Source organism: Amblyomma mixtum, chromosome 7 (assembly GCF_055824585.1).
Source record: "Amblyomma mixtum isolate Tamu chromosome 7, ASM5582458v1, whole genome shotgun sequence".
Classification (NCBI taxonomy): Eukaryota; Metazoa; Arthropoda; class Arachnida; order Ixodida; family Ixodidae; genus Amblyomma; species Amblyomma mixtum.
In genome coordinates, this window is record NC_143018.1 from 30,062,314 (window position 1) to 30,117,161 (window position 54,848).

The window sequence follows — 54,848 nt, forward strand, 5'->3', positions numbered from 1 at the left end:
ACCCCCGTTATTCTCCAGGCTGTTAAGAACGGCGTCACCAGGAAGCAGCCAGCACCCATGTTTCTCCTTTATGGTTTCGAGAAACCCCTGTACGCTCGACGACGTTTGCCTCAGGGCGTGCCGGATTGACCGTGAGGCGAGGGCAAGGCTCTTTGTTGCGTCTCCGTGCAGTACCCCCCCCCCCCCCCCCCAAAAAAAAAAAACAACTGAACACAAAAGCGCCCAATTCTCCGGGGTCGGCTCACGTGCGGGGAGACGTCAAGCCGGTGGACATTACCTCGTTTCGGTGGCTCTTCTGCGTACCGAGCACCGCGGCGGGCTGGCGGGGGACTTCCGCAACTTACGTGAACGCCCCGAAGGACAAAGGACTACTTCCGGAAGCCTTTTCCTGACCTCGCGTTGCCCCCTTTCGCGACGGATTTCTCCCAACGGACAGTTCACGGCAGCCCGGGAAACCCATCGGAGGGTCCGAGAACGTCGCATTCCGCAGTCGTCTTTACCTCGAAAGGATTCTCCTCTTCCAGGCTCAACACCTGAAGGAGGGTGTCCACAAGTGTTGGGGGTGAGTGTTTGTCCGCAGGAGTGAAAGTTTCTGGCCACTCCCACCCTCACGACGGCGTGATCAGCCTAGGGAAGTTAGGGAAGAAGCACGCTACAAAACTCGATGTCGAATGCGGTCGAGGACCAAATTTCTTATCCGGACCCTTGTAAAAATGCAAATAAATTCAGTCTTCTTTCGCCCCCTTCTAACTCCTTCGCTCAGCGGCACTCCTGTCCTGGTGTTGGGAACGGGCGTCGTCTGGACCGTCGTTCTGCCTAGCCGCAACCCCGAACATCGCCCTCAACAAGCCTAATGATGAAGACAAGGCCTTGATAATGAGATCAACTTATTCCATATCTATTCTATTCAGATCGTTCTCGCCATTTTTGATTAGCTCAAGCAGCGACACTCTACTGCTATTAAAATCACCAGCCTTTTGTCGAGGCTAGGGAATAAAGATTCGATATATACGAAAGAAAAGCGACGTTACATTACGCCACCTTTGGGCTCTTCATTTCCACCGCACCTCTGAATTCGAGAGATAGTATTGTCCGCATTCGCTCAATGTTCAATTGTGCTCGAATAACTCTGCATCTCCTGTTCCTTTAGGGCAGCCCGCGTGATTACACCTAGGACAGGGGTTGACTCGTTAGTACGAGTGGAGGCTATGCGAGTGTCTGAGCGGGCAAATGTGCCGTGTACATGGAAACTCACCCGAATCAGTATCAATGAATGATATTACGATCACGTCGTCCGAGTCCCTCGACGGGTACGGCACACGAGTCGTATTCTGGCTTGAGACCTCCGCCGTGACGGTGTATCGTCCTTTGCCTATGAACTGGCAGAAGTAGCCGCTGTAGGTGCCATCATATTGTTGAATGTCGGGGACTGTGAAAAAGTAAGGAAAGGCACATGATGACCGAAAAAGAGAGAGTGGAAGGAAGAAGGATGTTATGAAAGCGAGAGAGTGCAAGCAAGAAGGTTGGAAAGAAAGCGACAGTCTGGGAGAAATAAAGAGAGAGAGAAAGAGCAAGAAGATAAGAAAGAGCAAGACGAAGAAAGAAAGAAAGAGAAGAAGAAAGGCAGGAAGACGAGAACACAGGAAACACCAACGTAACAGACGTCACAGCGCAGTTCTGATGGGTCACGATATTCAGCGACTGGTTGCGAGAAATAATCCGCATCACGTGCCTCCGGCTTTCGAGAATCAGTTATTAGATGTGTAACGAAAACCATTCACATATAAAAAAAAATTCGATAGTCTCGCATTCTCTCTTTATCGCGCTTTTTGATCTTTCCGTTGTAAGATATCCCCTTCAAGTCTTGATATAGGGTAGGTTCAGGTTTTTGGTAATCCCTTCGACTTTCTTGTGTGCCTCAACACAAACAAGAAAAACAAAAACACGCAGGGCAAGGTCCGAGCACAGCCCTTGTTTTATGAGGGAAGTCCAGCTTATTAGCCAATGTTAGTGTTAAACTGTGGAAGCGGGTCGAATGTTTCTTACCATACCTAGCAATAGCTCTTACTTATTCCGTCGTCATGAAGACGGATCTTTATCGCGTGCGGATCGTTGTTCGGGCGCTTTACTGTGGCGATGACCACGGCGTCTATAACCGCCTTCTCGCCCTTGGTGACCTTGACATTAACGACCGCTTCGTTGAACCTGTCCACTTGACGTTGCATCATCTTGCAGTGGACTCGTATCTGCTCGTCGTCGTTGTTCCTTGGTTCCGTCTCGACCCCGACGTTGACCTTCACTGGTGCCGGGGAAGGACTCGTCACGTGCAGTGTCCAGGTTCCAACCTTGTGGGCGAAAAAAAAGTGTGAGTAAGCCTTTGTGATGTTGGTTGCTTTGTAATGGTTTGTAAGGCTGGTGAGATTTTTTTAGCGGGCGCTTTCACGTCCGACATTTCTTCCGGGGACCTTTTCTAAGCGGAGGTTTTGTGCAGGTCTTGCATAGGAAGTGCACATCTCGATAGAGTTGACGAAAATAAATTTCACATTATCGTCAAGTGTGAACACCATTGAAAGAAATCTAGGCGCAGAAATGGGAGAAAAAATGGCTGACACCGCCATCGGAAACTGCTATGGCGGAAATTCCCGCGCGAATCACGTGGACGCGGGCTGCACTTGCGTGGGCAGTGAACGCAGAGTAGGCCAAGCAGGCTTGGACAGGGGCAGGAATTCACAGATGGCAGCTGACAGGTGTGGAGGCTATGGAGAAGAAGGGAACAAGGCAAATCCCAGAATAGGGGTCGCAGCGAGAGCCAACAGATGGACCGAAAGAAAGTGTCCCAGTGATATCAGGGGGAAGAAACCTGAAATTAGGAAAGAGGGAGAGAGAGCACCCAGGTGCATACGGCTGTTGGCTCAAACATCAGGACGTGCGCAGAATGTACAATACGATTCACTTCATACTTAACACAATTTTAAAATTAGGCTTTTGAGCTTGAAGAGCGATTTCTTCGCCGTAGCATTGCCAGCGGTACAGAAGATTAGTATACAGCTATGACGTGCTAACTAGAAGGCTGGTTATCTAATGTTGAGTAGTTATCTCTAACTATTATTGTTAGCCTTATTAATTGTGAAGCGCGTACCCCACCCCAAGTAATATCCATACCAGTTTGTAGATTTTCGAAAAAGCGGTTACCATTGGCGCTGTGGCCGAACAAATTTTGGCTGCATCGGGTCAAAAAGATGCGATTTTGAGAGTCTTGCAGGCAAAGCGACTTCTGCAGCTGGCGTAACTGGTGGGAAGAGCCAAAATTTGATGTGCCGCAGAGCCAAGGGCAGCTGCGTCTTCTAATTTCTTAAAAGTAATATGGATATTACTTAAGGTGGGGTTCACAGCTTTAAGAAATGGATTCTAACAGTATTAGTTAAAAGGTTGACTATTTAATATCAGTTACCTAGCCATCTCACTACACGTTTTAGATGTATTCGGATGTACTACGTGACTGACAAAGCTATGCCGAAAAGAACGCTCTTCTATCTCAAAACTCACTTATTAAAATTTGCGTCGTCTTAGGTTAAACACCCTGTATATACTTTACAATCATTAACCCTGTGTGTGTGTGTGTCAGTGTGCGTGCGTGTTAAAGAGCCTATACATTAATAAAGCCCCCTTAATCAGTAGCCAAGTTAGACTATTATAACTGTAAAAATTCCTGAGCGCACTGATTTAAGTACTACCGTTACCTGTCCAGTTGATTCGAATACCAAAGGTAATTGCACGTTCATGCTACTTCACTTCTATTCCTAAATTAAATGTCATATATCTCAAACCATCTAGTGAGTGACCATGAACACAAATACCCAACACTGTAATTCACAATACACAAAAAATACGCTCCTTTTCAAAACACACACACTTTGATCTTAGCCAAAAGGCCGAGAAGCGATAAAACACACACACTCATGCCGGCGCGGTGGCTCAGTGCTTATGGTGCTCGGCTGCTGACCCGAAAGACGCTGGTTCGAACCCGGCCGCGGCGGTCGAATTTCGTCGGAGGTGAAATTCTAGAGGCCGGTGCACTTTGCGATGTAACTGCACGTTAAAAAACTGCAGGTGGTCGAAAATTCCCGAGCCCTTTACTGCGGCGTCTCTCATAGCCTGAGTCGATTTCAATGTCAATTTCAATTATTTCGGACATAAATACACGATGTGAAATATGTCCACGAGGTAAGGCAAAAGGAGACTCCTGTGTCTCCTGACGAGGCCTTCACCCCGGACGTACACATCTGACAGCTGGCACAGAATCACTAAAAGTATGTTGGACATGGACACAAAGAGAATCACATAGCTAACTACACAGGTATGCACACAAGAATGAACACATATGAAGACATTGGAACAAAATTATTTGTGAAGAAGGTTATACAGTTACTATCAATCTGTGCTCAAGTATTTCACAAAGCAACAATGCATCAATTTCAATCACGCCATCTAAACCACAAGGGAAATTAGTGGAAACCTCAATGGGACCTCCGGAGAAAGCTATTATACATTTGAAGGAAGGAGAAGTAGCTTTACTTGTTTTTTACAACGTGGCATCGTTACGTTTTCTTTGGCAAGTGTAATTAAGTATGGATATTCATTACACAACGCATTTATTTGATTCTGTATAGTTTTAGTACCATAGTTTGTTCTTGGTATTAACCCCGTCAATGAAGTAGTGCGTAAGTTGTATGCTATGTCTCTGTTTAATTATGTGCTTGAAAAGGCGGCATAATCAAGTTTAATTTCGCGGAAAATCAATGTGGCTAAGCAAAGTTGATGGAGCTGTGGAAATGGTAATATGTTCAACTTATAGCATAGGGAGATTGTTGATGAGGATTGATGAGAAGATATCATTTTTAAGGCTCGTCTTTGTAACGAAGATAGACGCTCAGAGTCTACCTTGTTGCACTTTCTCCAGACTAGATGGCAGTATGTCAGGTGAGAGTGGATAAATGAAAAATACAGTTGTTTCCTAACACGTAACGGCAAAAAATCTTTTAATCTGTATATCATGCCAAGAGATCTAGATAACTTCACTCGGATATGATTTATGTGCTCAAACCAACCAAGGTCAGACCTGAAGAAGACTGCTAGAAATTTACATGAGTTTGCAGGCATTATTTTACAATTATTAATGCTCAACTTTATGTCGTAGAGTAGTGGTTTGTTTTTGGACGAAATATTATGAACTGTGTTTTCTTTACGTTTAAGTTAATCTCATTCACATTAAGCCAAATGTGAAGCTCGTTAAGGCAGATGTTAGCACTCTGCTCTATAGAGTGAAGGTCTGCGCCTGTAAAGAAGACGTTAGTGTCATCGGCGTACATTGCAATGGAAGTGGTAAAAGGATATTAGCAATACCATTGCTGTATAAAAGAAAAAGCAAGGGATCCAAAATTGATCCTTGTGGGACTCCAAATTTTATATCCCCCAAGCTTGACCTGAATTCGTGAGGCTGTGTATATTGCACTCGGCCTGCAAGGTACCTCTCAATTAATAATAATAATAATAATAATAATAATAATAATAATAATAATAATAATAATAATAATAATAATAATAATAATAATAATCTTTATTCAGCATAATCTGAACATACAAAGAAACGGAAGCGCCGAAGCCACAAGTGGGCTTGTGCGGCGACAACCGGCAGCCGCGGCAATCTTCGCGCTACATCAGAGCTCCATCAGAGGCAAAAGAAAATTTAAAGACGTAAACATGAAGAACATAAAAATTTTGGCACGGAAAGAATGAAAAAGCACTGATAAGATTTTAGTACATGTTAAAGATTCTCTAACGCTTGAAACTGGCAACCCACGGATGCCGTATGCGGTCATCTTTTGAAGCGATTTGGTGTTTAATAGAATCAAACGCCTTTTGGAAGTCAAGAAAAATTCCCACAGTAAAAAGACGGTGTTCAAAGTTGTCAAGGATGTGTTTTTTTATTTGCAGTAGCGCAGATTCAGTCGATTTTCCGGACCGAAATCCAAATTGATGTTTAGTGATTATGTCTATCGCTTGAATAAACTACTACCATCTTTTGTAGATAACACGCTGCGCTATTTTAGAAAAAAGTGGCAATACCGATATTGGTCTATAATTGTTGAGGTCATTTTTGCGACCACCATTAAATACAGCTGTAACTCATGCTACTTTCATTCTTGGGAAGTTAAACCCCACAAACCACAACCACCTCAAAACACACGCAACAATAGACAATTACCACATTTACCAACAGAAACCACGTCCAAACTCTTGACCACCTTGGTATAAACATACTATATTGTAAGCATAGCTTCAAACCATTAACAAAACTATAAGGACCAGTATAGAGATTATGTGACGCAAAAATGATTACAGCCACGCAATTCCCGGCCAAAACAGCATTCATAGCACCCATCGTTAGACAGCTGGGGGGGGGGGGGGAGGGGGAGGGGGTGCCTTATAGTTCTTTTTTTTAATTTACCCTTTCAAATCAACTTTCAGTCATATATCCCCAAATGCCGCAAGAGCAAAGATTCCAAGCTACCATTTTCCCTCCATCTTCTTGAAATTCAACATGCTTATTGCATCTCCTAATTTTCATTAGCTAAGCCATCTCAGCAAAAAAAAAGTTATTATTTACGTTCATTATACACACCACAGTATTAGACCATAGTCACACCATAGTATTTGGATTAGTCGGTAGAGCACCGTACGCGACATGCGGAGGAAATCGGGAGCGAATCCCACCGGCAACACGTGGTTGTCCTTCTTCTAGGTTCTTCTGATTTATATGGTATCTAAAATTTTTTATCTTACTCTCAAAAATTAAAGCAACACAACAAAAGAAAAAGAAATGGTCGTAGCTTAACTCAGTTATGCCTGGATGTGCGTAGCGAGAGGTAAGGTTCATCTTATCGTTTTGCTTGGCTATCAAAATGTTACATCTTTATCATTGAGCTTGATACGACTCAATGTTTAGGTTTTGTTGTTACCTATCGTTAAGTCATGGTTACATTAAACACTAGGCATTTGTAAAGTGTAGCGCATTTGTTTTCAAAGTCTTCAGCTTGTTGTTTCTGAATTGCCACAAAGACGGCCCGATGGACGGTGAAGTAGGAAGCAGCCGTCTCAATGGCTCCGACAGAGTACTTTGAGGCGAAGGTTTGTCTCTGGTAAACCAGGTCGATCGTGGTTCCCCAAAGTGTAGTCTGCATGTTGGGGTCACTGACCAGATCCAGGTTGGGCTTATCTTTAAATGGAACGTTAATCGAGTCCGGCGTCCAGTTAAAGTCTCGTGCCACGACACGCAGTTCCACGGCAATTCGACGCTTGCCGCCGCGGTGGCTCAGTGGTTATGGTGCTCGACTGCTGGCCCAAAAGACGCGGGTTCGATCCCGGCTGCGGCGGCTAGAATTCCTTTGGAGGAGAAATTCTAGAGGCCCGTGTACTGTGCGTTGTCAGTGCACGTTAAAGAACCCCAAGTGGTCGAAATTTCCGGAGCCCTCCACTACGGCGTCTCTCATAGCCTTAGTCGCTTTGGGACGTTAAACCCCCATAAACCAACCAACCTTGGGGATGCAGGTCGCCACTACTTCAATGGTTTCCCAGATAGAGTTGCTTGGTGACACGTACACCGCTTAAACGGCCAGACCGCTTTCTACCAACCGGACGGCACACGATTCACCTTTGGGAACTGCTACGATAGGCAAAGGATTGGCGGCGATTCCTTCCTTAAGGTAGACGCAGACTCCGGTGTTCTTTATCTGAATCCGCTCGCCTGGCCGTGTCGTACTTACGACGCTTCTCGAGGCGTGCGGCTCGTTCATCCTCCGTCTCCTGGCTCGCTGCTTGCTCTTGGTTTCGTACCGACACGGAAGCTTGCTTCTCTCAGTCTCTCCGAGTCTCCATATCTACCGACGAATCCTACCAAGCCGCCCCTTCTATATATACGATGCAACGCTGGCTCCTCCTCCGCTGTTGCCATGCGGTTTCACCGGCTCCTCCTCTGACGTCATGGCAGATGGCGCGGAGGGCGCCATCTGGCGAGCACAGCTGCCAGCTGCGGCGGTTGCTAGGCAAGAGCTCAGCTCGCGATGTGGCCACCGTATACCGATGTGGCACCGATGTGGCACGTAACGCAGCACTGATGGGCAACTTGCTCCAATTAAGTGAGTCTTCTACGAAATGTCAAACTGGTCAAGAGCGTACAGATTTAAGCGGCCACTTACCATTGCCGGACTCGGTATGGCGATGGCGACTTCGTCTCTGTTCGCCGTTTCATGGCAACCTTGGCACGGCTTCCCGCTGGGGTCAGTAAGGTTGGTGTGGATTCGCATGTCGCCAGAGCTTTTTCGCTTCACGTACACCACCGTCGAGTTTCCGACGGCGGCGTCCACTTGGAACTTCCTCTCAAGCGAACTCGTGAACTCTTCGTCGGCATCCAGCAGCTGTTGAGGGACGAGACCATCGCGGAGAATTAACTGAATGCAGTCAGTCTCGGAAGTGGAAGTAGACGTCACGCATAAATGAAGAAAAAAGGAGGAAGGAAAAGAAGGTGCAGCGATGGTTGGCCTGTGTTCTGTACAGGTGGACACGAGAAAACCATCTGTTAGAAGCAGATGGCAAATTGGTTCGAGGCGCCCATCGATAGAACAAAGAACTCTCAAACGCTCGGCTTCATCTTTATCAGCAGCCTGGATCTCTCTTACTTTCTAACCGTCCAATTTGTTAAAGGTCTTAGACATGTATACCTGCAACAGACATATGTTAAATAACATGGAACAGGCGTCTCCTAAGCAGTGAGGGCTGTACAGGCCTTTAGCAAGAAACCCTTGATTTCCCGAGCGTTTACAAATGTAAAATTTGTCCGAAAGGTAATTTTTATGCGAGAAAAAAAAATAATTAGCGTTTACATAAAGTAGTGTACCATATTTTTTGACGGATTAACACGAAAAGTCAAAACTAATGAAGCTGAATAAGATAGTAGAGTACGATCGTAATACTTTACGTAGAAAGCTCAGTAAGATGAGAAGATTCCGAGCGAAAAAATTCGAGAGGCACTTTGATCGTCTAAAGTGCGTAGGGGCGAAAGCGTTTTCCGCACCACTTTGACTGCCTCTGTGGCACTGGTGACGTCACCACTGGATAACGTCACACATAATTACTGATAAATTACTGAGTCATCGCAAATTACTAAATAATGGTTACAACGTTAATGCTCATTAATGACTAAGTAGTGGCCGCCGCGGTGGCTCAGTGGCTATGGTACTCGGCTGCTAGCCCGAAAGACGCGGGTTCGATCCCGGCCGCGGCGGTTGAATTTCTTTGGAAGAGAAATTCGAGGCCCGTGTGCTGTGCGATGTCAGTGCACGTTAAAGAACCCCAGGTGGTCGAAATTTCCGGAGCCCTCCACTACGGCGTCTCTCATAGCTTTAGTCGCTTTCGGACGTTAAACCCCATAAACCAACCGACTAAGTAGTAATTAATTGCTAATTATGGACGCTTAAGCTTCGCCTTTCGGGATGGAACGCGACAGCATGCTGTTGCGCTGCCAGGGAGTCCACAAAACGTCACCACCCGTTCGGCGCGATGCTTTCCCCTTTGAACGCCACGGTTAATGAGGAAAGGAAATGGCGCAGTAATTCTCTTTCATCTCGGTGGACACCTGAACCGCATCGTAGAGGAATGGAGGAAGTGGGAGTGAAAGAAGAAAGAGAAAGAAGAAAGAGAGAGAAGAATGAAACATGAAGAAAATGAAAATTGTATTTGAGGAAAGGAAATTACGCAGTAACTGTCTCACATATCTCGGTGGACACGTGTCAAAAGCGTGACACCTGTGCTGACAAGATTCTGCTGTCAGCCTTCTGTCAACAACGATGAAGTATTTCAAGCTTTCGCTTAAAAGAGGAAATATTCTAGTTGCTGTCATGCACTCCTCGTCTAGTCTAGTTCCTGGCGCCAAAAGTACTAAGAAACTTCAGCGCTTCAGTCTGCGACCGTTCTGGCTACAGCTGTATGGTCCTTGGAGGCGTACAGCTCCTTTGCTATAGAAGACAATAATTATAGTATAGAGAGCACTGCAACTGCTACCGTACGACGTCAGTGCCAGTGCACACACATCAAATAGCGCAGGGCGACCGCGCATGCGCACTGGAGACTGACAGTACGGGGCAGCGGTGGCGCCCTCTGCTCTTCGTTGCTTACTGTCAGAATATGCTCAAGACATTCCCAAACGTCGGCCAGCATACGGAATTCAGCTGCCGGTGTCAGCAGCCGAACGGTGACTATGACGTCACAAGTCGAGCTGACGTTAAATGACGCGTACAAGAGATCCTCCATATAATCGCCATCCTGTCCCAGCAGCCGGATTGAAAGCGAGTGAACGGACAGCTATTAGAGAGTTTTTTACACACGCACAAATAGGTTTTGCGCGCGTTTTATCCTTACAGGGCGCCATGTATCTCTTCACACACAAGGAAATGACGGCCAAAGTCAGTGGTCACCTTCATGCTTTTTGAAACGTCCAGCGCCAGCGCAACGGGCTCGGTGAGGTTGTCGTCCGGCTGTACTTCATCGAACGTCACCTCGATCCGCTTGGACATGTCCGGCCTTGGGAGGCTGGAATAAGAAAATAATTCCCATTCCTTCTTTCCTTCCTCAGCGTGCTCAGTAGCGCGTTCAAAAATTTGTGACAATTGCAAAGAATTGTTAGAGCCGCAACAATCGAGCAGGCGCCTTTAAAAGATAGTTTGTCATGGCCATGGATTTCAGATCCTGGTTGGCACTTTTGCATTGCAGCCTTTTTTTTAATTTCCTCTGATATCATTGACAAGTCTAAAGGTATAAGCAATATGTTGGGAAACATGCCGCGCTAAATAACAAATATTTGACATCGGCGTCGAATTTATAAAATACATAAATGTTCCCACGCGCCCCTCGAATGCATAGTTTGGGCACAATAGTTGACTGCTTGATCATAAAGTTGTGTCTTTTATTGTGAAGCGTTATTATTTTTTTGCAACCTCTCTCAGATTTCGCGTTGTATCCGGAATAGTTACGACGGTCGGAACGTCGCGCGCACAGCACATGCGCACATGTGGCCGGTCAGATCTTCAGCTTACAAGGGCACGCTCGACGAGCGAGAGTCCATTGGGCAGCCCTCCTATACCGAAGTTGAATAAAACGTCGAGTCACTAGAGATGCGCTCTCGCAGGCCACCATGAACCACAGAAGAGGAGCACCTTTGCAAAAAAAATTCAGGGGACACTTTGTTGACCTAAAGTGCGTTGAGGCGAAAGCCTTAAGCGTGGTGTTGCTGCTTGTGTCACTGAGGTATGGTTAAAATGTTAATCTTCACCTCTAATTACAATCTGGACCACCCAGGGGAGCCTTGGGGACATGGAGGACCGCCTTCAGCAGGCAGCTTCCATAGTCGATGCGTAAGATATTGACTCTGGGCTCCAATCTGCTCCAGCAAAATCAGACCGTCTGCATGTCAGAGCGAACCCAGAGGATAGGACACCAATACACATCTCTCCATCATGAGGTCCTGTTAGATAGATGGAGGAGCTCCGGATTCTGGGCCCGTTCATTCGCCCCAGACTTGGACCTTACTCCACTATTGCGAAACTCAAGAGAGTAGGCGAACAGGTAAGGCGCATGTTCCGGAGCGTTTCCAACAAGCGGGGAGGTCAGCGGAGCAAGGACGCGTTTCGGCTCGTCTATGCCTTCGCGACTAGCCGTATCCTCTACGCGGTGCCGTACCTTCCCACTGCTAAGAAAAACGACGCGCGAATATACGCGATCATCCGCAAGGCAACTAAGTGATCCCTGGATCTCCCGGTGGCTACATCTGAGGCCAAACCCAAGGCATTGGGGATGCTAAACTTCTACCAGGAGCTGTGGGAGGCCCACCTCGTGGATCAATACGCACGGCTCATGCAGATTTCCCGCGGTCGCCGCCTGCTTAACCGCTTACGCATCCAACACGATTGCACTCGAGAGGAGCCGGAGCGTATCCCAGGACAACCCACGCCCCTTCCGTCGGACGGGGCCCATTAGGGCCGTATCCCCTCCTTCAAACTTCAACCGTCTGATTATTGATTCGGACAATGAGGACAGCTGCCCCGATCCTTCCGTGATCACCCCCTTGATGGCGCAAGTAGATGGATCTGGGGCAGCCAGTCCCTCCTCCCCACCCCTAAAATTTTTATATCATGACGAGACACCTTAATCAAAGGAGTTCCGCCATCTCCAATTCGGCCATTTCAACTTCAATAATACATTGGTACTGTAAAGGCTTTAAAGACCGCGCTAACCGGGCCAATTCCCGCTTCTACCTTGAAACCTTCGAGTCCCTACCAGCCGCGGTTGCACTCCAGGAGCGAGGCCTGGGCGCCACACTTTCAAATTACACGACGTTCCAACAGGACCCCTCATCTTGTCTTCTTGTTCACAAAGCCTACACAGCCAACCACCTTAGTGGATCTTGACCGCCACGTCGTGTATTTCTATATAAGGGTGACTATCCTGCCACTCCGCTGCAGGGACCCGTCGTTGCATATACGCAACGTGTACTGCTCTCCCAAACTCAAACGAGTCACTTTTTCGGAGCTATTCAGCCGCGCTAAGAGTAGCGGGTCGTGATCCCCTCCTGATTGTGGGCGACTTTAACGCTCCCAGTCAGCTGTGGGTGTAACACAAGGAGGAGTCGCGCGGACGTAAGCTGGCTAACTTCCGTCCACGTTGGGCCTCACCTTCCACACGGACCCCGTGCACGCAACACGGCTAGGAAACTGCGTGACACGGGATACGTGTCCGGACTTAACCTTCACTCGCAACATACGACACGCAGACTGGATCAGCACCGAGGAGACCCTCGGTAGCGACCACTGCATCTTTAACACGACAGTACGCACACGCCCCGTCAAGCGTCCCAGAACACAAGTCCGTATTCCAGATTGGACGAAATTCAGGCAAAATTTTCACTCACTTGATAATACATCCATTTCCGAGCAAGGCTACCCAGCATGGTCCCAACAGCGGCTGGCACACCTTTGCTCGCACGAAACTCAGATCCAGCTCTCAGAGGCGGTCACGGACGTGGATAACTACCTTTTGTACCTCTGGGAAGCCCGTCGCAGCTTCGTCCGCCGTTGGCGACGCCAAAAACACTATAGAAAGCTTAAAGATCGAATTGCGGAGCTTGCCCAGAAAGGGGAAAAGTACGCCGCCCAACTCGCAGAATCCAACTGTATAGTTATATGGAACACGGCCGCGCGACAAATGTCCAGCCGCAACACGTAGCGTCTCGTTGGGGCCCAATCGACCCAACCCGAAAACGAACCGGAACATCTGCAGCGGGCCATGCACGCTTTCCCTGGCAACACAGCTCAACTGGCACAGAAACTTTGGGACCGGTATTTGTGCACAGCCGAAGACCCCCGTAGATCTGCGTACTCTGATGCAGGTAAAGAGAACATGGAGCTGGACCAACCTTTCCATCTCCATGATCAGCGGGCGGCTCTCGCCAAAATGAAATGGAACCTGCCCGACTTGGCATACCAATTCCTTCTCGACTACATCAATGCAATTTGGCGCGGGTACACCCCCCTTCCAATCGAGTAGAAAACGGCCCTGGTCACTTATATTCCTAAAGCAAGCAAACCAGTTGACAAATATAACCCTCGCCCCATCTATCTCACCTCTTGTGTGGGCAAACTAATGGAGACGATGGTGCGCGATCGGTTATCTGCATATCTTGAACACAAACATGTTTATGCGAGCACCACGTTCGGATTCCGCCCACACAGATCCGCCCAGGATGTCCTCGTGCAACTCAATCGGAAAGTGCTTGACACCCTCGAATGCCCCCATAATGACCGGGTAGTACTCGCCTTGGATCTTAAAGGGACATTTGAGAATGTAACGCAATTGATCATACTAACTTAAGCAAGACCCACTGTGGCCTCAACGCATTCCAATACATATGTCAATTTCTAATGGATCGTCAATCCTACTTCCAAATCCAAGATAGAGAGCATGGTATTTACCTACTTGGCACGCGGGGAACCCCCACGGCGCGGTACTTTCCCGCTGCTCTTCAATCTGGCTATGATGCACCTACCGGCCCAGCTGGGTGGTGTCGCCGGCGTACAGCACGCCCTATATGCCGATGACATCACCCTATGGGCCACGCAGGGCCGCACCGGGAACATTGAAACCAGCCTGAAAACAGAAGCGACGATAGTAGACCGCTACGCCCGCCGCTGCGGTCTTCAATGTTCCCCTTAAAAATTGGAATTTGTGCACCTCCGCCCCTCACAAAAGTGCAAAACTAAAATCTCTGTCTTTATAGTGGTCCCATACGCGAAACTGACGAGATACGGGTACTCAGACTCTACATCCACAAACACAGACGGCCAGACACTGCACTGGGCAAACTCCGTAAGGTGGGGTCGAGGTGACCCGCATGGTCCGCCGGGTTTCAAACAAACGCGGGGGGTTACGAAGTAAGGATGCCTTGCGTCAGGCAAACGCCTTCGTAACCAGTCGAATTCTCTATTCCACTCCTTATCTACACCTACGAAAACAAGGGGAGGATGCGCTCGAGGTGATCCTTCGCAAAATTCTTAAGCGTGCCCTTGACTTCCCCATCACTACTTCAAACAGCTGGCTTATGGCTTTTGGGGTGGTGAATACATTCCGGGACTTCCGGGAGGCGCACCTTACAAGCCAGTACACGCGCTTGTCGCTAATGGAGTCGGGTCGCCGCTTTTTTGCTCGACTCCATATCCAACACACCCCTCCCATGGAAGACAGGTTTCGCATCCCAGAACTGTGGAGACGTGCCCTCCACGTGCGGCCTTTTCCAGCCAACATATCACATGCAGACCATAATGGTCGGCGCCTGGCACGAGCGGAAGCCAAGCCCGACATTAGGGCAACAAAACAGGAGTATACTACGTGGATGCGTCCGGCCCTCTCCACGGGGGATGATACACGGTCGCGGTAGTTCACAAAAGCAACAAAGTTAACGGCCTCACCTTCAGAGCCCACAGTGCAACGCAAGCAGAAGAGGACGCGATTGCTTTCGTTGCCTCACATTCTGATTCAAAATACAGAATCACCGACTCGCGAGGAGCCTCTCAGAACGTGGAACAAGGCTGCGCTCCCTTCCTATCCTATCGAATCTACCAAAATTTCATACGGGATACGGACCCCGCACACCGTTACCTTATATGGGCCCCTGCTCATCAGGGGTTGGCAGGAAACGAGGCAGCAGACGCAGCCGCCCGCGCGATCTCTCACCGGACTGTTTTCTCCTCCCCACCTGATCAGGAACCCGATTTTAATCCGGTCTATACGTTCAAAAATATCGCAACCTACTATCAAGATAGCCATCTCCTTTACCCTAGCCCATGTAAAGGCCTCAATAAGGGGGATGAGCGGCTCCTTCTACGCCTTCTCACCAATACATTACTGTGCCCGGCAGCACTAAAGCATTTTGACCCCTCCGTTAACGGCAGCTGCCCGCACTGTAGTGCGGTGTCTTCTGACACCTATCACATGGTGTGGACCTGCCCCTCCAACCCCGCTATTCCCCTCATCCCCAACCCAACCCGGGAGGACTGGGAGGTGGTGGTGGTGGTGAAAACTTTTATTTTGTGAAAAAGAGTTCGGGAGCCACAGAGTGGCCCCGCTGCATGGTCGGCGTCTCTAGTCCGGGACACCGCATGACGAGGCCCCGTTTCTCGCCCGTTTCACCAGAGCCCTTTGGGACTCAAGCGAGGTGCAGTTGAGGAGGGCAGTCTCCCATGCCTCTCTGGAAGGGGTAGGGGAAGGGGGGAGGTGGGGATTTTGAGTACATTCCCACACCATGTGGAAGATATCACAGGTCTCCCCACAGTGTGGGCATCGCCCATCCGCGTTAGGATCGTAATGTTTTATTATTGCAGGACAGAGTAGAGTACCTGTCTGCAGACGCCTTAAAGTTCGCTCCTCCGTCTTACTCAGCCCTTTTGCAGGGGCCGGAAAAAGGCGGTGGTTGTCGCTATAGTGTGTTAATATTTCCCTGAATCGCAGCAACGGCTGGTTAGTGTCCGAGCTAGAAGAGCTGGGATGAGGAGCCCGGTGAGTAAGCGCTCGGCAGCCGCGTCAGCGGCCTCATTACCTCGTAAGCCCTGGTGGCCAGGAGCCCAAATGATTCGTTTGGGTGTTGGATCAGTGGCAGTCCGTCGTAGAATACAAGCAGCTAAGGGGAGATCTCCCCTGCCAAGTAATGTTCACATGCTTTTCGGGAGTCCGTGAAGATTATGCTCGAATTGGCGTGGGCGGCAGCAAGCGCTATCGCTACTTCCTCGGCCCACATTGAATTCGGGGCTCGAAAGGAGAGTCCACCAACGTGCATTTCCTTGTGAACGACAATGGCCGAGTAAAATCCCGTGGGCGATGGCCCTGCTACGTCTACATAATATACACCGGGTCGGGAGCCGTGTTGTCTCTCAAGAGCCCGAGCCCGCGCTTGTTGTCTGTTTTCATGCATGTCGGTGTCCATGTTACGGGGGAGCGGGGAGACCCAGAGCATATGGCGCCATAGTACTGTGATACGCTCCTCGTCCTCTGGAGTGCAGTCGTGTTGGATGTGTAAGCGGTTTAGCAGGCGGCGCCCAGAAGCCGTCTGCATGAGCCGCGTGTCTTGGTTCACGAGGTGGGCCTCCCGCAGCTCCTGGTAGGAGTTTAGCACCCCCAATGCCTGGAGTTTGGCATTAGAGGTAGCCAGCGGGAGATCCAGGGCTCGCTTAGTTGCCTTGCGGATGATGACGTCTATTCGCGCTTCGTCTTGCTTAGTAGTGCGGAGATATGGCACGGCGTAGAGGATCCGGCTAGTCACTAAGGCATAGACGAGCCGAAGCGCGTCCCTGCCCCGCAGCCCACTCCGCTTGTTGGAAACGCGGCGGATCGTGCGCCCTACCTGTTCGCCTACTCTCTTGAGTTTCGGAATAGTGGAGTCCGGTCCGAGTCTCTGGTGAATGAAAAGGCCCAGAATCCGGAGCTCCTCCACCTCTCTAATAGGACCTCCTGACAGAGAGATGTGTATTGCTGTCCTATCCTTTGGGTTCGCCCTGACATGCAGAAGCTCTGATGTCGCTGGAGCACATTGGAGTCCACAGTCATTAGCATACGCATCGACTATGGAAGCAGCCTGCTGAAGGCGGTCCTCCATGTCACCAAGGCTCCCCTGAGTGGTCCAAATTGTAATATCATCTGCATATAACGCGTGTTGAATGCCTTCCACCCGGGCCAATTGGCTTGGGAGGCGCATCATAGGAATGTTGAACAGGAGCGGTGATAACAGTGCTCCCTGAGGGGTACCCCGTGTTCCCACCATGTAAGGGCCGCATTTTTCGCCGTCAATCCGAAGAAAGGCCTGGCGATTAGACAAGAAATCTCTTACATACGCGTAGGTCCTAGCCCCACAATCGGTAGAACTCAAGTTGGCCAGGATGCTCCCGTGTTTCACATTGTCGAAAGCCCCTTTCAGATCAAGGGCGAGGATGGCTTTGTCATTGTGTTGCATAGTTGTGGGTCGTATTACATCCCTGTGCAGCTGGAGAAGGACATCCTGTGCAGACATGTGAGGGCGAAACCCGAACATGGTGACTGCAAAGAAGGCCTTACTGTCCAGGTATGGAGAGAGGCGATCCCGTACCATCGTCTCCATAAGCTTGCCCGCACATGAGGTCAGTGATATGGGCCTCAGGTTGTCCGTATTCCCGGCCTTACCTGTTTTAGGGATAAACGTCACAAGTGACGTTTTCCACACGGGAGGGAGTGGACGCCCGTCCTAGACATGGTTGATGTATTATAATAAATGAAGGTAGGCTGAGTCCGGTAGGTTCGCCAACTGGTTCACTGTTATGTGGTCCCGTCCCGGAGCCGTACCCCGGCGCATTTTTGCTAAGGCCGCCTTAAGGTCGCACAACTCAAAAGGGGCATCGAGTGTTTCATTAGGCCTGCCAGAGTACATGTACTCTGGCCCAGGCGGGTCCTCCATACGACAGAGATATCTGTCGCACAGAGTGTCCGCAAGTTGCGCCGTTGTACCTTGAAATCCTTGCAGAGCCCGCCGGAGCTGCTTTTGCGTCTCCCCTCTCGTTTGGGAGGGGTCGATTAGACTGCGAAACAGATGCCACGTCCCCTTCGAGCTCATCTGATGAGCTGCAGCGTGCTATCCAATTTGAATCTGAGAGTTCGGCAGCATACGCTGCAGCCTGCTCTGTGAGTTTGGCTATACGGTCGCGTAATTTGCAATTAGTTTTCTGGGGACAACTACCGTGTCCCCGCTCTGCCGCGAGACGCTAGTGAGGCAAGATGTTACGGATGATTCGTCATCCTCGTCGTCTGGCTCAGCTTCTTGCATTGGTTCGGATGACCCGGCCTGTTTGGCCTCTAATTCCTGGGAGGCGACCCTGCTCGGCTGCCACGACTTACAGGCCCAACAAGCCTTAGTCGGGCGCGCTGAGGCGGCGGCCACCGCCACTGGGGTCCCATACCAAGGACCTCCACCTAGTGCTTGTAAGGGTCGGTCCCTTACAGGCTGATCCAAACATACCTCCTGCCCCTTCTTAATAAATGTTTTCACCACCACCACCCGGTGTTTACTGTGTAGCATGCCAGCACTGAGAGTCCATGTCGAAAAGCGGTTTGTGTATTCACTTTTTCCATATCTCCTGAGAGGTAGCAGCGCTATCGCCCACGGGATTTTACACGGCCAGTATCGTTGATCAGGAAATGCACGTTGATGTACAGTCGGGGACAAAAGTCTCCGGACCACGTGTTCCTCTAACGAAGCCGATAGCTCAGCTATTAGTCGGCGGCTGGGGACCAGACTTGTGGAGGTAAAAGTTAAATTTTTGTTATTTCATCTCCACAAGTGCAGTCTCCAGCCGCTGTCTGATAGTAGAGCTATAAGCTTCGTTCGAGGAACACGTGGTCCGGAGACTTTTGTCCCCGACTGTACTCTCCTTTCGAGCCCCGGATTCAATGCAAGCCGAGGAAGTAGCGATAGCGCTTGCTGCCGCTCAGGCCAATTCGAGAATTAGCATCACCGACACCTGAAAATCATGTAATTCTTATTTGGCAGGGGAGCCCCCTCTCTCCTTTAGTCGTTTGAATTCTAAGACGGACTGCCAATGATCCAAACCGAAAAGAATTATTTGGGCTTCTGGCCAGGAGGGCTTCCGAGGTAATGAGGCCGCTGACGCGGCTGCCCGAACTCTTACTCACCGGGCTCCTCACCGCAGCTCTTCTGGCTCGGAGAATAACCAGCCGCTACTGCGGTTCAGGGAAACAATAACGCGTTATAGCGACAACCACCGCCGTTTCCGGGACCCTGAAAAAGGGCAGAGTAAGACGGAGGAGCGAACTTTAAGGTGCCTGCAAACAGGTACTCTACTCTGTCCTGCATTCATCAAACATTACGATCCTAACACGGATGGGCGATGCCCGCACTGTTGGGAAAGCTGTGATATCTTCCACATGGTGTGGGCATGTGCTCAAAACCCCCACCTCCCCGTTCTCCTACCCCTTCCCGACAGGGGTCTCATCATGCAGCTTCCCGGACTAGGGACGCCGACCATGTAGCGGGGACACTCGATGGCTCCCAAACTCTATTCTACGAAATAAAAGTGTTCACCACCACCATCATCGCCCGTTCGGCTCTACGCCTTGCTCGTCGGAAAATTGGTTTTTGAGGAAAGGAAATGAATCTATCTCGCATATTTCGGTGGACAACTGAACTTTACCGTAACGGGCAGGCAGGAAGATGGGTGTGAACGAAGACGCGGTAATAGACGCGCCTTTGTTTGTTCCGAAACATCGAGCTATCATGGCGGACTATTATACTTCCTGACACGACAGCGGATGGTTGCAGGATCATGGGGTCCCACGGAGCGGCGATAGCGGCCGTTGGTGGCCGCGGAAACAGGTTTACCAGCGACGAAGATAAGGAGTACGAGATTGTTCTGCCTTACCTGCCCACTGGTCCTGTAGTTTTAAACACGATGTTTCTGCACGGTTACGTGCGTGTGAGGCCCTAGAGGGTTGAGGACTTCCGAGACGCCCTCGCCAACGTTGGTACGCTCCCCGATGTTGTGTCGTTGGGGGCATACCAGATAAACCACGTGTGGGAAGTTACGTTCAGTAGCGCGGATGCCGGAAAGAGACTGGCCGCATTGAAGGATCTCGAAGCGAAGGGACGCCGCTGCATCGTCTTCGACCCGGAAGACCACCAGGCAAAGTTGCGCCTGCACTGGATGACACGCGGCGTCGCCGACGAGGACATGCGCACGGCATTCGTGGCGTTCGGCAACGTTGCCGAGGCCACCCAGGAGCGTAGGCGCGTCGCTGGTATGAAGGAGAAGGGGTCCACCACGAGACCGTGCTCCTAGAGATGAAGCCTGGCATGAAGGTGGACGACCTGCCCCACCAGGTTCGAGTCGCTGGTGAGTTGGCCCTCCTGGTGGTGTCCGGGCGGCCGATACAGTGTGTGCGTTGCGGAGGCACGGGGCACGTTCGCCGCGATTGCAAGGTGCCCAGGTGCTCGAAGTGCCGACGCTATGGACACTCGCAGGCTGACTGCGTTCGCACCTACGCGTCGGCTACCGGATGGGTAGCGGCGAGCGACTCGGCAGAAGTCGTCGAAGCGGAGGAAGCAGCGAGCGATGCTGACGACGCGGGCAAAATCGAGGGGGTGGTGGCTGAACTAGCTGTTGCGAGGAGCAACGCTGACACGACGGTCGCAGAGGAGAGCGAATCGCCAACTAGTGACCCATCTTTGACGGCGTCAAAAGATGGAACGAGCCCGCCAGAGACCGTGGACGTGGAATCAAAGGCGGCCAGCGAGGACCAGGACGATAAGGCCGACGCCCGCGTGACTATCGGCGTCACTACACCGACGAAGCGTCCGCAGGCTACGGGCGTCGAGGAGTACGGACGCGTTCACGTCGGCTCCGCGAACTCAGTGATTTCATGGCAGATTTTTTCCCGCGTTGACCGTGAATGCGTTTGAAACCTATTTCTTAAGGTGAAAGCAACCCGAGGATACGACATTTGTGCCTGTAAGTTCATCTTTAAAGACTGTATCGTCATTCCAAGTTCGCCAGCGCTACACGCCACGATAGGCCTACTTCGACCGGGGAGGCGGCGACCGGCGAGCTCCCGCCATCGCCGACCACGCTCGGCACCACGATGACGATGGAAGTGACGGTGGTGGGAACCGACATCGACCCCAAAGAAAAAGAAAACGAGGAATGGATTATGAGGCTGAAGAAGCGAGTGGAAAGAATCGAAAGCGAAGAACGCCACCTAGGACGCCAACATGGTGCCGGAGACGCGGCGGCAGAGAACGCCGACACTGTTGCGACGACCGACGGCAGCGACACGAGAGCCTACAGAGATGCGGGACGGAAACTCGCTGAACGTTCAATAGCCTCACACCTCCCGAGACTTCCAGAGACCGGATGGAAAGTAGTTCTGCGGCCCAAAGAAGGACTTACAATGCTGAAGAGCACCACCGAGATGAGAATTGCGGCGGCCATCAGGGAGAAAGCCGGAATCAAGGACGACGAGGCACTGAAGGACAGACTAGCTATAAACGCCAAGCAAGGAGCGGTTACCTATCACTAGCCTAGCCACGAAAACGCGAGGAAGGTGGAGAAAATTGAAACTGTCAAGATCGGAGACAAGGAACGCGGTGTGACCACCTACATGAACGCACCAGACAGTTGCGGCAGGGGAGTCATCCATATAATTGATGAGGAATACACACACAAGTATGTACTAGAAGGACTGAACATTAACGGATTCGACCCTCTAGTCATACATGCACGAAGAATGGGGGAGACCAAATCTTTCCTAATCACCTTCGAAGAAGAGAAAGTACCACGCAGAGTAGTCTAGAGCAGAATCACTTTCAAGTGCTTTCTATACAAGAAACGCTATGAGGTCTGCTACAAGTGCGGAGGACTTGGCCACCGCTCGGACGTCTGCGACGGTGAAGTGACCAAGTGCCGCGGCTGTGGTGACATCGCCCCCCGAGGGGCGATGTCACCGCAGTGCCAACTATGCGGCAAAGAACACTAAACCGGGGACAAGAGGTGCAAATATCTCTTTCGCACCCCTCATATTATCAAGAAAGGCCAATGAGAAGCCAGACAGGAGGCTGAAGAAGCGAAGGAAGAAGACCGAAGGGACAGCCGCGCCCGTAATAGATCCGGTAGCAGAACGAGGTTTCGGTCAGAGTCCTTCCCCCGGCTACAAACCGGACAGCAGCAGCAACGCAAGGAGCAAGCTGCAAAGGTGAGCTGACCAGCTAAAGTTTCCCAGGACTCCGGGACAGTTAAAGAATTAAAAGAACTTATTAAACAGCAGGCAGATCAGATTAAGACTGTTACTGATTATATTAAGAAGCAAGAAGAGCGAATCAAAATGCTAGAAACGACATCTAAACAACCCAAGGAAAACAAACCGCAATAGGAAAAGGCAATGGCGCCTATGCAAGTGGAGCAGATAAAGAGGTAGAGACAGCGAAGGTTGAAAAACCCTCTTTAAAAAAAACGTACCAATGAGTCGGATCTTGAGACCAAATTCGAACAACTAAACGACAAAACAACAGGACATGAAACTAGTGAACGGAACACTAATGCAATTCATGAAACAAGTCATAGAAACGATCAGAATAGAATTTCCAAAGCGAGACGCTGCTCTCTCGGCGGAAGTTGAGAAAAGGGACCAATGGATATACGCGGAATTCCAAGCAACCACAAATGCCTTGGCCAAAGAACAATAATACTATCTGGCAGTGGAACTGTAGGGGCTTTCTGCGTAAACGGGCCGTTTTACAATCGTTCCTTGCAAACGGAGACAAACCCGAAATTATAGCTTTACAAGAGTGCGGGAAAAACGCGAAGCTGCCCGGTTACAAATCGTACCCGGGCCGAGGGGATAATACGCAGGTTGCCACCCTTGTCAAACGCAACGTTACCGCGCTGCAGCACGAGACAGGACACGTCTCACGTCCAATTAGATCACACTCTATTCGAAATGATACCGCGTAAGCCGAGAGAGAGAAAAGCCTATTTGTCTTAAACGTATACAGCTCTCCGAAACAGAGAAAGGATTGTGGATTCGACAGGATATTCGCAAAAACAAAACAGATAGCGGGCAAAAACCCTATCGTCATTGTCGGGGACTTTAACGCTCATCATCCCGCATGGGGATACAAATATACGCGAATCAAGGGCAGAGAACTCTGGGACAGCATTCTCCACAATGAGCTCATCTTGATAACTGACCCCATCAAACCAACAAGACAGGACAGGATAAGGAGAATAACGTGAGTAGGAACACTACACCTGACTTAACACTCAACGGAGGCCAAATCACGGCAAGCTGGTGTAACACGGGGGAGGACCTAGGAAGCGACCACAAAATTATTGAGGTCGTGGTAGAAGACGGACCGCCCATACCGAAACCCAAAAAGGTAGCAGCGGTAAATTGGGATCTATTCAGGGCGAACCTTAATACCCCAGACGCAATCAGGGACATAGAATCTTGGGGCACAGACATTCTCGCTGCAGTTAGAGAAGCCACCGAAGAGATGGAAGCAGACGAAACGCAAGAAGAGGTGGACAGGCGCATGATAGGCCTGTGGCGCAAGAAAAGGGAGCTAGAAGAAAAACTTGCTCAAAACAAGGGGAACAGAAACATACGTAAGCTCTTAGCCAAACAGAATAGAGATATCGAGGAGCACGCGCTGAACTTAACCAGACAAAACTGGGGTAGTATCTGCGAGCAGATGGACCGCAGAATCAGCAAAGCCAACACGTGGAAAACGCTCAGACATCTCTTAGACCCGGACAAGACAAAGGATGAGGCACGACAACAAATACAGAAACTCGTATATAAATACGAAGGCACTAGCGACCAACTAATCTCTGAAGTGAGGGACAGGTATTTGAGGTGCACACCACCCACACCCCTCCCCGAGCACAAGGGCGCCGAGAATCCTCTTCTGGATGGGCCCATCACCATCGGAGAGGTCAGGGCGGAGTTGAACATACTCAGAACTAAAACGGCGGCAAGTCCAGACAGAATCCGCAATCGCATGCTGAGGAATTTGGATGATGCATCAATCAGAAACCTAACAGCGTACATGCAGGAATGTTGGGACAGGGGCCGAATCCCAGCTACGTGGAAAGAGGCCAACCTAGTCCTTATTCCAAAACCAGGTAAGAAACAAAGTCTCGAAAACCTGAAGCCCATTTCGCTTACCTCATGTGTAGGTAAGCTAATGGAGCACATTATTCAAACGAGGCTAAACAGATTCCTAGACGGACAAAAACTTTACCCTGACACGATGATCGGATTCAGGACACATCTTTCTGCATGCGATGTTATGCTTCAACTTAAAGAACAAGTGCTAGACAACGAAACAGCTGATACCAGAGTAATAGTCGGCCTAGACGTGGCCAAAGGTTTTGACAATGTTGACCACGCAGCCATACCAGAACGCTTAGAAACTCTAAATGTAGGGGGAAAGGTATACAACTACGTGAATGACTCAAACAGAACAGTTACTATCAGCCTAGGAGGGAAGGAAGGGAAAGGCATAAGGCTGGGCAACAAAGGTACTCCCCAAGGCTCGGTCCTATCACCAACACTCTTCAACATTGCAATGATTGGCTTAACAGAGAAATTGGCGGGTATAGAAGGACACAACCACACAATATACGCGGACGACCTCACCCTCTGGGTTACCAGAGGCAGTGACGCGCGCATCGAAGGTACCCTCCAAAGAGCGATCGAGGAAATTGCGTCGTAGCTAAAACAAGTAGGATTGAAATGTTCTGCCGAGAAATCGGAAGCGCTCTTCCTCGGCCCACAAAAGAGACAAATAAAGCCCCATGCACATGGGATAACGCTAACGGTAAACGGGGAAAAACTACCCTCAGTGGAGATGATTAGAGTACTGGGTCTTAGGATACAGACAAACGGTGAGAACACCGAAACGATACAAAAACTCGAATCGAGTGTAGGCCAGACGTGTAGGCTACTCAAAAGAATAGCAAATAAACACGCGGGAATGAAGGAGACAAACCTCTTAATACTAGTTCAATCATTTGTAATCAGCAGAATCACATACGTGGCACCATACCTACGGCTAGCCAAAGCAGAAAAAAACAAGATTGAAATCCTAATTAGGGAAAGCGTCAAAACCGCTCTGGGCCTCCCCCCGTACACATCCACCCAGAAAATTCTGAACATGGGGATTTCAAACAAACTAGACGAGCTCATTGAGGCTACCACAGTAGCGCAACAACAACAACTCCTACGCAGCCATTAGGGGCTAAAAATACTAGAAAAGCTAGGCTTCGAACCTGGAGCGCGGCTCAAACACACGGAGAATATCCCAACAGACATAAGGAACAAAATCAGAATCCGACCACTCCCAAGGAATATGCATCCGGTACACCATGAGGGTAGGCGAAAGGACACAGCGAAAGCTCTGCAGAAAAAATTAGCCAATAGACAGGGCGTGGTTTACACGGACGCGGGGGAATATGAAGGCAGAACGGGTTTCGTAGCCCTAGCGACCTGGGAGGGCAGAGACCGAGTCTCGTGCTGCAGCACCGAACAGAGAGATGCAACAGCGGCTGAGGAGGTAGCCATTGCGATGGCTTTAACTGAACGGAATGTCAGGGTGATTATAACAGATTCCAAATCGGCTATCCTCAACTACAACGCAGGCAGGGTATCTGTCGAAGCAGTCAAAATTCTGACTGCCGGCCAGACACCGGCAGAACTAATTAACCTTGTTTGGACTCCGGCCCACGAGGGCCTCCGGGGAAACGAGACAGCGCACGCATTGACCCCAGGACTCACACACCGGGACCCCAATGCGGTCTCGTCAGAGCAGAGAGCCCCTTCAGAGGGGCGAGGAGCTGAACACGTACCGTGATATTCTTAGCCATTACAGATTAGGAAGACAGAGACTATCTGGAGCCGCCGCGGTGGCTCAGTGGCTATGGTGCTCGGCTGCTGACCCGAAAGACGCGGGTTCGATCCCGGCCGCGGTGGCTGGAATTTCTTTGGAGGAGAAATTCTAGAGGCCCGTGTACTGTGCGATGTCAGTGCACGTTAAAGAACCCCAGGTGGTCGAAATTTCCGGAGCCCTTCACTACGGCGTCTCTCATAGCCTCAGTCGCTTTGGGACGTTAAACCCCATAAACCAAACCAAACCTATCTGGAGGATGCAAGGGCCTCAGCAAACAGGAAGAGGTCATATGGAGAAAGTTACAGGCGGGAGTTTTTCCGAACCCACTCGCACTAAGCAGATGGCATCCGGCGATCCAAGACCGGAGGTGTAAACAGTGTAATGAAATAGCAGAGATGATCCACATGGTGTGGACATGCCCTAGCCACAACGAACCAGGCAGGAATATAGAGTCCTGGGAGGCTTTAATGGCCAGCCAGAAAGAAGAACAAAAAGAAGTCATACGTCTGGCCCTGGACACCGCTGAATCCCAAGGGATCCCAGCCTGCTGAAAGGGGAGGAAGATGACGGCGGTCAAGACTCGTCTTCATCGTCCTCTGATTCCTTGACGGGTGCAAATAAAGTTATTTCATCATCATCATCCGCGGGCTGAGACCAAGCCCGACGGGGACAAGTCAGCAGAAACCAGCGTCGAGGAACCACCGGCAAAAGCGTCTCCAGCGCGATGGAACAATCTGCGGCCGCGTCCAAAGGTTCTGTCCGACAAGCGTGGCGGCCACAAGGCGCCTCCTAACCAGGGGCAAGTGCTCGCGCCGGATGACAGCGGCGGCGACGGCAACGTCTAGCGACATGCCAAACGCAGGAGGTAAGCACCGTGCTTTTGGTCTCTTCTTCCTATGTAAAAATGGCTTTTTCATCGCCGTTGAAATTCGCCACCCTAAACGTTAGAGGTCTGGCAGGTAAAAGAAAACAAAGCCAGCTGCACCGACTTATCACGGAGCAAGATATTGATGTATTGGCTGTTCAGGAGACTAAAGTTCACGGCGAAGAAGAGACCGGGAGCATGGTGCGACTCTTCACGTCTAGGTGTATTGCCGTCGTTAGCCATGCTGTGGGCACATCGGCTGGTTGTGTTCTTTTTATTAAGAAGTTGCCGGGGCTAGAGGTACACGGTCAACATTCGTGCATGTTGGGTCGATACCTGTCACTTGCTTTTTCGCTGAGCAATACTGACTGGAGTATTGTTTGCTTGTACGCGCCTAATGCGGTTGATGGCCGAGATGCGTTTTTTGAAAATGTCGAAAACCGGCTTCGCACGGACAGACAGCTCATTGTTATGGGCGATTACAATTGTGCCCTTAGCGGGCGCGATAAGACAAACGTACACGGTTTTCGAGATAAAAGCACTGAAGTGTTGTTGCGAATGATCGAGAACTGCAACCTAGAGGATGTCGCAGAGTGGCTCGAAGGAGCGCGTGCTGTAAAGTGCACACGACTCCAGGGCTCAAGTCACGCTCGGCTAGATCGCATTTATGCATCTGTGGCTACCGTACCTAAATGCAATAGTTAGAGTTACGCCGGTATCATTTTCTGACCATTGTTTGCTTCAATGCAGCATAATGATCGTTAAGAAGGGGAATAGTTTTTCGTGGGAAATGTGGAAGTTAAATGACACGTTACTTTTGGACGAATTTTATGTACGAACTGTAAAGGAAATATTACAAAAAAAAAACCCAGCAGAAACATGAGGATATGGCAGCAGCGGGAACTCACTAAAGCAACTTTCAAATTAAGAAGCCCCACCGCGGTGGCTCAGTAGCTAGGGCGCTCGGCTACTGGCCCAAAAGACGCGGGTTCGATCACAGGCGCGGCGGCCGAATTTCGATGGAGGCGAAATTCTAGAGGAACGTGTACCGTGCGATATCAGTACACGTTGAAGAACCCCAGGTGGTCGAAATTTCCGGAGCCCTTCACTACGGCGTCCCTCATAGCCCGAGTTGCTTTGGGACGTTAAACCCGCAATAAACCAATAAAAACTAAACCAAAATTAAAAGCAATAGAAAGAGCTACCTGTATACATCATGAGACGAAACGACAGGAAACGGAGCTAAAGGCACTGCTTGAGAAGATGCTGAAACAGGATTGCCGAGCGTCTGGTAAATGGATAGAAGAGATAAGAAAAACCAAACAAAAGCTAGAACTAATCTAAGAAGGACGTTATCGGGGAGCGCTGGTGAGGGCAAGGGCAGAAGACACAGCTTCAGGGGACGCGCCAACGAAACGAGCTCTTGGTTTAGAAAAAGCTCGCGCCAAAAGAAACTACATTAACGAAATAGCATGAAGAGGTGTTTGAAGCGGACATCTATGACATCAAAGAACCCTTTTTCGAGCATCAGGCGCTCTTCGAATCGCATCCGGTTGATTTTAGCACATTTAAGGGCAACTCCGGCGATTTTTCAGCCATTTTAAGTTGATGGCTGTTTTATGATCCTAAGAACCTCATGTAATGTGTACGATACAAGGTTTTCAAAAGCGACCCTAAAACACTTTTTAAACGGCAAAAAACGCACAACATGAAACCGAAACCGCTGAACCGAAACCGGGAAGGGGCCTTCGTGCGGTATTGACTGTGACGTCACTGGCGTATTCGACGCGCTGTGGAGTCCCCGACGATATCGCAACTACCCTGAGCCGCGCTGCCGACATGACTGAAAGCTTTTGATTGAAAGGAGAACAGCTTTTCTGAGACCAGCGAGTCTTTAGAAGACGACTGATTCGACGATTTTGGACTGGACGAGTCGCCTTTCAGGTATGATCCACCGCCGCGCGAGCCCCCCGAGTCACACCACAGGCCGCGTCACCTGCAGCATGGAGACGCTGTGAACTCGGAGAAGTAATTACTTGAGTCATTTCTCGTGCATGCATTTGTTACATAGTCGTCAGAACAAAAGGTAATGTGATGCTCCCGCTGACAGCTGTTCGTGCAGCGAGGGCCGGCCCACCCAGCCTGATGAAAGAATCTGCTGCCCGAAAGTTGCCGCGGTGCACAACGTCCTTACAGGGCATGCACCACCAAGAGTCCTCCCTTTGCGGAGCTTTGTCTCGACGGCGAGTTTTTGGAAGGGTCTTCATGCCATAATCCAACATACCGCTTCATCTTGACGGCCGCGCTTCGTTCAGCTGGCCGCCACAATGGGCGGTTGTACTCGAATAACGTTGGCACAGAATATGCCTTCAAGCGTCGGTTGAAAGTAGCCTTAGCGAGGCCAAAGCTCTCTCTGAAGTGCGCGCTGTCTACATAGCAATCTGGCGCGAAATGTTCCGAGCACAAGCGGGAATGCTTCCTCGGAGACCAATTGACACGGCGGACAGCTCTCACCCACTTGTCGCGAAGGTTCTTATTGTAAGGAAACCTATGGTAGATCACGCCCGTTGTCACAGATGAAGAATTTGTGCACCCCACAGCACAACATAAGTTGCCGTGACCCATCACTCTGGCGTACACATCACATCAGGCACGTTGAGATGGCGCGAAATTGCACATGCGGTCGAAGTAATTCCGGAGACCTCCACTACGGCAACTCTTTTATCCTTTCTTCTTTCACTCCCCCTTATGTCGCGGTTCGGGCAGTAGTTCGGGTGTCCGTTACTGCGTCATTTATTTTCCTCAAAACCAATCCAGTTTTTCCCTGCACTGCCCACGCCAGCGCGCGCCCGACAAGCTTGACACGCCGACTCGCCAGTGACGTCACAGTACAGGGTGGCCTGTAGAAGCTGCTCGATCAATAGGTGCTGCTCGCGTCGAGGAGCGCTTGTCTTCAAAATTCGCTGGCGGAAAAACTACGCAGTTTCAGGCGCGAAATTTTACATGAGACATCAGACTGCCATATAGAATGCAGACTTAAAATTTCATTTCGATCGATGAACATCGAAAAATAGCCGGAGTTGCCCTTTAAGGAGGTGTTTCTAGCCCACGTACCGCGTCTTGAGGACGAAACAAAAGACAGATTAGAGCGGGAGATAACGCAAGGGGAAGTGGAGCAAGCAATAGACAGTTTAAACCCTGAAGTCGCCTCGACAGGACGGGTTCAGTGCGGCTTTCTATAAAGAATTCAAACATGTTATTTCCCCGGTCTTGAACGGAATCTTTAATGAAGCCTTTAAAGTAAAAAGCACTGCCTCCGTCATACGGGTCGTCCCATACTGTTCTGGTTCCCAAAACGGAAGGCATTGATAGATTACGACAGGTTACAGCATACCGACCAATAGCACTCACTAACGTTGAGTACAAAATTTTAATCAAGGTTTTGGCGCGAAGGTTGCAGACTGTCATTCATTCCTTAGTTGGTCCCCATCAGACCTGCGGGATTGAAGGCCGGTCCATTTTCACCAATATTCACGTAGCGCGCAGTGTCTTAGAATGCTGTGATGGCACTGATGGTCTGGTGGCTATTCTGCAAATTGATCTAGAAAAGGCATTTGACTGCGTCGCGCATGAACTTTTGTTTGCTGTATTAGGCCACTTTAAGGTAGGTTCTCTTACCCGTGAGGGTGTGGTCATAGCATACCGGAACTCCACGACGAGATTGATTGTTAACAATAGTGTGGGGTGCCGCCAATCGCGCGCAGTGTTCGGTGCGCTAGGGCTGTCCCCTCATACCCCTGTTATGTTGTATTTCTGTCGAGAGCCTTTCTTGAAAACACTGAAAAACGGGAGTATCAATGGATTCAGCTTACAAGCAGCCGAAGTAAAGCTCTTGGCGTACGCAGATGACATTGCTGTGCTTGCGGTTGACGAAGGCGGCATAAGAACGGCTGTTAAATGTGTACGCGAATTCAGCCAAGCTACCGGCAGCGGCGTTAATTGGCCGAAGTGCCTGGGGCTTTTGCATGGAAGGTGGCCATCTAGGCCTGAACGGTTCGCCATTGTGCCTCGGACGATGACACCAAAGTACTTGTGCGTTCCGCTCTATGCTTACCGAGACAGTGAACAGTATTCGAAAGGTCAGGTCAAAGAGGTACGGGAGAGAGCGGATAAGTGGAAAGGAACAACCTTGTCAATTTTTGCCAGTTCCACTGTTTGCAACTTGTCTTATCAGCAGGCTCTGGTACGTAATGCAGGTATTGCACTGTTCAAGGTTTAACATTCAAAATCTACACAGGATTTTCGCCTTCTTCATCTGGTCGTCTGAATGGGAGCGCTGCACCCGGACCTGCTTATTCAGAAGGGTACAAGGCGGAGGGCTGGGACTGGACGATTTGTTTTTGCGGCAGCTGGTCAATCGTTTTTTTTTTTTCGGGACACAAGGGGCCCGTTTTTGCGCACCATATGCAAAGTCGGGCTGCGGCGCATGCTGCCGGAGTATTTAGTCTCTACTACTGTGGTTTACTTTAGGATCAGCGGCTTTTACCGCGAAATTATAGCAACTATGAGATTCCTTTCCGAGCGGTGTTCAAATGATTTTCTGTCGACTGTGAAACATAAACTGTACCGTGCTTTGTGCGATATAGTTTCACCAGTGCCCCTGTACAGCAGGGCCTTGTACAGTGCAGGCCCAGACAGAGATGTTTTGAAGAGAGTTAAAAAAATGCAGGTGCCGCCAGGAACAAAAAAACTTTTTTTAAGCTGCACACTGGCACCTTACCGGTTAAAATGTTTTTAGAAGCAAAATAATTTTTTTTTTTGCCCTGGAGATCTCACTGTTTAATTTGCAGAAAGCCAGAAACAATTGACCACGCGCTTTCACACTGCAGGGATATTTTTGGGATGTATTGCAGCGAACCCGAAAGAAAGAATTACCACTTGACCCGTATGGTATTCGGTACTTATCTGTAGAAAATGAGGATGGGGCACCGTTTGACTTAATCATGCTGATAGGCCTCCACTCTATATGGCGCTCCAGAATGGCAGGCTACCATTGTGACGAATAAGCAAGACCTGCCCGTACTTACTTTCGGGAAAGCATGGACTGGTTTCTAGCCATCCAGAGAGCCGCTGCGGAGTCTCCGGAGTGGCTCTCGAGATTAGAGCCGCTGTGCAATTTGCGTGAATTTTAATCTGGCAAAGCCAGATTCATGCTGGCTGACCACGACAGTGCCGTGTGTATGTAGGTAGTGTTTAGTTCGTTTTGTTGAAGACTTTTTTTGTTGAATGCTATGTCTGAAAGCCAGGCAGTGTCGTGTGTATGTACAGGCGCGATCAAAAGTAAACGGCGCACGCAACTGCTTTCGAATATTTTTCACGCGTCACCTAATTGAAATTTCCAGCAGTGGTACGCGCTTGCTGGTAGAGGAGATTGGTGGGCTTTCTTGTAGACAAACAACGCTTATTCATTACTAATGGCGAAAGCGTGATTGCACTTCGAACACAATAGCGTGCTCCGTTTACTTATGCCCGTGCGTGTACATAGCGTTTAGTGTGCTTTGTTGACTGTCTGCTTTGTTGAATGTTATGTGCCAAAGCCAGGCTATAAAAAAAAAAGCTGGCATGGCGGAGTGGTTAGCGTGCTCGTCTCGCACTCCAGAGACACTGGTTCGATTCCCACGCTCGACCAATTTCCTTCTCGGTTTTATTTATTTACGCGCACTGACTAGAAAGGTTAATTAGACTGACTGGTTAATTATGCAATTAACTAAACTCAGTTCCATTTACGTGATGCATCGCTTTACGATCCCTTTATTCTTTGCATGGTTACTAGCCGAAGTACAATTGGCCCCGTTTGAAATTCGCGCACTGTGACGTCACGACCATTCAGACCAATTGAAACAAGGTCAACGTAGCTACGGCGGCCACCTGACGTCTCGGTTTGGCTATCGGAGTGTTGCTTTCGCAACAAAATTCAGGGGGCACGTTGACCGTATAGAGTGTGTAGATGCGAAAGCGTTTGTTTTCCGCATCACTTTTACTGTCTCTGTGGCACTGGTGACGTCACCACTGGATGACATCACACATAATTAATGACTAATTACTAACTAATGTCAAATTACTGAATAATAACTAAATACTAATTATGTGCTAATTAATCACGCTTAAGCTTCGCATTTAGGAGTGGAACGGAGACAGCGTGCTCTAGCGCTGCCAGAGATTCCACAGAACACCAACACCCGTTCGGCACGATGACTTGCCCTTTGAACGCAACGGTTTTGAGGAAAGGAAATGGCGCAGTAATTCTCTGTCGTCTGGGTGGACACCTAAACCACACCGTAGAAGAAGGGAGGGAGTTCGAGTGAAAGGAGAAAGAGGGGCTGTAATGAAGAAATGAAAATTGTATTTGAGGAAAGTAAATTACGCAGTAACTCTCTCACACCGTTTCATGACGTCGCCTTTTGGCAGCAGTGCTCGTCGCTGAGTGGGTGGTGGTGAAAACATTTATTAAGTATGAACAGGAGGTATGTTTGGATCAGCCCGTAAAAGACCGATCCTTACAAACACTAGGTGTAGGTCCCTAGTGTGGCACCCCAGTGGCGGTGGCCGCCACCCGTGCGCGCCCGACTAAGGCTTGTTGGGCCTGTAAGTCGTGGCAGCCGAGCAGGGTCGCCTCGAAGTCCTTCCGGGTTGGGTTGGGGAGTCACCCCAGGCGCTGGATGTAACGCCGAACGGACGGGAGACTGAGCCATTAAAGTCGTTCGCCTTAAAAATCGACGCACAGGCGCCAAGTGCAGCCGATACTTAGCCAAGCAGGTCGATGCGAATAACAGCGCCCACAGCAGGTTCATAGAGTGGCCAGCACGTGGCCAGCACTCATGCGCAGCGAAGGCTGAGTACGTAGGGCGCTTAGAGCAGATGCGGGAAGACCCGCAATAATGGCGCACCCGCGAAACCAGCGATAAACACGAGGAAGGGCTCCAAAATAGGCTTGAAATTAGGCATCGGCGTGTGCCAGAACAAACACTACTGCGTGGTAGACGCTTGCTTTGTGCGGCAGTTTATGAAAAACGAGTCCGGAGTTAAATGCAGCGCGTGCGCCATACTGTCGTTTATGTCGGCCCTCACGTGTGTTCACGACCGGCGCCAAAGAGACACACTATTATATCGCGTTCACAGTGAGCTGCGTCATCAGGTTATTAAGAAAGCTCTCACGTTTCATAGAAAACCGGCGTAGTGGTTCCTGCAACATTTTAGTGTTGATTCGCCATGTTCCTTCAACCAGGGTGCCCACGATAGGTCAAGGACAGTTTCGAGCTTCTCTAGCGAAAAAAAAACAAAACAGAACACGGAGTTTTAGTGAACCTTAACCCTGAAGGCGACCTTGGCCAAACATAGTATAACACCAGCCCATGCAGAAATAAAAAAAATTAAATTAATGGCGCGAACGGGTTTCGAACCCGCGGAGATGCGAACTATACCCGCCGAAGATCGCGCTTCGTGTTAAACTGCAACACTCACTCGCGCTGCGCATTCACATCACTCTTCGCCAACTTTCCATCTGCGGTGCGAGCAGATGAGATCAGCTTAACCTGAATCATCAGAACTTAACCTGAATCTAATATCGCCGTCAGACTAGCGGACGACCTTGCAAAGCAACACCATGAACCAAGCAGTCTAAACAAATATTTCCCACATCTACTTTACTACTCTACTTACTACCTTACTACTCTACTAATCATGTACTCTACTACTCTACTACCCTACTATTCTACTACTCTACTAATCATGTACTCTATTACTCTACTACTGCACTACTCTAGTACTATAGTACTCTAATACTCTAGTACGCACTTCATGCTCTACTTCCACCGGCCATATTCGCAAGTAAACTGCGGTTTGTCCACAAGTGTCATATGGGTGCGGATACCACTGGGCTAAGCTATACCGTGATTCACTTATTCACTTCAAAATCACCTCAAAACGGTGCTCCTTGAGTTCTTGGCGGCGCAGACGTGATAGCCGGGAAATTTTGAAGACATTTCTCAGCAATATGAAACCGATTTTCGCTACCAGACAAATATCAGAGTGTGCAGAAAAGAGGCATTACAAGCTAGTTTTACTAAACATAAATCTGGATAAGGGTCCCTTAGTAGAATTTCGTGCCCTTTTAAGGTCCCAGATGAGAGTGTTATATTTTTGCTGGGACGTTGCTGGCTTCCACCAAACATCTCCAGACGAGAACCCCTAGTATAGGCACAAAATTATTAGCGTAAGTCCCTTCTGGGGTTCTTTAAGTAAGCGCTCATACCTTTTAATTCTTCGTTCTAGTTAGTTACACACTAGGAGTGCCATATAACAATATTGTCTTCCTTGGAGACTTTTATTCTACAACTTCATTTCGTGAATAAGCATACTTGTTGATTCTCAACACGATGTGAACTTGCGCTGTTTCGGTCACGCGCCCGTATATATCTTCCCTCACTTGTTTTATTTTTTTCCGAATCACCATGCAGGACGCACGCAGTGCTTTAGAAATAACCGTACTTTATCCGCAAGGTTTTCAGAATGCTTTGTCTCTCGTTCCAGTTGTTTCTTTTTGTAGACCACAGCATGTGCGCATTTCTCAACCGCAAACTACTCAGTGCCATAGACAAAAAATATTCCAGTCATTGCGTCGAAGACAGTTAGAAACTGAAGAACATTCTTAGATAATAAACTAATAGCCGGCAACGTCAGCACACTCGGTCTTAAAGGAAGGCATGCGGAAGTATAGTGGAAGATTTTATGTAAAAACTCGTTTTTTTTTCTCGTTTAGTTGATGTTGTGAGTTAAGCATAACTAATTTTTCAATATAATTGAAACGTGGTTGAATTTTTTATAGCTCTGCATCATGCGTTTGAAATCCTTTTTATACGTGGATCAGTTTTCTTGTTGATAAAATATATATATTCATGATAAGTAAGTTTTCTTTTTTTTTATGGGTCTAAGAGTACTCGAAGGAAACGTTGCGTGACCATTAGTACTGAGGTTTGTGCAAATGTGACCACGTTTCTATATTTTGAAACTAGCGTCGTCAGCTTCTGCAATATCTGTACAAAAGTGATCAAGGCTTATGCAGACCCATCGTGGCTTTTTTCAGAATAATTGAGGGAATCTTGAAAATAGTCGTGAATATAATTACTGCTGATCTGGCGCTTAACTACTGTTACAAGCTTCAGTGATATTGTGACCGGCAGCAGCTAGGGGCACCCCACTCACTTCTTGAAGTCCTCGTGTTTGCTGATGACATCCCAAGTGGACCGTTGATTGCAGAGGTAGTTCTGCTTGTTCGGGGCGAACGGGAAGTGGGGGCGGGGCCCATCCAACCTGTCACAGAAATGGCTGACCTGTAACGGGGGAAATTTGTCTATGAACATCAGGATACAGGGCGATGTTTCAAAGAAGACGACGACGAGGAGGTAAAGTCATTATGAGCCCGAGGTCTCCGGCAGTGGAAGCGAAGCTCATGTCTCACAGCAGGGAGCGATAATCACTGAGATAGGGTGAAAGCGTTGCAGGAAAGTAGGCAGGTTATGAAGGAGGGGGCTCTCGTTGGCTAACCTGCACTGTCGGATAGAGAGAGAACGCCATGTAAAAGCGCAAGAAGAAAAAGGAATGTGGGGTGACCAGCCATGGCGTCAGGCTAGGAGGTGCGTGCAGCAAAGTCACGATCTGTCAGGAAAGTTTGACTCCCTCAAAAATAGAGACAGTCCTTGCTATCACTGGCACGCAATGCAGACAAAAATTAACAAGGACACCTAATCCATTATGCGATGGCAATCGGATAGCATTAGCAGATCGGGGTTCATTTACCGAAAGTTGCGTCATTTTCGTTCTGCTGACGTCAGTTCTCGTCTGATGAGATCAATATTTTTTTGTCCTCATCTGCAGCGCTTTTATTTCTTATGGTGAAATCTCTTCATTGCTGCCAGTGGGAATGCTGCAGAGTGGTGAACCCCTTCAGTCTAGACAATACGCGAACTTTAAGACTGATGATGGATTTTGACTCCACGGGCTTAAACAATAATATCTGAAATCGGGCGACATTTCTGCCATCTATCATAAATGTAGCTTCTCTGGCACAAACTACAGTTTATTCACGACAAGATGCAAGAAAGAGGGCAGTCCTATCGCCTGGTTCTATCCCTATATGTTGATATCGTGATCAGCTCGTACGCCTTTTAGCCGCCGCCCCCTTGCTTGCTCTGCTTCAGACACTAACCAGCTTTAGTAAACTCTAGGCCCATTCAAACAGAGCGGGTGATGCCGCACTTCGCCACTGCAGTAAGCTACCACTTCTTACATTGGCAATGTAGGGCATGAACATGATGGATGACTCCACGGGGTCAGGTTTCGGCTGGCGGATGGTCACCACGCAGTCGTCGAGAAAGCGGCACTTTTTGTCGATCGAGCACCTTTCTCCTTCTGCCGTTGTCGGGATGAAGACGATGCTGCCCGAGCAGGCATTCAGCCGTGCCTGAGAAAACAATTCGCCCGCATATTTACGAAGTGGTGAGCGCATCTGATAGGTCAACAATGCAACACCAATAAAAAATTGTTTTGCCTTTTTTCCTCTTCTCCTTTTTAGCCATGGCTAAGTAATGAACGGCTCAGCAGCTACTTATTTGGCTAAAAGGGGTCCCTGCTCAAAGAAAGAACAAAGCTGATTTGACTTTTTCATGTGTTTATCTCTCTTAAATCCTCATCAATCCTAACAGGTGATACGTTTTGTTTGCTAATTGAGCCATATAACTTTTAATGGGTTGATTGACTTCCAGAAACGACAGATCTCGTTCGTGACTGCGACAAAACATTCGGGAACCGTATTCTGGTCGTTCTCAGGGACCAAACTTCGCGTTACCCAGCTTCTCTACAATCACCATTATCATCTGCACCAGCCTGAATACACCAAGTGCTTCTCCTGGTGAGAAAGCTAGGAGGGATTAGAAATGCTATTTTTCATATCTAAAGAATAGAGTTGTATTCCAGAGGAAAGATTTGAACGTTCTCTTTCAAGGCACTATGCGCTGCTTCATGTCGCAAGGCTCTTCTCCATGGTCTGCCTGTTTATAAGAACTAGCAGCAAACTGGCCAAATGCACTTTTCGTTCCCGTTGCTGCTAAAAGATATTGGAAGCGTTCAAACTAAGTCATTCAGGGACGCTGTTGACGCACAAATAGTCGCTCCTTGCGTGCCAGCCTCGAGCGATGACGTGCCGGAGCTCTTGGATGACCCGCTGGGCTCTTCGTCCGCTTATAAAGGACTGGTCTTTTTTTATATGCTATAGAAACACTACCCAGCTCTATTGTCCTTGTTACCGAGCATGTCTGCGTCCATATTTGCGCTTTAGTTATGATGTTAAAATTTGTCTCTGGCTCGCGATCCTAAACATGGAACGACAGTTGTGACTGCCGAGGAGATGGGCAGGCCCACATAAACTATCGCATTAAACCTGCAACCTAGGTCGCATTACTACCTGTTACATGCAGCTGATGTTATCAAGCTTTAAGCCTTCACTAGAAAACGTTTAGGCGGAGCCTCAACTTCACTATAGTTGTTTCAAATGTGAACATTTTTAACGAAAGCATGTCTCGTTGGGTTTGTATTATTCAAGGAGTCTCTGGCGCCAATCGAACACAGAAAACAAGATCCAACCTTTAGTGATTTTCTCGGTCCTCCAGAAAAGAGAACATGGACTTATGCTGGGGATCTGTGCCCTTTGTTAACATCCAACGCGACGCCACGGAGAAAATTCGAGATCTCCTGCCCGCTAGGTGCTCTGAATTTTAGCCCCATTTGAGGAATTAAATGACCGAGTTGGTCGCGGAGCGTTGGTAATTCAATTTCAACCCTTGGTTCACGACAGAGCCTCCTTCTATGTATAGTAGTCTTTCTAGCTACGCTAAATATTTGTATGTAATCAGCTTTTTTTTTACAACTGTCTGCCAAAATCCGCAAACCGCATCTTTGTTTACCCCATGCAATATTTCCCGTGTGGCTCACCGTTCCCTTGTGGCAGTAAGTGAGGGGGTGCCTGCTGTCGTTGCGGCTGCCGTACTCGTCGAACACGCCGTACCTGAAGTGGGCCCACTCGTGCACGAACACGTACGCTGCGAATGTGTGAGTGTCTTCCTTAATCATACTTTTAAGCATAAAATGCTGTTTCGAACTTGGCACCAGAACGGAGGAGAAAACAGGCCCGAACCTAAGCTAACACTGGAGAAACTTCCAGTTCAACCTCTCTGCCTGGTGCCTACGTGCTGCTCTGCCACGGGCGCTGCTCACGTGTCAACCTAGCTTCGTCGTGTTCACGTGGTGGTAAAAGCCAGCGGCGACGCGAAGGAAGTCCTGCCGCGCAGCCAGAGAGGCGCACGCGCAGGCCTGATGCCACTCGATGAACGCGGCAAGCGCCGTGAGCGAGCCGACATCACTGCGCATGCCCGCGAGAATTGCCGCCAATACGGAATGGGCATGCTGCCTACGCGGGCATCCGTGGCGCCGTCCATTACCACGGCCAGTTATCAGCTCTGGTTACGCAGGTCACCATATAAACACTAATTTTTATTGCGAAAACAGCGTGGCCCCGGCGGTCACCACGTTTGACCTGTAGACGACCCCCGTAGTGACGTCACATGGAGCGGAGGAAAACTGGAGACCAGCTCTGCTCGCCGCCGCAGTCCCAGGGTAACCACGCCGCTGCTGCTCTCTCTCTCTCTCTCTCCTTCCCTTCCTTTCTCTGAGAGGAGATTACGTGTGGATGTGTATATATAAGGTGTTTCGAACAATGCCTCGTTTGCTTTCGCAACCTACCGGGCTTAACCAAGCAAAGCCTCTGCCAATTTTTTAAACTAACTTTTACTCCAGCGCCAATTTTCGCTTCATGAAAAAAATTCTCGCTTCCTCGCCGGATTATGCGACGGAACAACGAAGAAATCTTATGGTTGCAAGGCTGTGCTGCCCACACTGACAGCACACATGGTCTAGCATTACTCTAAATATTTTACCTTGGGTCACTCCGCGCACTGCAGGACCCTTGTGCTGTACAGCTACTTTCCGATGTGCCTCAGTTTGAGTGACGCGTCGCAATCTCATCCTCTCGGCTGCTTCACTCTTCCTTTCGTCACTTTGAGACGCCGCGGTGGCTCACCGGTTATGGCGCTAGGCCGCTGACCCGAAAGAGGTGGGATCGATCCCGGCCTCGGTGGTCGATTTTCGATGGAGGCAATATTCTAGAGGCCTGTGCACTGTGCGATGTGAGCGCAGGATACAGTCGGGGTGGTCCAAATTTTCGGAGCCTTTCCCTATGGCGTCCCTTATAGCCGGAGTCGCTTTAGTACGTTAAACCCCCGTAAACCATGTACCTTAAACATTTCGTCACTTTGCTGCGCGCATCGATTCTCTGGTTTCTGCTACACTCTATGCTCAGCACAGCACAGGCAGGTAATTCCGGCGCGATTGCGAGCGAATTCCTCGTAACAGTGTAACACTCATTTCGGCGGCATAACGGCTGCATCCCAACTGTGGCTTCCCACCCTGTCCTGACTGCCCACATACACGTGCGTGGTACTAGGATGCACCGGCGACCCGCCACATGTCACCAGAGGAAATAGGAGGACTCTCGATTAGTTAGTGCTCTGGGGGCAAGTGTTCTGCGCGCTCAAACTGGCGCTCCGCTCTCCCTATCCCCTTTACGGAGGGGTTCCCCTATTCTTAAGCGCCCTGGTGTAGCCATCCTACCCACCTAAACTAAATCTCTCCTCGGCACATCCACAGCAGCCTAATGTGCTCTTCCTTTTTGTTTTTCCTCTTTTGACTCTGGCCTCGTTCTCCCTACCACCGTGGCAGCATCGTTTTCACCGTTCCTTCTTTACGCTTCTCTTCTTCAGAGGAATCGGATGTTGCTACGCGAACATAAGCGCTTTCGCTCATCTTCATTGGCAAGAACGGCCATCGTCGTAAGAGAACTAAAAGCGCAAATATTGTGTCGAAAACTAAATCAAATACCTGGGTTAAGCCATCTCTTGGCCGTGGAGTTGTTGATTATGGCCAGGAATCCGGGAGTGAGCTGGATGAAGTCTCCCGGATGGCCGCACGGCTTCACCTGATGTGTGAATGGCTTGTCGTCGTTCTCCTCCGCGGGCATGTCGACGCGCACGTCGCTCCTGTAGAAGGCAGTTGACGAAAGTGCCCGGGTGCCATCTCTCTTCTGCCATGTCTTCGGAACCTCGATGGTGACGTGTTTGAAGTACACACGCCCACTGGTTGCCTTGTGGAGGAACTCGGTTGAGGAGCGGAAGAGCCCCTGTGCATTTTCAACATGCTCACAATATGTACTCATCGAGTCACAATATATTAAATCTAAAACTGCCCGTGGTTACTAATCGGTCACGCGCCTAGAGTTTTTCCCTTTATAGTCGCGTGGCATGCACCTTACCTCCACATATTCCTTATCTTTATTTTGCTCATTTTTTATCCATCTGTCGCTTTTGTTGCTGCTCAGTTGCCTGGCTTGGGATGCACATTAGTATTCTTGAGCTGGGCGACAACACGCTGGGAGATTGTCATCGGAAGGAGGAAAACAGATGGACTGAGCACAAGTTGACAGGGTCGCCCATCTGCTATCGTGATATAGACGGACGGACGCTTGCTGTTCTCGTGAACGGGACCCCTAATTCTATAGGATTATTATTATTTTTCAAAAATGAAAAGAAACGCATCGCGGCAGGCTACAAAAAATTGGCCGGGTGCTTAGCTAATGTTAAGCCTGGATATCTCGAAGCGAAATGCTGCGGTGATGCTTATGGTTTAGCTTATGGCTATGCTTTATGATTACTTCTGTATCGGTAGTGTCACGCTCTTCTTCCATGTTGAATACGCACGCCTATTCTCTGGCAAGCGGTTATATAGCCGGCCTCCGCAATAAACACGCGCTTGCGGCGAACGTAATACGATGACGCATAGCGCACGGCAGCGTGCCCCTGTTCTATGGGCAAGCGCGCCTTATATACCCCTCCTTTCAAGTGCGCGCGGCTGCGGCGATACGTCAAACGGTGGCGAGGAGGAGAAGCGGCGGCGCACATGCGCAGTAGCCTGCGCCCTGCATGACGTCACTCGTGCTCTGGCATACGCCAGCTCACGCGAAGCGCGGTGTTGACTAGCGTAGTGAAGCTTTTCGCTTAAAAACAGCATACCAAAATCAACTGAAACGTGCACAAAGAAATCATTTGAATAATGCAGCGGTTAGTGTATAAAAAAAGCGCGCTTGAAATTCTACACGGAATTCGCCATAGAACGCACCTCTAAGACAGAGAGAGAGAGAGAAAGAAGTGGTAGTGGAAGGGCAGGGTTATTAACCAGAAGTGTTTTACGGTTGGCTGCCCTGCACAGAGGGAAAGGGATGAAGGCGGCGTAAAAGGATAACAGGAAGTAGAAAAGAGTCCGTAGCATGCACATGAAGCAGTGATACGCGCTCTGAAAGTCAAAGGCCACCACAGCTGTAGCCTGCGCACCAACCATGATGGCTGCCGAGCGCTGTGACCTGAGCATGGCACATTGACAGTTTTTCTTCGCTTAACACCCAGCGCAGATGTTCCACCGTGCAGAAAGGCTGCTTGCCGTTGGAGTTCATAATGTATATGACAAAGAGATGTATCCGCACTCCTCGGAACGATGAGGCTGGAGGTGCCGTGGACTGGACTAACATATCAAGCACTTGAAGGCATTTTGTGCAGTGTTGTGCTTGGGAGTCCCCCCCCCCCCCTCCTGCTTGGGTGAATTAAGGCAGCTCGCGCTCCCCTCCTGCCTAAGTGGATTAAGGAAGCGGACCCTGACCGGCGAAGGCCGAAGATGCGGCGGGGGCTGGCAAGGACGGCAGCAGCGGCAGAAACAGCGGCGACGTGGTGGCGACGTGGCGGCGTCAGGTGGCCGAGTCGACCCTCGGGTCGACGGACAGAGTGGTGATGTGCTAATTGAAAGACGGCTGTGTCCTCGACGTCTCGTGTTTTGGACATCCGGCAGGGAAGCGTCAAACATGTGCACGAGGAAGGTCGTTCACCTGCGGGTAGACTGCGGGAGGTTCATTTCCAGATTACACAGCCTCTACCCTTTCCCATCGACCGAGCTGCGAGGAAGCGGGACGGCTAGCACCGTCCTTGCCGTGGGTGGTATCAACAGTGTCCACAACTGTCCGTCAGATTGGACGTCATTCTTCGATCTGTATTCCCCACCCAGGGATCTTGGGAATCCGTGCGCTATTTAACAGGTGTTGTTTTGAGGACTCAAGTGCACTCCCGTTAGCGAAGAAGCTCCCTTACATTGAGAGCCAGTCTCAGTTACCCTTTTTGTAAATAATGTAATTATTCCTGTATAAAGTCTCCTTCCTTGTTTTTTCTTCGTAACCCCGTCTCCCGTCTTCCTCGTCCCTTTCCGGCCCGACCACGCTCACTCGTTCCTAATAGTAGCTGGTGTGCCAAAGCTGGAAAGCAGCACAGGCATGGCGTTCACGAAAGTCTCCAGCTTTGCAATTACTTGCTCGTGTACAACTTGCACGGGTACCTCGGCTAGTGTCCGACCAATAGAAGGCGTAGCACACTGGGTGAGCTGTGACTGGGCCTCTTGGATTATCCGCCTCTGGCTGCCCGCGGGCGGCTGGCCGGCAGCCGGACTCGCCAGGACGATTTTGAGCTTGCAGCGCTCGGTCAACTAGCAGACTACCGAAAGGTAGTAGGGTAGCGGGAAGCTCGTACGGCCATTTTTATACGAACTAGAAGGACCGCGGGTCTTCATGCGATGTTCTGCGGGATACAGATGCTTAATAGTATCGACTAGGGCATGGTGCTTATCGTCTGTGTCGCCTGCAATGGCACCTTTTGCGGTAGTTATCGCTGTTTATTGATATGTTTTGCGTGCGGATGCGCGATCGTACGTCGATCGACCACCTCGAAAGCACAAATGCTGGCTTCATATTACGATCGCATACTTTTGATTCACATAATATTTCGCCTTCTAATTTTGTGCGCCCGGCTGATATTGCGATGGCGTTTGAGGCCTTTCACGGCAGGAGCCGCAGATTCCAGGTACGGGTATGCGCTCAGACGCGCGCATACATGCATGTGCTTAACGTGTTTTGCGCGGTGTTATATTTGAACGCGGTATGGTCTTCACTGCGCTCAGCGCAGTGCAGAGGCGGATATGCTTTGAGAAACGCTTGACTGAAACATGTCTTTTATTGAAAGCACTCACGAGCACATTGCTCGTGGCATCTCTGCGGGCATATATGTGTCCGCACGGTTACTTAAGGCAGCCGATCGAGACGAGCGCCCATTCTGTAGACGCCAACTGTTGTACAGCTTGATCCTCGCTTGATCTACATATGCTTAAAATATATGAGAGGTACTTAGGCATGCATCTCCTTCCGTTTGGCTCATTTAATAGATAAAAAGAATCACCCAGCGCTGATGATGCAAGCACACGCCGTACGTGATGCGCCGACACGCACGCCTTGATTGTGGCGCCTTTCATTCCAGTGCCAGTTCTCTGTGGTAAAGCTGTGGCATTACCGATAAGATATGCAGCCAGATTTGTACAGTACACCTGCTTGTTCTAGATGAAGTTCAACAAGCTGATATGCACATTTGTCGAGATTATGCGCGCATTCCTTGCCCGCAGCAAAAGGCGGTGGCCGACAGACTGCAGTTGAACGGAACGTATCCCAATTCTTTTCTGATTACAGCTTACAGGAAACAGTTCTCGAGCGTAGAAATCGCAGCGACCACATCAGAGTCATGCAGGGTCGATCGTCTGCGGTCATACCAGTCATACAAACTGCGTAGTAAACAAACGCGCGATAATCCGAGAGTACGGCGGGTCGTTTGATAAGCAACCCCCGGGCAGTTTTCCCTCCGATGAGGCGTCGACTGAAACATGTTAGATTGCGATTGTTCATCGCATGCTTTTGAGTAATCTCGAAGCGTATACACCACAATCTGTACCGGCACACGCTCGCATTGTCGTCGCCGATTAGAATATACTGGCGCCGATGTCGCCGATGTATACTGGTGCAAGCACGATCAGCTCTTTGTCCTGCAGTGTGCGGCGGCCCTCAATAACTTCAGTTCGCTGTCCTCGATCCCAAGCAGCCTATTTCTGCCGTGCGCGTGCGCAGCAATGAGAGACAGCCCAACGCAAAGCTACACGGCTACGAAGAGCATCTGCCCTCCGTGATCCGCGTCTTGCTTGGCGCCGTGATTGCCGGAAGGCTGGTTCCAGTGGCCGCCAGCCCATGTGACCATGATGCGTTTTTCTGTCAGAGGCGAACTTTGTTGGAGCCAGCGGCCTGCCGGAGTGGGGTGAATCGAAGAGGCCCACCGTTCCATCACAGAGGGCGTGCACTACTTCGGGAGCGATAGCCAAGTGACTTGCCGGCTCCACCCTTGGGCAGGAGTTGGGCCTTGTGCTTCATAGCGATTGGCTCCGGATTTTGGGGGGCCCAATACCTACTTGGTCACTGTTGGTCTGTGTAGCTTCAGCAGAGATGGCGAAGGCCCGTCTACGACCACCGTCTTTGCATTGCCAGTCATATGGGTCCTGTTTTTTGTAGCGGTATGCTGAGGGCAAGGACAAGTTGCAGAAATCATGGACTATCCTTCCCAACGGCCACAGCACTCCTAGAAGAACTCAGACGAGGGTGACAACGTCGTCGCACCTTAGCAGCGGCACCTTTTTGCGTGGAATAGTCTCGTCTCATTCGTTTTATCTCCCGTTCCTTTTTCAAGCAAGGACAATCTTTTGAGGCACCTTCAGTTGACTCTTTCTGGCTAGCATCACCGCTCTGTAGATGAGAGCAGCATGGGCACATGGTGGAGAAATTTCACATACTACTCTCGTGTCCAATTTTCATGCATTTCCGGCACTGGAGAGCCTTCAGAACGAAAGGCTTAACCACGTGCCTCAAGTGCCTTGGTTAACGTGGTAGTTATTCTAATCGGTTTTCAAACCCATGCCAAAAGCAATGAGCCGTGAAAAAACGCTCCGAAGTGCCGCAGGAGGAAAGGGGGAGGAAAGCCTGCTTACCTTGATGTTGTCAATGATGGACTCGTCTGGAGGAACATTGTCGCTGATGGATACCCACAGTTCCTTGTAGCCTCCATCTGCGTTGTCGATGTCGACTGACGCCGCTGTGGCTAACAGAAGCAGCAGAACGTGCGTAAAACCGAACATCCCGCCCACTTTCACGTCGCCCTCAGTGCACCTGGGAAGTATTAAAAAGATATATTTAAAGGCGTAACAACCACAGCTGTTGTGTTGAAACTCTGTAGCAATGATTTGGGAATGGAGAGGGACAAATAGTGTCCTGAAATTTAGCTTTTATTCTAGACAAGTGGGAAAAATGGTGGCCTTTATGCGCTCGGTACCAGCAGTGGTGCACTGTAGGGAAGAACAGAAGGTGCCTTTCCTCTGGTGCTGCTCATCGCTTCCCAGACAACACTTGCAACGAAGCTAAGAATGAAACTTTTCGTAGAACTGCTCTTTGTGTACGAACTAAGTGTGAGTGATTGGGCACAAAATTTCCTTACCGGTGCGTTACTTTGCAGAAGAGAAGGCAAATTTGTTTCGCAACAGAAGCCGTCGGATGAACAGACTTTAAACTACAGGCTCCCGCCTTTTTCGTTAAAGGCTGTCTGATAGAAAATATTTTCTAGATTCAAAGCGGTGTGAAAGCACGGATTCTGTCTTGTGGTCCTCAAGTGGATAATGGAGGATACCCATGGCGGTGGATTGGCGAAAGGCACAAACGAGGACTGAAAGACGCTCAGAAGTTGTTAAAAAAAGTAATGCAGGTTAGTGCACTGCACGGGCTCGGTCTGGCCCGAAAGCCCGGGCCGGGATATGATTTGTTTTGCCGGGCCTGGGCCGGGCTCGGGCCTGAAGTTGCGGGCCCGAGCCGGGCTTGGGCTTAAAACTGCGGACTCGAGCCGGGCTTGGGTCCGTACAGAGACGGCTGGTGTCCGACTATTCATTCACTATTGCAGAGTGAAATACACAACAGCGGCATTCAAGCAGCGATACGGTTGAGCTATGCGTTATATTACGCGCTGAGAAAAAAAAACTAAGCTTTCTTCATTGGCTTATTTATTTCCTTATTTCCACGCCGCGGTAGCTTAGTGGTCAAGGCGCTCGATTACTGAGCTGGGGAACCAGGGTTTGCTCCTAGCCTCGGCGGCCACATTTCTATTTAGGCGGCATGCATGACAGCCATGTACTTTGTAGTATCATTGCTCGATAAAGAAACCCAGGTGGTCGAAATGATACGGCGCCCTCAGCTTCGGTGTCTCTCACAGCCTGACTCCCCTTGGGCCCTTAAAGGGACCCTGAAAAGCTCTTTGCCAAGGTTAGCAAAAGCCCACTAGAGATCGGTATTCCATCACTTGTCGCCGCACCGCAAAAATTGTTAAGCGAACTCCATCAACCCGGAGACATCGCCGATTAAAAATGATGTTCCTCCTCTCCCCCACATACTAACCTCAACTGATACACGCGGGGCTCGCTCCGAAAAAAAAAGAAAAGACGGGCCGATGCTCCGCTCATGCATACGTCAAGCAATGGCGCTCTGCTTGTTTACTTCCGGTGGTCGCAGACACATGTGCGAAAAGTGAGTGCGATTCACTGCGGTGCGCTGTTGCGAACGGCGTCGCAACGCCCGATCGCAGCTCGTCGCCTGCGTGCAACTTGCTAGATGTCAACGGTGAGCCACGCACGGCAGACGCAACGACGGGAATCGGGAGCCAAATCGAGCGCGGAGAGCGGCAGCGTCGTGATGACGTACAGCGCGCTCCTCAGCGCTCGGGGCCGAGGCACGCCGGGTCGGCCTGCCAGCCTTGATGCCGGCCGCCGGCGAGTGAAAAACGCGCTAGTATTGTTTGTTCACGTTTATAGCAAGCCCTGGGATAGATGTATCTCAAAAATGCATCACTTCTGACGGTCGTTGGTCAATACCGAGCTGATCGTAAAAGTGATGAATGCGATACTAGCAAATTTCATCCCATAGCCGCTTTGGTGCTGCTGCGGCGCTTCGCCTGCCACCTGCTAGCTCCGTTGCTGAAGGCGTCGTGGAAATCGAATATATATTCTATTATGGGACTAGCTCGCAGTAAAGCGATGTGAAGAGTAGGCCTTTTGATATAGCGCAAGCGACTTCCGAAGCGCCGTCAGCCGCGGCTTCGATGCGAAACCATTAGGCCTAGCGACGACTAGGGCAGCCTGGGACCAGCGCGCAGTTCGCCGCCCGGCGTTGCCGCAGCGGTGTCGTTGCCGAAAGTTCCACTTTTGAACAGACATGTTGTCGTTGCTCGAATCTAGGAAGCATCATCTCTGGTAGAATTGCTGTTTTGTATTTCCTTGTGCGAACGTCAAGTACGCCGAGCATGCCGGCCGGCCGACCGGCCTGGATAACGTTTGCCGGCGTCATAAAAAAATGAGCTAAAGAGTGTTCTTGACGTAAGTAATAAGCCCTAGGCCAAGAAATGTGAAAAATGTGTCATTTTTGAGGATCGCTGACCAATACTGAGCTGCTCTCTCAAGAGAATTTTATTGGACCCCATGGTTACACGATAAGGGACCACAGTCCCTCAAAAAATACAAGAGTACAGTTCGCGACTAGTGTCGCTCGATTACGGAAAAGCTGTCACTCAAGACACGACGGCGACTTCTGTCGCCCTGCAAAAAAAAGTCATTCACTGCACGTAATAATGTCCACAGTGTCCACTGAGCTGCTATTAAAGGTAACAACTGTGATACGAGCAAATTTCTGGCCACAACCACCTTGCAGCTGCCGCTGGCCTTACTTTGGGGTCCGGCTCGCCTTGCGCCCGCTCGCTTCGCTGCTGAAGGCGTCGCAGAAAGTGACCATACTATTACTCTATTGTGAGATGATGCTGTTGACTGTAAAGCGATGTATACAGTAAGCCTTTTATTATAGTTCAGGCGACTTCTGAAGCGCCGGCCGCTGTTGCTTCAACGCGAAACGAGCTTTAGGCCTAGCGACGACCACGGCAGCCAGGCAGCAACAGAGCTCGTCGCTCGGAGAGCCCGCGAGCCATGCCGTTGCCGAAAGCTCCCAACATAAGCAGGCATGCTTTGTCGCTGCTCGAGTATAGCTGGCAGTGTTTCTGATGACGATCGGTGCGGCGCGCCGGCCAAGTTTTCGCACATATGTGTCGCCTGCTTGCTGCTCGAACGGCATGGATCCGGAGCTCGAAGCTCGGCTGCGTGCAGCCACCGCTGAGATGGGCTTCGAGCCTTTCAGTACACGCCATACCGAGACCCACAGGGCGACGACAGCAGCGATATATAGAATACTAGTACACTATAGCAGCGACTCGTCGGCGCAGCTAGGAAACTCGCAAAGGCGGGCGCCAAGATTTGACAAGAACATGTGCTTTTGTGAGCAGACGGATTTCCTTCCTTACCGGAAGTACCACATTAATTTCAAGAAATGCGCTGGATTCTTACCTCTGTATACGTGTGTTTTAAAAAATAATAGCAATCAATAAAATAGTATTCCAAGGAGCATCAGTGCTCAGTTCCAAATGAAATATTGCAAACATTGCGCACGACGTCATATGGCAGAGCGAATGATAAGGGTCGCCCAGTCCATGGTCAAGGCTGCCCAGTTTACGTCATGTGGTAGGGGCGGGTAAAAACGCGCGGTGAGTTGTCGCCCTAATCGGCAGTGAGCGGCAAGTTTGAAAAATTGTTTTTAAAGTATTGGTTCCACGCGCAGCTTTCTGAATCAGACTAGAATACTCGCAGAGACCACCTCTACAGAGTTGTTGCAATACAATATGACTGAAGAAACCATTTCAGGGTCCCTTTAAACACCAAAAACATAGCTTTTCTTTTATAGCTGTATTTTTCTCATGTGAGAAAGTTCACAAACTAAAGCATGTTTGGTTCTCTTTGATGAGCTGACCGGAACGTCTCGTAAATGAAATAGCCGCAAAAGCTCACGAGAGTTTGAAATCTCATCTCATAACCACATCTATACCGCCTCGTTTCTTCAGCCTGGTTGTCAAGACAAGTGTTTTGCCCTGTAAGTTATTGCGTGGTTAGCGCGTTATGTTCTGCTCCACCAGTAATAGTAAAATTCAACCGGTCTTAATTTGCCATTGATTGTTCGCCATCCCAAAACATACCTATAATATATTAGAAATGCATTCGGAAAGAACATATTAGTTTAGGACGCATATGATCTTCAAACACACACACCGTGAAATACTCAAGCCTTTTAGCTTTTTGTTTCTGCTGAATGGCGACCAGTTCGGCTATTAGTTCAACCTGTGAGATCGCGTTTACTAAAAAAAATGTCATCCCACTGCTTGCTAGGCAGCTTTAATGTTTATATTTTGCGAGCGGCAAAATATAAGTGATTAAAATCATGGGGGAATGCAAAGTTTTCTGGTACGCGCGTAAGCAGCTCTTCTTATTTGCCTCTCGTAACTTCCGAGTTTATCTTTGCGCACCTACACGAGATCACTGTCCAAAAGACGGGCCTGGCGAGCACTACTCTTAATGACTTCCTTCTGGATTAAAAAACCAACTCTCTGCAATCCAAACTGGTTTCAGAACCTCTGTCGGCCAGTTTCTTATCTGTCTAGCAGCAGTCCGCTTGCTCAGAATGAGCAGTATGCCTCAACCGTTACTGTGAAACGGGCCAGGCCAAGCCGGGCCCGGGCTGGGCTTCACTCTGGGATTTACGGGCCGGGCCGGACTCGCTAGAGCGATAATTTAGTGGGCTTGGGCCCGGTTCGGGCTTCAAGTCTCGGGCCCGGGCCGGGCTTGGGCCTCAGATTGGGGCCCGTGCAGTGCTCTAATGCAGGTTTGGTTATTTACAATAAGGACAAATCGAAAACTGTGAGATTGGTGACTAAGAATGGTAATTGGGCAATACTTGCAGTGTTTAAAATGTTTTGGTTACAGATCAATTTTTGAACAGAAGCCGCCATAAGAGAGATTTGGGAAAGCTTCAAGCACGTCACCCATTTCGTGTCCCAAAGGAAACTTTGTATGGCGGAAAGCAATATCCTGTTGCTGGTCCCAAGGATAGAAGCACCAAGAGGCAGAACATCCTCCGCGGAGAAATTTACTCTAAGCTGTCGTAACGGGTGTTCCAGTAAGTGCCCTTGTACTTCCCTCAGCCCGACTGCACGCGTCTTCTCTACCTGTGGTGCAATCTTTACTAGACCACAGGTCGAGAAGATGCGGGAAGTCGAGACGGGAGGCAAGCGCTGAGGCTGAAAATTTCTTTCAATAGCAGATACCTACGGAACCTGGCCCCTCTAATATATGCGCAGGTTCGAAAAAAAGTCAAGACGGGGCGCTTCACATCATAACCCACTTTGTGCTTCATGGGAAAATATATCTATTTGTTCGGAAAGCCTTGACAGGCAGTTCCGCTCTGACCCTGTCAGCGACCGCGTTTTGCCGCCCCGATGACCGCCTTTCCCGAAATACTCCCCTTAGGTATAGAGTTGGGGTGATTCTTTTTGTTTTCATCAGAGAGAGACGAGCAACACCTAATCGTTACCCATTGCGCTTTCGAGCTCGCACCTCGGCATCCAAGTTAACGCACTCAACATTTGATACTACTGCCACACTGTGATTTTGAGACATGGTTGGAGGAGCAGGCAGTGGCACTGTTTGCGCTTGACATAATGGATTGGTAGCCGTGTGGAGAGCGGATTGCGGAGGTGCAGCCAGAGCTGATGTGAATTCGGCACATAGAAGAGCAGTGGAGGCGTGCAACAAACTGGACGTCTGACTCGCCATCCCCTGCGAGATGAACGCGGATAGAGGGCGATTCATGGAACTCGCCTTTGCTTTCCGCCACCGCAACTATCGCTTGCGGCAAGATGGAATGCAAAACAGTTTCATGCCGCGCTGGCAAACTCGAATAGCCAGTTCCCTATTCTTTACAGCTGCAAATGCCTCTCGTCTTGAACACCTGCGCTTGTTAATTAAGTACTGCACTTGAAGATCTTCAGCCCACTTCGCCTAATCGGAAGAACAACCTGCGGGTTTGTGGCCCTCTCCGCACGCACAGCATCCAAGTCTTGATGTAAGGTATTGGCGCTATGGCTAAACACATAGCAAGTACGGCACTGTGGGGGTCGAGATGTGGACTGTCCAACGCGTAAGATCAATTGCCAACACCTTGCCTTCAGCTGGAAAAGTGGGCCCCCCCAACGTAGCGATGTCTAATTCTCGGTGGGTATCTTGGTCCTGTCCGCTTCGCGACTATATTGGAGCATGGTGAATCAAAGTAAGTTTCGCTAGCGCCTGAGATGCCCTCAGTTGTGGATGTACGACGCGGACTCACCCTTTTGAAAGTGCCAGACGAGGAGATATAAACGCTCTCACCGGGTAATTCGCGAAGGAGGTGCACGTGCGTAAGCCTGCCACACATGCCTGGTCACGCGGTCTGCAAACATTTCCGCCACTGCCGAAATTCCGGTTGTCTTGTGTTCCTCACGTACTGCGGGGTGGGGAATTTCAGAGCAGCCTGCACCGCCACGTGGTAATCTAGCGCGACGAAGCTCCCATCCTCGGGGACGAAAGCAACTGTGATGCCTTTTCCTCCACCACGGAAGAAGCAGTCAAGTAGCGACTCATCAGGGGAGAGACAGGCCGACCAGGAGGACCTCCCCTGGCCAGCCGAACTTGTGAACATCCGCCCATGTTCACGCTTTCAGCCACCCCGTAAAGCAAGAACGCAACAAACAAAGCACAAAATCAAGAGATAGCGCAGCACACCTGGTACGTAGCAGCAACCCACCAGGCGCCGATGTCGCTGAGAAGTTTCAGTCACCACGCATTCCAACCACAGGGAGACTGGCAACAGTTGAGCTCACTTCTGCATCCTCCCTCCACCTGGCGGCCAAGGCAGACGCAGGAGTCCGCTCTATTTGGGATATGTGCTCCGAAGCAGACGACGATGAGCGGGAAGACCTCCCTGGCAGTGCCCTGCTTGTGGTGTAATGATGGGTGTGAGCAAGCTCATCGACATATCAAATCTGCCCGGAAAATTTAAGCCTCTCTCATAACGACCGCCCACGGAATTGGTTAAATTATAAATTTTTCGGGCTTCTTTTAAAAGGACCATTGGTAAAGGGAAGGAGGATTACAATGCGAATTTCAAAAGTCATCTATCAAGCCTAAATAACCGCAAAGCTTTGTACCGATTCATGGAACACAACCATAATTCGCCGCCCTCTCATGTTAGAGTGAGTGGGGTTAGCACCTCAGGATGCAAAAGAACAACTTGACCAGATACCACAAGACCTTGCTTTGCGCTTTCAAGAGCGGTTGGTGATTCCATTCGTCCTCCACCCTCCACGCCCAGACTTCATTGCGGTTGCACCCTGTGAATTATTTTCGTAATCGATAACATTCGTAATCGTATTCGATAACATTCGGGCGATTTCACTCTTGTCTAATTTAGGTTGGTTTATAGGGTTTAACGTCCCAAAGCGACTAACGATATGAGAGACGCCGTAGTGGAGAGCTCCGGAAATTTTGACCACCTGGGGTTCTTTTCTCACCGTACGTACTAATCTTTCGCCTTTTCTGTCTAATTTAGTAACACTTATTAAATGCATTGTTAACAGCTGTCTTACAGATCCCGTTATTACATTTCAATCAGTCCTCCTCAGATAGGGTTTCCTTGTGGGTTCAAGACCTGATGAGTGAAATAATTGCTGGAGAAATTGGCTAGGGAAATATCAGAAGTGACTAGAGAAATAATGGATGCTTATCACATGCATAATTCTGGAAACACTTGCGTAAGACGGATTTCTGTAGTGCTGTCAGTGAATGGACTTGATTTCCTGAATGGTGCCCATCTAGATTGATAGCGCGATTTAGGACGCGTCCAGTGTTATGTTTATCTGGGCAGAGTGTTTTTTGTAGGTTTTGTCTCTTTTTTTGTTCAACACTTGCGCGTTAGTTCACACCTTCTATAGAAGATATATATATATATATATATATATATATATATATATATATATATATATATATATATATATATATATATATATATATATATATATATATATATATATATATATATAGCGAAGTATACGCTTCGTTAAAGGAAACATATTTATTCTACTCGACGTTTCGATCGGAAGACCGACCTTCTTCAGGAGTAATTTTACATTGTGAAGGCATCCCCTTTTATAGGGGCGGGCACAGAACAGGAAAGTGGGAAACACAAAGCACATAGCAGAAAAATACGAATAAAAATTATTAGAGGCAGTGCGACCCACACACACATATATATATATATATATATATATATATATATATATATATATATATATATATATATATATATATATATATATATATATATATATGTATATATATATATATATATATATATATATATATATATATATATATATATATATGTACACTTCACTTTCGGTAATACATTTCTTTTTAAGTCTGCACTTTTTTGTCTATTCTCCCCTGTTGTCCATGTTTCCTCCGTGATTCCGTGTTTCCTGTTGAAGCTGACATGAAAGTGTGTGTGTATGCGGACGACATAACCTTTTTTGCTTTTGCTGGAGACTTTAATTCACTTCACCAGCTATTGCAAGCCTACCTGGCTAAGTTACACATAATTCTCAACATGAAGAAATCTTCATTTCTTTTTTTTTTTTCACAGCGTCCCCTCTCTGTATGTGGCCACTGTATCGTTGTGCCCAAATCCCGCAAGTTGAGTCCCTAAAGTACCTATGTGTAATATACGACCCTCATCTAGACTGGCAACCTCATATCAGAAGTATTGAAAGGTGA

At 49.3% G+C, this 54,848-nt stretch overlaps 1 protein-coding gene across 1 annotated transcript; it reads right to left on the bottom strand.

The window, feature by feature from the left end:
- Positions 1-437: 437 nt before the first annotated feature.
- LOC149335517 (calcium-activated chloride channel regulator 1-like) lies at positions 438-46,211 on the bottom strand. Its single transcript, XM_089553951.1, has 10 exons — positions 46,062-46,211; positions 40,995-41,292; positions 38,994-39,100; positions 37,294-37,467; positions 36,210-36,337; positions 10,530-10,644; positions 8,256-8,474; positions 2,069-2,345; positions 1,284-1,429; positions 438-533 (listed from the first exon to the last, which is right to left on the bottom strand). Exons 1-10 carry the CDS (start codon positions 46,206-46,208, stop codon positions 438-440), a joined length of 1,707 nt encoding a protein of 568 aa, XP_089410077.1. The 5' UTR covers positions 46,209-46,211.
- Positions 46,212-54,848: the final 8,637 nt, after the last annotated feature.

What these genes read in the sequence shown, in the direction of transcription:
- LOC149335517 (XM_089553951.1), bottom strand. Translation starts at nt 46,208, where the DNA reads ATGTTCGGTTTTACGCACGTTCTGCTGCTTCTGTTAGCCACAGCGGCG. An exon ending in ACGTTTCAAAAAGCATGAAG is followed by an intron (nt 8,475 to 10,529) that starts GTGACCACTGAC and finishes GTCCCTCAACAG; the next exon opens with CTGCTGGATGCCGACGAAGA. An exon ending in GGGACTCGGACGACGTGATC is followed by an intron (nt 534 to 1,283) that starts GTAATATCATTC and finishes ACCCTCCTTCAG; the next exon opens with GTGTTGAGCCTGGAAGAGGA.